The sequence below is a fragment of the Gastrolobium bilobum genome, unplaced genomic scaffold (genome assembly GCF_033153095.1).
Source record: "Gastrolobium bilobum isolate Gb01-03AN ecotype WA unplaced genomic scaffold, APGP_CSIRO_Gbil_v1 utg9509, whole genome shotgun sequence".
Taxonomy (NCBI): domain Eukaryota; kingdom Viridiplantae; phylum Streptophyta; class Magnoliopsida; order Fabales; family Fabaceae; genus Gastrolobium; species Gastrolobium bilobum.
In genome coordinates this window covers 94,697-166,785 of record NW_026898720.1, presented here as the reverse complement: position 1 = coordinate 166,785, position 72,089 = coordinate 94,697, and the positions used below count along the sequence as shown (strand labels likewise).

General features: G+C 33.9%; 2 protein-coding genes, 1 long non-coding RNA gene, 1 other non-coding gene and 1 pseudogene across 8 annotated transcripts in view; 2 read left to right on the top strand and 3 right to left on the bottom strand.

The window, feature by feature from the left end:
* Positions 1-1,100, bottom strand: part of LOC133283545 (probable protein S-acyltransferase 23) — a 13,160-nt gene extending 12,060 nt beyond the window's left edge. For 4 of the 5 annotated variants that reach the window (XM_061480408.1, XM_061480410.1, XM_061480411.1 and 1 more), the window contains exons 1-2: positions 552-1,100; positions 108-287 (exon numbers count right to left, since the gene is read on the bottom strand). In XM_061480408.1, coding sequence (XP_061336392.1) covers positions 108-287; positions 552-785 — 414 coding nt within the window. In that variant the 5' untranslated portion in view covers positions 786-1,100. The remainder of the gene's footprint in view (positions 1-107; positions 288-551) is intronic. The other variant, XM_061480409.1, reaches the window with a different exon arrangement.
* Positions 1,101-13,891: 12,791 nt separating this feature from the next.
* On the top strand, positions 13,892-14,010 carry LOC133283586 (U5 spliceosomal RNA). The gene has a single exon (XR_009747811.1). It is a non-coding gene; the product is annotated as a U5 spliceosomal RNA (small nuclear RNA).
* A 5,186-nt stretch (positions 14,011-19,196) lies between these two features.
* Positions 19,197-28,081, bottom strand: LOC133283554 (probable sphingolipid transporter spinster homolog 2). Its single transcript, XM_061480424.1, has 16 exons — positions 27,746-28,081; positions 27,239-27,370; positions 26,503-26,604; positions 25,141-25,245; positions 24,949-25,024; positions 24,202-24,276; positions 23,648-23,750; positions 23,507-23,569; positions 22,256-22,328; positions 21,877-21,974; positions 21,580-21,656; positions 21,275-21,388; positions 20,767-20,886; positions 20,222-20,350; positions 19,800-19,878; positions 19,197-19,451 (listed from the first exon to the last, which is right to left on the bottom strand). The coding sequence occupies exons 1-16, from the start codon at positions 27,862-27,864 to the stop codon at positions 19,312-19,314; spliced, it is 1,605 nt and encodes a 534-aa protein (XP_061336408.1). The 5' UTR covers positions 27,865-28,081; the 3' UTR covers positions 19,197-19,311.
* A 4,958-nt stretch (positions 28,082-33,039) lies between these two features.
* LOC133283539 (uncharacterized) lies at positions 33,040-35,600 on the bottom strand. The gene is made up of 3 exons (XR_009747807.1): positions 35,272-35,600; positions 35,028-35,150; positions 33,040-33,266 (listed from the first exon to the last, which is right to left on the bottom strand). It is a non-coding gene; the product is annotated as an uncharacterized LOC133283539 (long non-coding RNA).
* Positions 35,601-67,491: 31,891 nt separating this feature from the next.
* Positions 67,492-68,244, top strand: LOC133283563 (EID1-like F-box protein 2; annotated as a pseudogene).
* The last annotated feature ends 3,845 nt before the right edge of the window (positions 68,245-72,089 follow it).

Genomic DNA, 72,089 nt, shown 5'->3' with positions numbered 1-72,089 from the left:
TTCACAAAACAAGCAAATCCTCCTGAAAATCTGCCAGAATATATCCATCTTCTAAACAACAATAAGACAAACATGTAAGATTGTATTACAAAGGGGGGAAACAATACCCGGAATCCATTTATATCTGCAGCTTCAACCCGAGCACCATTCTCCAAGAGCACATCAGCAGCAGCAATTGAACCACGAACTGCCGCCCAATGCAATGCCGTTTGTTGTATGTTGTCTGTAGCATTGACATCAGCCCCATGCTTCAACACAAAGACCCACCCAAGTACAGTTAAATTAAACTACATTCGACCCAAATCAAGTTAATTAGTATAACCCACAAACGCCTTCCGGATAAATTAACTCAGAGGCCCCATTAATAGTTACAGAAACTATTAATTTCTAGCAAAGTCCAAATAATTTAAACTTGCATAATCAACCAAAGAAGAAGAAAAAAATCATTTAATTTTTTTTTTTAAAGTTCAATTTTCTAGTCATTAACATTAATTCTGAGCTAAAGCACATAAACAACACCAAAAAAAAGTGCAAAAAAAAAAAAGGAATACCTCAATGAGATATTGCGCAATCTGATGGAAGTTGTTAAGGCATGCCCATTGAAGAGCATAATAACCATTAACATCGGGAACAGAAACGGAGGCACCATCTTGTTCCACAAAGGTCCTCAATTTGATAAAGTCACCATAAGAAGAGGCAGTGAAGACGTCGAGGATAGGAGGCTGCTCGTAGATTTCGTTGGGCTTGGAACCCGATGATACTACCTCGATCTCCGATGAAGCCATTGGATGAGGTAGCTGCTACAGCATTCGATTCGATTCGATGAGATTCGAAGAGAATAATTAAATGTGTAGTTAGGGTTTGAAGGGGTCACGATTATACCCTAATTGGAAATGGCGATTTGTGATTGGTTGTTAAGAAAACAAAAAAGGTGAGAGAAACTGTGAAGATTAAGTTGGGGTAGTTTCATCGAGAAGCTTCTCTTTTGTTATCTAGTGCTGCTATAACTTGCTCTAGTTCCTCTCTCTATCTTTTCTCAATGGAAGCTTCCTCCTTCAATTTGTTCAAAACTTGCCCCCAAAAATGAAAACAGAGGAGATGAACCTTAACCCCGGTTGAATATATATGTTCTACGAATAATTTTCTTACATAAAACACACAAGGTATATGCGACGCCGTTTTTCGATTTAATTTTTCAACGTTCGTGACCACCACTTTACGAATACACAGAGAATTGACGGTGAATAAGAGGAGATTTGTTGATTTCATCGTGATTTTGTCGTGATATCTTACTGTGTACACGACAACTATTCTGTTCCGCGTTTGGTATAAGAGAAATTTTTTTTATCAAAAAAATAAATTTGCTCTGAATATGATGGGAAAAAAATTTTGTCGGGTAAGTTAAAAAAGCATTTGGTAGGTCAAAATTTTTTCTAAAAAATTAGATAAATTTTAATGATGTTATATGTAAAATTTTACAGGAAACATTTTTTTTTCATCTTATCCATGGCAAAATTTCACTTATGGTGTATGTGTAAAAAAACTAGATGGGAAAAAAATTTCTCATACCCCTTTTAACTTTTTCTCCTATCAAATATGGCCACATATTTTTCCCTATCCTCTTTTCCCGGACAATTTTTTTTCCTACTACCAAACACTCCCTTAAGTGTTTCTAATAATTCTTTTTTTTTTTATTCTTTAGAACAGTTTCTAAAAAATAATATGTTTGGTCATATATTATATTTTTATTTCAAGAAAAAAAAATTACATTTGATAACACAATAAATAATAGAATAAAAAATATCCCTATGAAGAATAAAAAAAATTCAGATCATTATTTTTTTGTCATGTGATATGGTGGTGGTGACAACAGTGGTGGTGACAGCAATAATGGTACGATAATGGCGATGGTCGTGTCGTGATGTTGGTAATGGTGGTGATGATTGTAATGATAGAGAGATTGTAGTAATAGAGAGTGATTGATGTTTCTCATTTTATGTCCCATAACAAATAAGTCGAAAAAATTTTATTCGTTTTTTTTCCAGCATAGAAATTGAACCAGTTCATTATCGGGAACAAAAATAATAAATTAATTTTGTCAAACACTATTTTTATCCATTTTTATTTCTGGGAACAAAAATTGAAAGAAAAAAAAATGATTATGAGGAATTTTTCTTCGTTTCTGAGCTATATAACCTCGTTTAATTCTTGTCATTGAATCAATGAAACTTTGATGAATAACTTTTTTTTCGTTCAGTTATTCTTTTCTGCTTCCTAGTCTATTAATAACGAAAATGGATTCTTCCAATGTATAAAATATAAATTCCAACGGCTTTTGCTACTATAACCTTCCCAACCATTTTTTTTTTATTCTAAGCAATTAACCCCAAAATAAGAAATTGTATGGATACAGGGTATAAAAAAAGAGTAAATGAAATAGAAATAGATAAAGAAATGGTGTGATGCACACACTTGAGGAGTCTCCTGCTATATTTTTTTAGAGTAAATACATTTTTTGGTCCTCAGCAAATTTCACGATGCCCGCTTTAGTCTCTGGTAAATAAAAAGGCCCATCGTGGTCCCTAAGAAATTCAAAATGGACTCATTTTAGTCCTTTTAGGGACTAATATGGGTCTTTCTTTTTTGAATTTGTGAGGGACAACAATTTCAACTAAATGGGTCCATTTTGAATTTCTTAGAGATCACGATGGGCCTTTTTATTTGCTAGGGACTAAAACGGACATCGTAAAATTTGCTGAGGACCAAAAAGGGTATTTACTCCATTTTTTTAAGTTAAAAAGTTACTTTGAGTTTTTTCTCTCTCTCTCTTCCCTTTACATTTGGGACCCACATATTTTTATTTAGGGAAAACTTTAAAAAATCAGTGTAACTTTTCTCATAATCATTTACTCCCTTCCCAAAATTTTGAATCATTTACCCCTTGATTTCAAGTTTTTTTATCATTTACCCCCTAAGTGAGGGGGGTAAGTGATAAAGAAATCTAAATAAGAGTGTAAATGATTCAAAAAAATTGTGACAGAAGTAAGTGATAATTAAGAAAACTCATAGGATTTTTTTTGAAGTTTTCCTTTTTATTTATGTTTAAAATTAAATTATTTCCTACAAGATTAATCACTTATTAATTTTATTGAGATGATCAATTTTTAATTTTCCAATTATTTTTTTAAAAAGTTCCACAATTAATCGTTACCAAACATGCCTTTATCTTTAATTTGTTGATTATGTATATGTACATGATAATGGCGGGTATGGGTCCATTGATCTGACATAGTGTAACTTTGTCATTTTATTAAAAATTAACACAATTTTTTGCAGCGGAAATATTTTTTTTATTCGGAAATAACAATTTTTGTGAACATAATGAGAAAATGAGTTTTTCGAAAATGTTACTAAAAAAAATTTTAGTAGACTAAAATATTTCCCTAAATGTTAGGTTAATTTTGCTGACACTATATTTAGTTATTTTTATTTGAAAATTTAATTCGTAATTTCCTATCGTCTGGATTCCTGAAATATTATTCTCTGGATGATATTTTTTAGTGATGTTTTGATTTAGAAAATACACACAAAATAGAATCCCAAAAAATAACTTTTTGGAAAAAAATTCTACAATGTACTACCAAACAAGAGATTATAGAAAACCACACAATGGGTGCAGCTCAGTTGGTAACTTGGTGCTGAGTTAGTGGGGTTGGATATGTGTTTGATTCCTGCTGAATGCATTCTTAGGGAGGGGGCTGAACCTTTAGTCATCACTGTTCCCCCGCACTCCGGATTAGTCCCATAGCCGGCTCAAAGAGTCGAAGCTCGTGGGGATACCGGAGGGAGCCAACTCGTCTCAAAGAGATAATTAGGGTTGGGTAACTCCAAAAAAAAAAAGAGATTATAGAAAACCCACCCTCACTTTCTTAACCATCTAAGAATAATTCTTCTACCAAACACCGAGAAAAAAGATATGCACAGTTTATGGATGTTGGTTTCTTGCTTGGAGTTTTTTGTGTATAGATTGGTTTGTATTTTGTATATAGAAATTGATTGTTTCATATTATGTGAGAGGATTTTAACTATTTAAATATAAATCAATAGTAATAGGATAATGTATTGAGATAAAAAAAGAAAGAAAGAAAGAAGAATAGAAGTTGATTTCTATCTTAAATGGTTAAGAACATGACTTTAGAATAAACATCAGAGAATTCATACCCTTTGTATATAAATTAGTTTGTGGCTATCCTACATATTTTGGTCATGTGTTAACGGGCCGAGCTTTGATCTTAACGGGTCAAGTCTCTATTTAAATGTGTCAGACTGGCCTTTGTCTGTTACCTGTTACGAATATAATATTAACCTGTGGCCTGGTTCGTTTACAAAAAATAAAATCTTGTCTCAAGCCTGTGGCATGTTTATTTATTAAAAATAAAAACCTTACCTTCCAATTTGTAGCAGTATTTAGCCCATTAATCATGCACTGATATGTATTTTTTTGTAAGAAAATAATAGTTGTTTCTTTTATAATAAAAAAACATTAATATTAAAAAATCAAAATAACAACAACACCTTTACTTTATTTTACGTTGCTTTTTCTTAATTTTCTTCCACATTCTAGATTTTTTACATTAAATTTTCTTCCACATTCCTTAATATTCTAGATTTTTTGCACTAGATTTGAACCCCACCAATAAATTTTCTTCCACATTTTACATTAAATTTTCTTCCACGGTCGCCGCCATATGCATCATTATAAGCCGTGGAATCCGCATGGCTTATAAAAATAGATGATGAACATGACTTCATTTACCTGTTGGTGGGACGATGACTTAGATCGGGGAGAAGAGATAGAGCAGAGACAGAAAACTGAGAAAAGGATGTTGAAATTGTTGGAATTTTTAATTCCTCTAAACTTTATGGTGATAACTATCACCTACAAACCAAGATCCATCATACCAAATCATAAAAAAAAAAAATAAGAACAACATAAAGGTGGAGGAATACCTGTCTCTATTGCAGCGAAATAACTTTGATCTTGTCTCTTGGGGTTTGTAGTCTTCCTCAGTCAAATCACCCTAAAACCGAATTCCTTAGTGTGTCGTCTATCTCTTGATGGGGAAGAGAAACTAGGGTTGTTGTTTGACGTATTGGGGACCATAACCCTTTTATAGTGTTTTTATCTTTATTGTAAGCTCCCATTATACCTAGTTGGTCCAACACCGGTATCCACTCATTCAGCCCATACTCAATTAGGAATCTATTTGGAAATATTTAACTGATCACTTTAATTTACCCAATATATATAAATAGCACAATATAATTATTAATATAATATGTGACCCACAATAATTATTAGAAAATTATAATTTCCTAACAATCTCCCACTTGGGCCACATATTAACTTGAGATAATTATATCGTATATCTTTAGTGCGCAACTGTATGCTATTTTTCTTTAGATTCCTCCTTAGATACAATCTGGTCCACCTCCTATATCAATATGAGATCATGGCGGCTTTTGTCACTTTCAAGCGTAACTAAACCTTCCATGGTCATCGCACCAATATATTCAATGACATAGATCAAGTATGGATGAGTGGCATGGAAATTACATGCAATGTGATCTTACCATGCCTATTTCCAACTGGTCCTACTTTAATCTTTATGAGATCAATCCTAAATTTTCTGCATACACAAAGCAGAAACACAAGCACAAAATATAATACATTCAGAGGGAAAATATCATTGAATTCTTTATTCTGCAGAAAACAAACATAAGAATATTTCATTTATTTATTTACATAGAACACTAACATAAAGAACTCCCACTAAACCGTAGTGTCATCGAACAAAATAACACCCATATGAGCAGTATGCTCGTGAAAGACCTTAGGCACTAAGCCTTTAGTAAGCGGATCCGCAAGCATGGAGTTCGTCCCTATGTGTTCTATGGAAATCTAACCACTCTGAACTCTTTCTTTAACAACTAGAAACTTTATATCGATGTGCTTCGATTTTGAAGAGCTTCTGTTGTTGTTGGAGTACAACACTGCTGACCTGTTGTCACAATAAATCTTCAGTGGCCTTTCAACACTACTTACTATATGCAGCCCTGTGACAAAGTTTCGCAGCCATACCCCATGGTTGGATGCCTCAAAACAAGCTACAAATTCAGCGGCCATAGTAGAGGAAGCTACGAGTGTCTGTTTAACACTCTTCCAAGAAATAGCTCCTCCAGCCAACATGTAGACATAACCTGACGTGGATCTTTTACTATCTTGGCATCCACCAAAATCAGAGTCAGTATATCTGACGATCTCTAATTGATCTGACCTCCGATATGTAAGCATATAATCTTTTATTCTCTTTAAATACCGCATAACCCTCTTGGCTGCTTTCCAATGATCCATTCCTTGATTGCTCAAGTATCTTCCTAACACTCCCACTATAAATGCTACATCAGGGCGAGTACAAACCTGGGCATACATAAGGCTTCCTACTGTCGAAGCATAAGGTACCTTTGTCATTTCTATCATCTCAAGCTTACCTTTAGGGCATTGGGCGAGACTAAACTTGTCTCCCCTAGATATGAGCGTATCTCCTGACGTACAATCCTTCATGCCAAATCTATCCAAAATCTTTTCAATGTAGGCCTTTTGTGATAACCGTAGGATACCTTGAGCGCGATCTCGAAGTATCTGTATTCCTAAGACAAAATATGCATCACCAAGGTCCTTCATCTCAAAATTTTTACTGAGAAGTTTCTTGGTTTCATGCAATAAGCCTATATCGCTACTGGCAAGTAAGATATCATCAACATATAGTATCAGGAATATGAATTTACTCCCACTGAACTTGTGATACACACAATCTTCCACTAAGTTCACCTCAAAGCCATAAGAGATAATAACCTGATGGAATTTGTGGTACCATTGACGAGAAGCTTGCTTAAGGCCATAGATGGACTTTTTCAATTTGCAAACCATAGACTTTGAATCTCCCAATACAAAGTTTTCTGGTTGCACCATATGAATTGTCTCATCAATGTTGCCATTGAGAAACGCTGTCTTTACGTCCATCTGATGTAGCTCCAAATCCAAATGAGCCACAAGCGCCATTATTGTCCTAAAGGAGTCCTTCGTAGAAACCGGAGAGAAAGTCTCTTTATAGTCTATGCCTTCTTTCTGAGTGAAACCTTTAGCAACTAGACGTGCCTTATATCTTTCGATGTTGCCATTTGAATCCCTTTTGGTTTTAAATATCCATTTACAACCAATGGGTTTCGCACCTTTAGGCAACTCAATAAGATCCCAAACGTCGTTGTCTTTCATAGATTGCATCTCATCTTTCATGGCATCAATCCATTTATGAGCATTAAAGCTTTCTAAGACTTGTTGAAAGTTGATTGGATCATCTTCCTTCAAGCTTAAAATATTTTCATGCTCTTGAAGAAACACAATATAATCATCTGGAATTGCATTTCTCATTTCCCTAGTGGATCTCCTTAATGGCACTTCTTGAGTTTGTTGAGTTTGTTCTATAGGTGGCATAGGGGGTGATTCATTATTGTCTCGACTCAAAGCAATGTCAGGGACCAAATCCTGTTCCATAACAACCTGATCATTAATTGCTTGTTCCGTAATTGCATCTTGAATGATGACAATATTAGGAAGAGAAATTTTATTTTCTTCCTCATCAAAGACAACATTCCTTATTTTATCTTCCCCCCAAACTCAACATCCTCAAGGAATCTGGCATTTCCCGTCTCCAAAAAGGATCTTGTAGTGGGATTATAAAACTTAAAGCCCCGAGAGCGTTCAACATATCCAACAAAATAGCAGCTGATTGTTCTTGAGTCCAACTTTCTTTCATTTGGCCTATAAGGCCTTGCTTCTGCTGGACAACCCCAAATGTGTAAATGCCTTATGCTAGGTTTCTTTCCATTCCATAGCTCATAAGGGGTTTTTGTCACTGCTTTGCTGGGAACCCTATTAAGGATATAAACTGCAGTCTTTAGTGCTTCTCCCCAAAGTGATTCTGGCAATGAAGAATGACTAAGCATACTCCTCATCATGTCTTTAAGAGTCCGGTTTCGCCTTTCTGCAACACCATTCATGCTAGGTTTACCTGACATTGTGTATTGCGGGACGATTCCACACTCCTTTAGGAAGATCGCAAAGGGCCCTGGACGTTGTTCACCTGATCCATCAGATCTACCATAGTATTCACCACCACAATCAGATCTAATGGCCTTAATTTTCTTGCCTAACTGAAGTTCAACTTCAGCTTTAAATTCTTTGAACACATCCAATGATTGTGACTTCTCTCTAATCAAATATAGGTATCCAAATCTTGAATAGTCGTCTATGAATGTGATAAAATATTGTTGACCATTCCAAGAGGCTATAGGAAATGGTCCACAAATATCTGTATGAATCAATTCTAAGACGTCTGAAGCTCTGTTGGAACCTATTTTGCTTATGTTTGTCTGTTTCCCCTTTATGCATTCAATGCACACCTCAAAATTATCCAGATCAAGGGGTTCAAGAATTCCACCAGTCACAAGCCTCTGAATTCTCTGTTTAGAGACATGACCTAAACGCTTGTGCCACAGCACCAGTACCAACAAACTAAAGTGAGAGTCATACCCTTCTTTTCACGCCATGACTTGTATTTGGAACACTCTTTCTTCATGTGTCCAAATTTCTTACAAAAGAAGCAGGTGAATTCCTGGTCCTGCTTCTTTTGCTTCTTTGGCAAAGCATTCGCATTATCCTTAGCTCTCTTTCTTTTCTTGTCTTGAGATGTTGATGCCAAGTGAGCACTATCAGTTTTCTCTCACTGTAACCTCTCTTCCTCTTGCACGCAGTGAGAAATGAGTTCATTAAGAGTCCATTTTTCCTTTTGAGTGTTATAACTCACCACAAATTGACCGTATTTTGCAGGAAGAGAGATAATAACTAAGTACATGAGCAACTCAGATGGCAGCTCTAACTTTAATGTCTTTAGTTTTCCAGCAAGATTAGACATTTCCATAATGTACCCCCTTATGTTTCCCTTTCCTTTATACCTCATGTTTATGAGTTTGGACAAGGTTTGACCAATTTCAGCTTTTTCATTTCGAGCAAAGTATTGCTTGAGTTCCTTCGGAAACAACTTGGCATCAATAGTCTCAACAATCGAGCCTCTAAATGCCTCCGGAACGGAACGTTTCATGATCATCAGACACATGCGATTTGAGCGTTCCCACTTCTCAATTTTATCCGTGTTTGGATTTTCCTGAGTGGAAGTGGGTTTTCTCAGTCCTTAACGCATTGTCGAGATCCATGCAGCCGAGAACAATTTTCACATTCTCTTTCCACAGCTTGAAATTTGCCCCATTAAGCATTGGAAGCATATTCATTTGAGCAACATAATTGGCAGCGGTAACAGAAACTATACAGAGAACAAAAAGATAACATACAAATAATCCGAAGTAAAATGAGTTTATTATAAGATACCTAGCACAACATTAATATTTAGTCTGTGGACAAAAATATCAACTTGTAAGTGGTACTCTTAATGTAGTAATCAAACATTGACAATAAGTCCTGTCAAATCATAGCCTTCCTGTGGGCCGACTATGAATTACATGGAGAATTCTTGATAATTGTCACATATTTATTACCACAGGTATGTTTGTTACTTGGCCAAATAATAACCTTCCTGTGGGCCGATCACTATCCGCATAAGTAATAAACACACACATGATCACACAACATATATTATTTGGCCAAACAATAAACTTCCCGTGGGCCGATTATTATTTGCATAAATAAAATATATTTATATGACCAACCTATTTGAAATCAAATTAACCTTTATAAATTTGGCCACTGTGGCAGCTAACAAATCTATCATATTTAATTTCAAATAGAAGCTTTTAGGGATAATAAACTCATTTAAAAACAAAATAACAACAATAAAAAAAATTATTCTTTATCAATCCTCAATGTATATACATACATACTATATCATTATACCATTAACAATAAAAATCTTTAACTGCCAAAAAATTCAAAGCGAAGATATTTTCTACCATAAAATAAGCAACCGTTTTCGATTGTCTCTAATAATACCGTAAGCACAAAGTTTCAATAATAGATAAAATGGACTTTAATATCAGCAGAGACAAAATATGAAAACAACAAGAAAACATCTTGATTCAAAATCATATCAAATAATTATACAATAATCAATCCAAAAGCATCTGATATATATCATGCCTTTATTCAATTGAAAATCAAACATCACGTAAATTGAGACGGTAATCATAAAGTATATTTCAATTCATTCTAAAATTTTAGAGATAACACACAGTAACGGTGCAAATCAATTGTATATAATATATAATATACGATGATCATATTGTGTTTCCAAAAATCAAGGTAAATGTGATGTAGAATTATCCAAAAGAAATTGATACTGATCGAAACGAAACAGAGACGATTAATTCAATAACACAAATTTTTAGAAACAATAAATCGTCTTAACATCAGAATAAATTGTGAGTCTTATAATTATAAAACTTAATTCCCTCATGATTAAATATGATTAAGGCTCTGATACCAATTGTTGGAATTTTTAATTCCTCTAAACTTTATGGTGATAACTATCACCTACAAGCCAAGATCCATCATACCAAATCATAAAGAAAAATAAGAACAACATAAAGGTGGAGGAATACCTGTCTCTATTGCAGCGGAATAACTTTGATCTTGTCTCTTGAGGTTTGTAGTCTTCCTCAGTCAAATCACCCTAAAATCGAATTCCTTAGTGTGCCGTCTCTCTCTTGATGGAGAAGAGAAACTAGGGTTGTTGTTTGACGTATTGGGGACCATAACCCTTTATAGTGTTTTTATCTTTATTGTTGGGCCAATAAGCTCCCATTATACCTAGTTGGCCCAACACCGGTATCCACTCATTCATCCCATACTCACTTAGGAATCTATTTGAAAATATTTAACTGATCCCTTTAATTTACCCAATATATATAAATAGCACAATATAATTATTAATATAATATGTGACCCACAATAATTATTAGAAAATTATAATTTCCTAACAGAAATGATTAATATAAAAATATAAAAAATAAATAAATTTAATGTATACGGGCCAGCCTCTAAGGCTTCAAGGCCGGGCTTGACTATGGAAGCCTGAGGTCTTTTAAATAAAAAGACTTTTGCATGAGTCTGGGTTTAATAATAAAAAAAGACGAGCCGAGCCGAGCCAAAACGGGCCGGGCCTAAGGCCCCTGATAGGCAACTGGCCTTATTATCACCCCTATGCATGAGTGTGTGAAATATTTGCAGTTTTGCATGTTTGCGAGATATTTTTTTAATTTTGTATTAATTACTTCATTTGAATATGGTTTTGTATAGACACGTATGAATAATTTCAGCTTCATTTGGATATTTTATGAATGCTGATAATAGAATATATTTAAGTGGTTAGATGACGATAGTAAACATGTAAAAAAAAAAAATTAAAAACATTTCCGCAGTTGTTACAAATTTTTTTTATCTGTCACATATTATATACTCCAATAAATATAAAGTATAATTTTTGAAATGAACTTTATTTTTGAAATGAACTCCCTAAAATACATGTGTGTGGCAAACAATTTTTCTAGTAACTAGAGAAAAGTTAAACCAAAAAAAAAATATCTAGTATTTTTTATATCCAATATATTTTTTCTTTATCTCTTTATCTTGAGCTTTTTGGTCCTTGAATCCACTAGTTCTTTCTATTTTTAAATTTTCTTCTGGTGCACATAGCAGAACCCTACTCAAGGAAATATTTTCTTCTTTACACTCCTCCAGTTAAGTATTTTTGGAAATTTAGAGCTTACTCAAAATTGAAGACTTACTTATATTTGGAAAACGTTACTCAATATATTTTAAACAAATGTTTTCTCCTAATGTTTCTAGCGCTCAGAGACAAGCTTTGCATATTTGAAATTGTATTTTTGCTATTATTTATGAGATGACAGAAATAAATACTTTCATATTAAAATTTTACATTATTTGGTCATATAAATTTTTTTGTATCTCTCTCTTTTTATTATTAATAATTTTATTTTTTTGGTGTAGGTATTATTAATAATTTAACTTTACCTATTTAATAGGTATGAAGAGAAATAGACATAAAAATTTCATATAATCACATCATATAAAATTTATATGAGAGAAGATCTATCCTTTTTATCCGGCTTCATAGGAACATTTATGAGATGGTTGGAGGCTCATTTTACGTGCAGTAATGATACATGTAATTTATCATCCCTGCCCCGTGTAAGTCATTAAGATAACAAACTTCTTTTGATCGGTGCAAACGAGTATCCTTGGAGTTTGTGAAGATAAAGTTTGTAGAAGGAGTGCTTGCTCTCCTACATATATAGTGCTTTCCTTTCTGTTTCTTTTGCTCTTCTCTTGGCTGTTTCAAGAGGATTTCTTCACCTTCACGTATTTCTTTTGTTCTATTATGAAACTGTATAATACCCAAATATATAAGAAAGATTGAACATTTCACTATTGATTAAGGCAGTGGTAACGGGTGATCAGCGAGGGACCCAAAAAATTATACGAGAGAAAGGCGAAAATTTATATTACTATTATAAAAAGGCGACATCAGTTTTTGGTTAAATAATCACGCTAAGAATACAAAAATACTTATTAAGAAGAACCTAATATAATTATAGATTTTTTTGCCAATTTTTTTTGTTAGATCAATTTTTTGTTTCCGGCGACAATGGTCCAATACATTCTCTATTTCAATGAAGAACTAGTCTTAAGACCTTATATTGTGTTTGTAAGATCAATTTTTTATTGTTTACCTTCATTCGTTCTGGTGTTATAATTGCACTTTTTTTTATTTCTTTAAAATCTTATTTTCTTCCTTAATTGTTATTAGCAGAAGATATAGTAAATTAATTAATGTGTTATTTATTTTTAGCATTTGGTCTCAACTAATAATTGATAACTATTATTGATCGTTCTTTTTTTCAACAAAGTCAAAACTTAAATACTCTTCTCTTGAGTTCTGACATGACAATCTATATAAATTTTTAATGATTATAAAAAGAAAATTAGATAATCAATCAATATAAAATCAAATTCTATACAAATTTGACAGGTAGAGTGAATATGCCTCACTAGCTGAACTCTTCTTTGTATACAACGGAAAAGCCAACTTTCCACATTGATTGGGAGGGAAGCAGACCAAGAACAAAACCTGCCATATATGATGGCAGGTTGAATCTGGTAAATAATAGTTATCTCTAATTAGATGCAATGAACGAGTGGAATATTTTTCTTATGAATAGTATCGCTTGTCTTTAGCTTTTTTAAAGCACTTTCAAAATTTTACTTTTTTAGACTATATTACATATCATATAATATAACATATTTTTATATTTTAGAAAGAGGCGGGGCCCACCCTTGCCCCATGTAAGTCCGCCGCTGTGGGTGATACTGCTATTACGATCCAGTTTGTGCATTAGAAATAGAATACTAGCTTTAACATGTCCACAATATTACTAATATATGGTCTCTCTCTATCTATATTTATATATATATATATATATATATATATATATATATATATAATTAGTAGTATTACTAATTGCATATTAAACAATATCAGTGTTCGTTAGTTTCTTGTTTTAATTTTTGTTTTCTTGTTCTGGGGCTATGCCCCTTATATGTAAAAAAAAAAAACAATATCAGTGTTCTCGATGAGCCAAGGTTGTAGCTGCGAAGTAAGTCCCACATCAGACAATAGAAGGAAGCTCCAGCTATCATTGCATTATATGAAGAAACACTTGCAAACAGTGATAAACACGGAGCCGTGCGGTGAGTACATAGCGAACTATTCTTTCGCCTTTTACTAAAGAATACCGTGTGCTCGTCGCTAAAAGCGGCATACGCTAATTTTTGTGAAGGGACTTTCCTTGTGGGAAGTTCCTATCTAATCCTAGTCTTATTAAAGTTTCTAATGCTTTTTAGGCCACTCTTTATAATGAATGAGGTTCTAGAACTAGATTACAATTATAACTTTTTAGGGATCTGTCAGCATAAATTTGGCATCCTCGGTAGAGGGTGATGAAAAAAATAAAAATCCTTTTTATGATAAATCATTGAATTAAATTGGCATCTAATTAAATAGAGATAGAGAGCAAGGACAAGAGCTGCAGATTTAGCTGGCTAAGTCTACAATACCCATCCATCCTCTTTACAGGGTAAAAAATGTATGAAGTTCAACTTTACAGGGTAAAAAGTCTTTCTGGCAAGCCACAATTCGCAATGAAGGGCTTTCTTCACAATCAGTCAAAAATAAAATAAGCATGAAACCCAAGAATTAGCTAGATTCAATTTGCTTACTTCAACGAAGATTAAAAAACAGTTCAGACTAGTACATGACGAATATATATATATATATATATAACAAAAATATTTCTAAAGCAGCTTTAGATATATTTATTTATGTCATCCCAAAATTACGTTATTTTATTTTTTTATATTAATTGATTTATTTTTGAATTGTTAATATTCTCTCTTCCTTTATCACTATTGATCTATTTTTATACTGTTATAATTTAGTAGCTGGAGATAAAATTATCTCAATCAGCTTGAGAAATGATAAGTCCTATATATATATATATATATATATATATTACTCTCCTCTTGCATAAGATATCTTCTCTCATGTTCTTTCATTTAAATTTTCGTACCCACATTTTTTTTTTTTTCTTGTAATAGTGAGACCTACCTATTTTCTCTCTATAAGATAGTTATCTTACGTTACTAATAAAATCCACACACACAGACAGGATATATATATATATATATATATATATATATATATATATATATATATATGCTTGTGACATTGATGCAGACTACGGCAACAGGTAGGCAATTTGTTATATGCTATTTTTTTTTGTAAATATTAGGATATTAAACTCTTTATAAACAACATAATTACAAGTTCATGAAATTTGCAACCTTTTTTTCCAAGGAAAAAGAAAAGGACAGAGGAAAAATAACAAAATGAAAGCAGGTACTATTCTATTGAAAGAAAAACTTTGAACAACAACACTAGCAGCTGCAAAGTTGAAGGGCTTCTTCGAACCTCTTATCTAGGACAGAAGGATCAACCACGCAGCGTGCCTGAGTCTGAAAGTGATTGTTCTCTGATTCTTCTTTGTGAATAGGATTGTATTTGGCAACCCATTTCAGTGCAGATCCTTTAAGCACAGAATAAGTTGTGGCAGATGGTGATGAGGGTGGCATAGTAAGTGATGGGGCATGTGTTTTACCATTGTGAGAGAGCAAGAGCATTGCTGCTGTAGGTGCCATTTAGAAGCCAAAGTGATGTGAGAACAAGCAACATGGTGAACAATGAAGTTTGTGTTACTTCTTATATGTATAGAGAGATAAGAGAGAGAGGATAATGTTTGATGAAAAGCTTAAAACAGTCTGTGGGCAAAGGAAATCCGAGGGGTTTAAAACCATGGAAAATGAAAACTGTTGACCAGTTTTGTCTCTTATCAATGAATTGTATAAATTTTTTAAATTGGAACTTTTATAGGTTCATTAATCTGATGTCATAATAGTTACACATGTCAAGAAATATTCACAATAAATAAATTTCGTTTTTCACGTATACAGCACAAGAGTGAAATTAAAAAAAGGAAAAAAAATAGTAGAACCAATCTGCTTGTCTTTTTAATCCTTAGGGACAGTAATCACCCTTCCTAAATTCAAAATATTTAATCACATGATCCATTGGAATCATTAATGGGTTGTTATTTGTAAATTTTGTACTTTGAGAACTATATACTTGATTATACATGAAGCGCAAATAACGTACCTTTACAGCCAACAATATGTGATGCCTTGTTATACTTCTCAAGCCATGGAAGGACTAAATTTTGGTTGGAGACAATGATGACATTTCGATGAACATGATTCAACACTTCTTCTCAAGCCCCAAAAGCTCACCAAGTGGAAATAAATATAGTAAATTTAATTTGTGCTAATGCCTCTTATGTATCAAAAACAAATTGAAATTGATTCTTTCAAAATCAAATCTGTCAATATTTTCGAGCACAACTCAATTTCTTTTCAAGCAATCTAAGGCGCACAATTTCTTTGAAAGGGAGTTCAAAAATTTGGCTCACTCTGTCCCGTTTGATGAGCGGGGTAAGTTAGCTCTGAAGATCAATCATATTTTGTATTAAAAAAAAAATAGGTTAGACGAGTTGACGGATTAGACAAGACATGTTAACAAATTTTAAAACTCGACTCACCGAATTGAACCATTTTGCCGACTCTACCAAGAAAATTTCTTTTCTTTAAATAACATGTAATGTTTAAGAAAAACTAAAGAACTGTATTGTAATATTAATCCTTACTGTTTGGTAGATTTGATTAAGAATAATAATAAATAAATAAAAGAACTATGTTTGCTAACCTTAAATAAGTTTAATATTTTTTATGTAGTAAAAAATAAAATTATTTTATATATACATAGAGTATACGAGATTCATATGAGATCATATAAAAAGAAGAGAGAAAAAAAATATACCTCATATATTTATATGGAATCTATCTATCTCATACTTTTTCAAAATAAATAAATAAATAATGGACTCTACTACTTTATCTCTGTTGCATGAGATAATTATCTCAGACAACATGAGATAATTATTTCCCTATATATATATATATATATATATATATAGGGAATGATCAAGTTTACAAATTTTTTTTACAAATTTTTGCAAATTACACAATGTACTCTCGGAAAAACATATTGTAACCTATTGTTCTCCCGTGGAGTACATAATGTAGTTTGTAAGAGTTTATAAACAAAAAATTTATAAATATAACCCTCCCATATATATATATACATATAAATGTTTATTTTATTTTCTCCAACATAATAAATATTAAACTCATGTTAAATTGCCCCTAAATTATAAAGTGATATGAACAGCGCGTGAAACCGTGAGCTTATGATTACATAATTCAACCGGGTCTGGAGCTGCGCCGTTGATTTACCTTATAACCTGTTGGTTTGGATTCTACTAATCGTCAAACATAATATTTCTTGCAAATACCGTACCCAGGTGTTGTTATTTTTCATGTACATCTTCCAAAATCATAAAACAATATTTAAATAAATTTGCACCTGTGCTGGCAACGCACTATGAATTTATTATTAAAAATAAAATAATAGTAATTGGTAATAGTTTATATAAGAATAAAGTTATACTTATAACCTATTTTTTTTACAATCTTTTACAATCATAATCTTAACCGTTGATTTCCACCAATCAACGGTTATTATTTTCGTAAATTAAATTTATTAATTAATTATTAATTAACAATAAATAATAATCGTTGATTGACGGAAATCAACGGTTAAAATTATAATTGTAAAAAGTTGTAAACAAAAATAGGTTATAAATATAACCTTCCTCAATACTTTATTTGAACTAAAACAGTAAGAAATACAGCACAACCTAATTCAATTACTAAACATTAATTAACATCTAACTGTAATCATAGTTATATGACAAATAAATAGTCGTGTGCATAAAAATATTATTTATCATTTCAACTAAAAATAGAAGGATTAAAATCATTTAAAAAACTCATAGGAAATAAGATTAGTCACAAAATCATATAATTTATTTTAAGTCTTGTCAGCCCAAATAAAATTATGCAGACACTAAAGCAAATTTTAAAATGGTAATTAACATGAAAGTATATCAAACTTCAAAACCACTTACTTCTGATCTTTAATATATCATTAAGCCATCAAATATGTTAAAAATATCTTTAAACACAATTGAAGGAATTCCATTTGCAAAAGATGGAAATTGATTAAATTTGATACCTGTAAATGCACCAGTAAATTCACAATCTCAATTATATTGTACAATACATAACGGGGAAGGTTATATTTACAAACTTTTTATTTACAAACTCTTATAAACTACATTAAGTATAACCGGTCATACTTAGTGTAATTTGTAAAAAAAAAATTGTGAACGGATCATTTCTCATACATAATAATTCTATTTATATTTAAAGATGATAATAAATTATGACACAACAAAATCTCATTAGGTTGCATGTAATGTTATTATTTAAGTATACGACAACAAAAGTAATATTTGTACCTTGTTCAACATTATTTGATTATTCTGCATGAAAAAAACAAAGTTATAAAACACTTTCCTCTGATCCTTTATAGATATATACGCATTGAAATCTACGTGAGTTATTATTCATGAGTGGGAAAATATTTTTTGACAAGAACTTCTATCAACTTTTACTTTTATATATTATAAAAGTTAGATAAATTAATTAATAAGTATGACCAATAAATTATTACCGTTAGATTGACGGAAATCAAGGGTTAAGATTTAGTAGTAAGAGATAGTAAGAAAAAATAACTTCGGGAAAGGTTATAGTTATTATCTTTTTTCTTACTACCAAATTTTAACCGTTGAAATCTAATGATTACAATTTATTGAAATTTAATAATTAATTAATAAGTGTGACCCAATAAATTATAACCGTTAGATTGACAGAAATTAACGGTTAAGATTTAGTAGTAAGAGATAGTAAGAAAAAATAATAGTAAATATAACCTCTCTCTTATAATAGATAGATAATTGGGATAGATTATTCTACCTACATTTTTTTTTGCCTATTTTTGCCTAACACTTTTAAATATCGTTAGATCAGAATCTCGATAGGAGAGAAAAATGATGAAGGTAATTAAAATTCTGACCTAATGGTATTGGAAAATAATAGGCAAAGCTAGACAAAAAAAAGATAATAGAATAACCTATCCCCATATAGTTTAATGAAAAATATTTAAAAAGTATACAAATGTAAAAATCTGTAAGTATGATAACATGCATGGCGTCAAGAATTTTGGACGTATGTCGTTAGTGTTATATTGATCACAACGGTATGCCCAAGATGGTGAAACATAAGCAATATAGTTTTAACCTTTATAATCTCTAACAGAAGAGGGTTCATGCAACCGAGATAGACTCATGAAATTTATTTCCATTAACCAAAAGCAAAAAGATACTTGCACAAAAATTATTGTTAAATTACCCCAAAAAAAAGTTGAAAAAAGAAGAATGCTATTTACACTACAATGGCCATCATTGAGCAAAAACAAATTGTACCTGGACAGGCATCAAAAGATATTTAAATAAAAAATAAATAAAAAATCAACATTCTTGGGATTGAGCAGATGTTGATACTGCTTGAGTCTTCTCTTCAAGCAATGGTGCGGTGCTTGTCCTTTCGACACTTGGTACTTGCTGCTCACTATCTTCATTAAATCTATCCACACTACGCAAAAATATTCCTGCAATAATATACAATATCATGACAAGTCCGTTCAGAAAACTTTTCCATATATTATACATTTTATGAGTTGATCATTACCATATATAGAACTTTAAATTCTTTGTCTTGAAGACAAGCTAATTCTGATATGGCCAAGCAACAATCATTGCTCTTATAATAATAATGAATGCTTTGTTGTTTTCTTTAGGTTGGTTTGTACATGATTTCAATAGCAATTACTTTAATAATAATGAATACTATTAAGTATTAATCATCATTGCTCTTATAATAATGAATGATTTGTTAAAGAGATTAGTAATGTGAATTTTTTGTAGCAAATCAACAGGAAGTTGTCATGATGACTTACCAATAAACCATATTGCAGCTGCTGGAAAATATATAGTTGTTAGAATCAACGCAGTCATTCTCCAGTTGTTAATATGATCCTGCATTACCACACAATACGTATAGAAGACCATCAGAATATTGTTTACGACAAAGTACATTCTGTTTTTTTCTGGCTCTCTCTCCCTCTGTTTGGTAAGTAAAAACATTTAAAGTTTTAAACAATAATGGTGTAATCTCTTGAACATGTGGAGCCCAAATCTGGCCATCATTTTGTGGAAAAGTAACTATTTCCATCTACGGTACCCCAGTGTATAGCTCAAAAGTAAAGAAGACATGAAAAGTGTTCAGAACTGCTGCTTGTAAATTCCTTAAAAAGGAAGCAAAAACAATAACCAAGACAAAATTCCATGTGTGTAACAAATACAACTAGAAAAATCTAACCTGGAGAACTCCAACAAGAGGCGAGGAAGGTACATCTCCAAAGATATGAATAGCAACAGTAGACATAGCCATAGATAGCGGCCTCAAACTTGGTTTAACACAATGGAGACATACATAATTCACAGGACCCTAAAAGGAAAATCGTAACAATGTAAAAATAATAAAATGTGGAGCAAAAATTCTGATTTGAGTTTCTGACCAGGTACACAAAATGGTTTCTAAAGAGCAATAATTTCAACCATAATTTCTCGTAATCACAAACCATCTCGGCCTATATATCTAAATAAAGTAGCAGAAAATTATCTAAACAAGACATACTATACAAACTCAATTCCATTAAAAATTGATCATTCATGGCATAAAATTATTTAGTCAAATACTTTAAGTATATAACTTGGGAACTTCAAGATACTCAGCTAACAGAAGAATACTCAAACAGAGTTGCTAAAATACTAATAGAAGATAAGCATGTATATAGTTTAGCATGCATGTCTTGCTATAACCAAGCAAACATGAAATCTTCCTCACATAAAGAAGGGAAGTACCTGAGTGGCAAAAAGAAGTAGTTCACCAATAGCAAAAAGAGCTAGGAAGCCATACATGCTTTTAAATAAGAAGGCACCAAAACAAAATGCACCACCAACAAATGTTGTCAATGAGAGAAGCTGCAAAAGAATTCAAAGTGTTCAGTAGGACAGAGAAATAGAATTTCTAGGTGAAACTTAAGAGTGACATTTACATAAAAATTACAAAATTAGTCGGCAAGCCTGGTTTATCAGTTCCACTATAGCTTCAATGATAGCACAGTTACACAGGTAAACTTTAGGTGGGTGCATTCAAATCTTACGAGTTAGAAGATTGCAGTTTAAGTTAGGGATGGCTCAGGCACATGTTGCTGAGATCAACAGGAAAACTAGTGGTTTAAAAGTGCAAATCCAGTTATCTAACTTAATCTTCGATGTGCTCAACAGATAATAATAATACAAAATAAAATAAAATGAAGACTGCACCGGCAATGCATAAACATGAATAAAAGAAATGCTAAATACCAACCTTAAAAGCATTTGATAGGGAGTTAGTAATGAAATCAAGAGCAAAGCCTCCAGCTAAAGTGCCCAATATTCCACATACAATTGTAATTCCTCCAAATATCATATCTGCATTAGTCTGCCAAACATAATTGTTCTTACTATATGAATATTACAGCAATAATGTTATGTTTCACCTGTAAATTATCTGAAATTACCAGGCATACACTTATTTTATGCAAGTAACAAGGTATAAAAGAAAGAAGAAACAACTACGTTCATAAAATCTTATGCATAAATGTGTGGTCGGTAGATGAAAAAAATTCTCACCATGTGATATATATAATAACCAGCTTTGGGGCCCCAATACGAGTAAGCACCCATGACAAAGTTGTATGCTATGTAACCTGCAAATAGAGATTCAAGCAACAGAATCAAATGAAGAGACATGGTAAAATGTATGATTGTTAAAAATAGTGTACACATAGGTAGAGGAGATTGATATATGAAGTTCATAAGGAAGTAAGCTAGTCATATGGCAGCTTCTGAGATGAATTTAACCACCACACAATTTAAATCTAAAAAAGCAGTTGATGCATACAGTAGATCAGTAGGAGGAAGAAGTACCTAGAACATTGATGACATAAACCTTATCAAGCAAAAGTGCTTTCATATCTTTGAAAAATCCTGAGAACTGATCTAATATTGTGGTTGCAGGTTTTGACCTAAAATAAGATGAGAATCAACAAAATATAATTTCATATAAATCACGCACTAAGTGATGGATATCAGACAGTAAGAGATAAAATAAATCAAGAGTGACAAAAGTAAATTATTTCAGAAGGAAGGTGGGATAATCATTCTCAGCCGGAGGGAGAGAATTTTGTCCTTAAAAAAGCCAACAAACACTGACAGCAACAAATGCCTCTATGGGCACTATAATGGCCCATCGATCATATACTAAAAATAAAGAAACAATTCTATAAATCAAGTGTACTGCTCTCACTTGGAAGGTTCATGTGAGCTTTTATCTCTGAACTCTGCCTTTGACTCATCTTTTCCATTTGAAGCCTCCACATCTTTCCATCAAATAAGTGAATTTTGTTAAGCCCAATAAAGAGACACCGTGGATCAGAAGCAATCCAACAAAACAGAAACCTAAAATCTTTAGTTAATTGAAAGAAAGGTGAAAATTGAGTATCACTATCAATTCTACTTGTCCCAGAGCAAAAGTATATTACTTTCCGCACAACCATGAAAGGGGAAATATTGCAATTAACCCTTCAAACATAAACAACTTCAAGTCTTCTCAGCAAAATATTAGTTTTGGTTAGTATACATTCACTGTTTTATAAAGCAAAATGTTTCATCTCCCTCCCTTGCCTTCAAAAGAAGGGGAAAAACTGAAAAAGGAAACCAAGTTGTTGATAGAACATTAATCTGAGAGTCTGCTCGACAACCAGAGTTTCATGGGGGAAAAATAGAATTTTTTTCCAGATAACGGAAGATTACAATAATACCAGAGAAAGATATAGAACTGAAGGATCAGGAATCCTCCTCAAAAAGAATTACAGTACAAGAGAGAAAACTGGGGCTAAAATAAGCACAAAGGAGCAATGAAGGAATAACACAATTACATCCCACAAGAAATGAGGTGGTAAGGATCTCTAATTAAAATAGTAACATTTCTTGATTTTTCTGACTAGTGTAACAAACTTGGGCATAGAATATGCACCATTGAATTTCATAATATGCACATTTATAATTTTAAAAAATAATATAAACTCGGATGCATAGTGAACCCAATTCATGGTACCAAATCCATCATTGAATTTCACAACGTTTATAATTTTAATTTTGAATTGTGGATATGCTGCAATGCATATGGTTCAATGAAAACCCTAGTCTATATTAACATAACTCTTATTTTTATAGAATTTTCATTAACATATATTTGCATCCATGCAATTGCAATAAATATACAAAACAATTGTCTATACTGGGTAACGCAAATTGTTCTTATTCTTAATCATACGATAGAACAACGGAACTTTAAGAAACCGTGAGATACTTTGTTTAGATAATGCATTAATCTTCTGCCTAAAACACAGGAAAATGCTACCTAGAGAGAATTAATTTGTAAGAATGAGTAAGCATGATTACTACTTTCTCTTATCCAACAACCAAGCTTAAATCCTAGGCAAATTATGGGAAATTTATTTGGCTATGTAGAACTACTATAAAAACATAATGGTACCTTGAACTCCTGACACAACTGTCTCAAGTTTCAGCGCCTTTTTTGAATCACTACGGACAAAACCTGGATCCACCAGTAGCTTAGAGATGGCCAACAATATTAGAGAACCACAAGAAATCAATGCAAGACAAAAATGTGCACCTTTTAATTGCAAAGGCTTCATAAAAAATCCCAAAATAGCAAATGGAAGCATCAATACAGCCTCCACCCAAAATGCATAACGCCAACCCAAATGACTTCCAACCTGTTTATAAACAATGAAAGGCTAAAAATCAGAGAGGGAATTGGGAAACAAAACAAAACGAAAAAAAGCAAGATACACATACTGATTATTTCTAAAGCAAGTATTGACACTGCAAAATAAAGGGAGTTCCCCACTTGTCATCCAAGTTTTTCTCTACTTACAAGCCAACATTTTGGTTTCTATTGTAATTGAAAGGGGAGGAGAAAATTGTCATTCCAAATTTATTATAAACTCACTACTTACACCCACTTTCTCCTTTTAAGGACCTCCCTATTTAAAAAAATTTCATCCGAAACAAATTTTACTTTTCATTCAGTTTTCAAAATTTAGTAAGAAAATTATGCTGTCATATATTTAAGTCAAAATTATATCTTTCCTTCAAACCTGTGCTGCAGGTATTAGTATTACTACTAGAATTTGATACTGGTATTAAAACCAAAGGAAGACTTACCAAACCACCATAGACATAGCCAACTGCATATCCCGCTGGTATACACATGTAAAATGTAGCAAGCCATGCTGTTTTCTGACACATAGACCAGTACAACAAAGGTTTCCACCATTAAAAAAAATAGACAGCAATCACAATGACACATAACATTCCAACTACTGAAAAGGGTAAAGAAAAGATCAGTCAGTTTTATCAGATTATATATATAAACCATTGCAATGTTGAAAAGAACCAAACTTATCTCCACTCATTTCGATCAAGTGGCCATACTCCTTAGAGCTAATATTCCACATTTATGCTTAATAACATTAAATAACACCAAAAGAGTTGAGACTGTTTCATTTCTAGTTATGTAATGTCCAAGCTGGCTTAGGTTCTTGACATGCAAACTTTTTTTTAGATAAAAATAGTTTTGCCCAAAAAGTACAAACCAGCAAAAACCGCTCACAATTTTATGGATTAAAACAAATATTATTCAATGTATAAGTCTAAGAATTGAATCCAAAGTGAAATTGCACAAAGCAAATAACATCACAATTTAAAAGGTATTTATGACCCACTGAAGATAACATATATTCACATCAAACTAGTAAATGGAGCTTCAACTGATCCAGATCCCACAAGATGATTGCTTCACAGTTCAATAACTAAAAGACATAGTCACATATGATGACTGCAAAAGACAATAGAAACATTCTTCAAGTCTGAACTAAAAGCATGAGATGATTCCAAGGGAAAGAAACAAACCTGTGCAACTGGGGCATTGTCATCAATGAAAGGTGCTGCAAGACTTATAAATGAAGCCTCACCAACACCAACGAGCCTATAGAGAATTACAAAAGCATAAGGGAAAAAAATAAGATGATTCTTACATTTTGTACTAATATGTAAGTATTCAATAATCATAGAGCTTGAAAAATAACTGAAGAAGACACTTACATGCGACAGACTGAAATGGACCAGAAGTTGAAAGAGAAACCACAACCTAAGGTTGCAAGAGTCCAAACTGACAATCCAACTCCAATTAGTCTAAATGGATTTACACTGCAAAAGGAATTATGTAAGGATTAACATTCATCAAAGTTAATGATAGCAATTATAAATCACATAAATGATATCTGTGTTTACATGACAGAGAAGGTCAAAAATTCTCATTATTGAATTATTATGTCTAAAAAAGTATGAACTTAAATTTAATGGGAAATAGGTCCACAGGAATTGACAAGTCAACTTTTACCAGTGCAATTTAATTTATACTGCAAAACATTTAGACATATGGGCTCGTTGATTTAAAAAGATGAAAGTCATACAGAAGATTTCGTCAACTACTCTTAACACACTTATTGGTGATGCTATTGCTATGTTTGCAAATCAAGAAGGACAATTTGGACTTCAATATAAAAGATCGGTGGTTGTTTAAAGCTTGTTCAGGTTTCAAAAATTTCTTAATTTCATTCATTGACAAATTATCTTCTGAAGCATTTAGAGGTTAAATATTTAAGCTAAATAAAGCTGAAAGAAACCAATAAGCAAAAGAGTAGTTGCTGATGTATAAGTTTTACTAAACTAAAAATATTAGAAGTCTTTATGCTAAAACTTTAATGCACATATCATTTAAAAGATTATGTTAATCTTTTAACCAGAAAAACTCTGTAATTAACTCTGCAATTAAATGGAGAAGCTAAAAACCAGAGGCTGCCAGCATAATTGAGTGTAAAGCAGAACGAGCACAAAGCTGGATGGCTGCATGGCAAGTAAACTCCATGTCCCAAGAAGATGATTTACTTTGATCGCCATAATGCCAAGGGACCTTCACATGCATCATGCCAAACGGGGTGCAGAGCACAAAAGTTGCCATAATTTTGTGTATTCCCCCTCCCTTCCCCCCACCTTTTTTTTTTCACTTTCCCTACCCTCACTAGGCAGGGTTTAATAGAGAGTGGGGTTTTTTTTTTTTTTTTTTTTTTTTTTTTTTTCACTTTTTGGCATTTATTGGGATAATGTACATCCTTGGTACCCCCTATATACTTATAAAAGGAAAAATAGTAAAACCTCTCCATCATCAGGGACAGTAATATTTTATGTGAATGTGTATGAGGTCATTTATCAGTTTAGACAAAGAAATGTTTATTTCAAATGACAATTTTACACTATTTCACCTCCCTATGGTCCTTATTGCCAAGATAAAATCCATCTAGTATAATGAGATATTAAGACTTCATCATGTAAAATTGTATCTCACTTATTAAAGGTGTCATGGCAGGAATACGTAACAACTATTTCAACACAAACAATCATTACCTCTTTGCTAGAGATGCAAATATTGGAGAAGCCAGAAGAAGTCCAACCATAAAAGCAGATGATAGAACTCCATCCTCAAAATTGCTCAAGTTAAAATTCCCCCTACATTGAAGGAGAAAACTATATTGACAAACACTACACAGCTAAGTTCTGAAAATTTGGTGCTCCATACAACAGCACAATATGTCTGGCATGAAACAAGGAAAAGCTCATATAGGGAAAAGCAATAGTTATCTTGCAGGGTATATATTAGATTCTCCATCTAGGTGGTTGATGCTCCTTTTCAGAAGAATCCATAACAATTGGGGAAGAAAGGAGTAAGTTCATCAACAAGATCTCAATTTCTTTCTCCATTTTATCCTAGTTTGAAAGAGTGCTTTTTCAATTCAGAAAATGATCATTTCTTTTTTAATTTTTAAATATAATACTTTAGATGCACCCAACCCAAAGCAATTTAAAGCCGAGCAGAATCCTCTATTCTTATTTTGAAAAAAGGAAAGGCCAAGAAAAATCAAATGTAGTAGTTTGAAAAGTTGGTTCCCGTTAGTCATGCACTAAAATATTCTTATCCTTTGAGAACCACCTAATAAATGTAGCCGTGTATAACAAAAACGTAAATAAAAAATTAAGACGATTTGAAAAACAAACCCAACAAACATGAAAACTGTGTGATGAAAATTAAATGCCGAAAGCTAAAATAAGTTTTCATTTTTTATGTAGAAAATCTTAGACTTACTGTATTCCGGTTCCAGATTTGCAGACACCATCTTTTGTGCAAGTTCCTCGACTTCCATTAACACCATTGCTTGCTATTGCTCCTCGGTCCAGATAGTTTAACAAATTAATCACACAAAATATTGCAAGTAACCTACAGAACAAGTTCAAACAGATTAAGAATTTTCAAATGCATAAAGGCATTGAATTTTCAAATTTCGACTTAATCTACGCATACATTGATCAAATATGAATAATATAATTCCCAACAACACAAATTCATTAACAACATCAAGAGAGAGAGAGAGAAAAAAAAAAACTGGTCCCCACACCCAATCAACGAAAACTTGGGGACAAAAAAATTCATAAAAATTCAAACTCTCCTTCCTATTCAAAATTTCCGGAATTACTCTCACTACCCAACACTTACCCAAATCATAAAAATTAAAAATTTCCTTCCTTTACGCACATTTATTCCATCACAGATCTAGCAAAGAAAAGAAAAAACAAGGGGAAAAAGAACAATAACCTCTTTGGTGTAAACCATGAAGTTGTCGGAATCATGGTCGAGTTGCTGGACATGGGTGGCTCCACAGAAGGCTTAGGCTGAGGCTCACAAGGCTCAGGTGTTGCTTCATGTTGTGCCATCCCACTATAATATATGCTTAATATAAGAATATATTATATAGTTTGAGAATGAAACTTTTATTAAAAATAGAATATTCAATGGTAGTTGAAGGAATAAGAGCAATAGTCAAGAGAGTAGAAAGAAGCCTTGCTCTTCTTTAACACACCGTAAGCTCTCTTCTTCTCCTCCTCCTTCTTCTACTTATTGGTTTCACCAAAGAATATTATCAGATTATTCCTTAATCTGTTATAACAGAATTGATTTGAATACAAGCCAAGTGGGATGCTCTCTAACAACAATTATCGCTTTTTCTGATTCTTGATCCTTATACTACTTATTGTTCTTTTCTGTTTTGTTTCTGTTACCATCTTAGCTGAAAGTTAGTGATATTTGAGTTTATTATTTGAATATACTTTTTAAATAACTTATCTATTAATTGAAGTTGTGGTCTAATTAATTATTTAGACTTGCTTCCGTTTTAACCTATTATCCTTTTTGCTAAACTAATTTAATAAGAATAAAGATGATGGTAGGATGGTAAAATTGAAATCCTAATTTAACAGGGGAGGGATTTTTTTGAATGCCGTGTAAAATTAAAAAGTCTTATTCTTCATTTTAACTATTAATTTTTGTCTATCTAACAATTTCAAATAAATAATAAACAATTTTATGGATTAAAATTAATGACTGAGATGAGAAATAAAATTTTTAAGTTTTATCCTCGAGTTAAAAGATGTCTTCCCGATTTGATAACAATGTTGTTCATCAAATTTGAAATTAAAAATAATATTTGTATAAGTCATTAGGTTTAATCCGATGACCAGGGGCTTGGTTAGTTTATATTAGATTGTTTTCGACTCTCACAAATGTATAGAAAAGAAAAGATAATATCTATATAATGAAATTATGATTATCATTATAATAAGATAAAATGAAAAATGGTGATAATAATAATAATAATAATAATAAATGAAATAAATTTACATTATTTTTAAATGTCTAATAAACAAAATTCACATAGAGTTAACAGTTACCTTCAATTTTATTTATCAAAAATTAAATTAATTTTATATACTACTATTTAGAATTAATTTAAATTCCATTTTATACTATTTGTAGATTAAATTGTTTGGCCAGCTCCAAGAAAGTAACAAAGCCCATGTGATTGTTTATATTATTAATTGAATAATATAAACATGAATTCAATTATATATTGTATTAAGATGTTAGGTTGTTTTTATTTACCAAAAAAAAAAATGTCAGATTGATTCTAATGCTTATGAACTCCCCAAAAATAAAAAAATTGATCAGGTGAAAAGGTAATCCTAACCCAACCAATATTAACTTACTCCGTGCGGTGGGTTGGATTAAAAGTTTAGGGTTAAGTTAGTCTCATGTAACATAAGATATAGAGTTTCTTCTACCGACCTTTCGATATCCGTGTTTGTCTTTTTTTTTCTTTTAAAAAATTAATGGAACCCACACATGTTAAGTCTATCACATAAGATACCTTATCTCCTACAGCATAAGAATAATAATTCTCAAAAATTTAATGTAGATAAAACAATTTTTAATAATATATCGCGTTTGTATCATGAAGATAAGAGAAGGTTTAATTTCGTATAAAAAAACACTTGTATCTCTTTTATCATTCTTTGTAGTCCTTTGTCTATCTCTTATCTAATATATCGAAAATCTTGACGAAACAACTTTGAATTTCAACCGAAAATTTCGATTACAAATTTCGTCGGAGTATTTCCGTAAAATTTGTTGAAAACGTTAGTCATAATTTTCGATGGATTTTAACTGAAAATAATGGTGAACCGGACAGAAGCTTGTCACGTGCAACCCTGAATATGATATGTATTTATGTAAACTCTACTTTTAAGATTTTTATTTTTCGCTAAGTGGTAGACAACAAAGCCTCTTGCTGCTTTTAGCAGCAACTATCATTGGATAATATAAGCATTGAAAAGATTCACACCCATCCTTTTTAGATACTCGTAAATACTTTCAAACGGCCCATCTTCTCATGGTGACTTTTGGTTCCCATTCGAGTTGCTAATGATAACTATTGCAAATAATTCAAACGGTCCATCTTCTCATAAATATTAGATTTAATGTTTTTTCTATTTATTTTTATTTTTAAATTTTTTAAACTAGTATAAGATTTCGGATTTAATGTCTCTCATTAAAGGAGATAGAATTGTATTTTATGGAAATATCCTCAGTAATGCGGGAGTACTGAAAACTCAGTGCATCATTTATTTAATTTGAAAAAAATAATATATATTTTTTTATCTTTTTACCCTTTTTTTGTATGGTTATTTTCCCTAAACCATCACTTTTTTCTACTTTTAATAAAGGAGTACATACTACATTAGTACCAAAGATGTGCTCGTCTTTCACACATGTAAAAGTGTGTGAAACCATATTTTTTTTCTCTTTCTATTCTTTTCACATGGCCCCACACACTTTTATACGTGTGTTGAAAATAATTTTATTTTCTATAGTATAAAAAACATCAAACCCTAAGATTTCAATAAAAAATTTGTTTTCTTTGTTGTAAATATCAATCACACTATCCATAAGAAAAAAGAAATAAGAGGAAAAAAACAAGAGACACTAGGTCCATTTATATTCTACTAAGTACTAACAGCAATAACCTTGAGTCTCCTATTCATTGACCAAAACTATTAAAAGGAACCAAAAATCCATTAAAATATGTGTTTGTCATTTTAAATAATATAGAGTTACGTCATTGATAGACATAAAATAATTTTTTTATTTAAAATTTAAATTAAAAAAATCACTCACTTTCTCTCTCCCATGATTTCTACTTTTTTTGTCTATCTCTCTTCTAAAATAACATAACTTATGTCATTTAAAATGACAAACACCAAACCCTAAAACATAATAGAAAAGAAAAGAAAAAACTCAAAATAATAAAAGACCTCCAAAAGCGCAATCCGCGTGCATCGGGAGAGAACGAGAACATGTGTAAATAATCACAGCCCTTACAAGTATCTCTTTGCTTTGATCCAAATAAAAGATTTTCCATGTCTTTAATTTAAACCTTAGTTCATGTATTATAATGATCTCTACATAATAAGTAAAACTTTAGAACCAACCAAGTAGAAAATTTAATAAGCAAGTGTAGCTCACTTGGTCACTTGGTAAGTGAACTGCAGCTCGAGGGGTCGTATTCTTGTGGCCGATGAGGTCATGTGTTCGACGCTTAGGAGAAGTATTTTGGGGCCAATGACAAATCCTAAATACTACTAGTCACGGAAGGAATTAGTCTCATCCTTCGAGGTAGGGATACCTTTCAGTTCACTGAAAAAAAAAAAGAGTAAAAAATTTAAAGTAAATCCAAACGTCAAAGATTCATCCATACCCAAACATTAGATTTTAATACAAGTGCAGGCGGGATATGTCTTTTACAATATAAAACAAATTAAAAACAATCATATAAAAATTAAAAGTAAATGTGAACAAATTTTATATCCTCAACTCAACTGGGCATTGTGGGAAATTAAATTATTACTTAAGGGAAAACATTTTGTAAAATAACTAGGAAAATCACACGTCGTCCAAAAGTCTTTTTATAAAAAGAATTTTTGCTTATTTACACATCGAACCAAAGAATTTATGACTTATGAGAGCACTTGCAAAGATAAAAAGAATTTATGAGAGCAGTATAGCATCCATATGATGCATTTTTTATAGTTTTATTTCTCACTCAGCTTCTACAAACCTAGCACTCTTACAGGAAATGATATGCGGAAGCCTAAAGCTAAGTCACTATGCTTTTGCACATGGAGCTGAATATTTTAACTAATGGAACGTTTGATTACGGAGAAATTTTTTGAATACTAAGGAAATGTAATTAACAGGGAAATGGTTGGAAAGTGAGTTTGGTAGGAAAATGTAAAAAAAGTTGTTTGATTTGAAAAAATTTTACCGGGCAAATTACGTAAGATTTATAAAGTCTATGTTTGGTTTGAGGTAAAATATAGATGAGGAAATAAGTGACAATTACAAAAATATTCCTGTTTTTACATTTTGGAAGGGAGAGATTAATTTGTATGATCTTCAGATGGTTAATCATTCGTCTAAGCCCTCGTCATTACGTTGAATTCTTGCACAGTAGATTATGGATGCACCATAATATCCAGCATTCTGTTTTTAGTTCAACAATTGTACTTACGACATTTAACACATATGGTTGTCGTGGTTTCTCAGTTTTTGGTTTGAATTGAAGTTAGATAATGCTATTAAAAAAATCTTACAAATGTTGTTATGTTGATAACCATAAACACATATTACTGGTCTGTGAATTTGTATCTATACTGCTTGCGTTTGATGCAATTGGTAATGAAAATTTGTAACCAAACTTGTATTTTACAAAATTAAGTGTATTTTACAAAAAAACTACACAAAACTTTAACTATCAGCTCTGAATTCTTGAAGTGGCTATTGAAATGGATGAACCCAACATTCATTCTCCTCAACTGCTTTTTGCCATCGTTTTCTAAAAGCTTGTAAGAGCTTTTTTTTCTTCAAAAGTGTTTTTTTTTTTGAAAAAAAGCACTTCTCAGTTTTAGTTCATTTGGATGTCTGTTTTTTAAAAAAGTAGAAGTCACAAAAAGTCAAAACCTACTTTTTCCAGAAGCTAAAAATTTTAACTTCTAAAAAAGCAGAAGTCAAAAGCCAAATATTTTTTTCAAAAACTAAATATTTTTATAAAAATATAAATAGCTCTAACTTTTGTAAAAAGAACTTCTAAAATAAGAAAGAGATAAAAGTTACTTTTTTCAGAAGTGTAAACAAACGGGCTCTAACTCGTGGTAAGAACGTCTTCTCACCTGCACCACATGCAGAATATTGTATTAGTGACAACAACATCATCATTTAGAATGGTGTCGAAGTTATTAGTTAATATGACATTTAATATGACATGATTGACAAGGAAAGTAGTTAATCTACCTCCAAACCAAGACACTCCATAATTCCACAATACGGAAGCATCCACAATAGTCAACAACTTGGAACAGCACATAGCTTAAACATCACAGTGAAGAATCGTGCTCTTTTTCTATTAAGCAACCAATTTCTTGCAAATTTCCAAATTTAGAAAAAAGAAAGTTTCAAATAATTACAAGGAATGTATGAAAGAAACAAAGATAAGGAGGGCTGCCATCTAATCTCCTAGTACATATAAACTGATGAAAACAGCAAATACATAGAATTCAATTCAAATAAAAAAGCTGAAACACTAGTATCATATTATTAAGGTCAATACCAAGTTTGGTAGATAAAACAATCAAGCCCAAATCGAACAAGACAAGATAAAGCATCATCCCTTTTGCAGTATTTACAACCTTTTGCAATTCGACAAGGTAAATCAATCGGCTAGTACCTGAAATTATTGAATATAATGGAAGTCATTCGAAAAACAACTTAAATACAATCACATGCACTAAACCAGCAAACAAAAACACAGTCAACATGCATAATCACAGCTTAGACCCCACAGAGAAGTAGGGCCTTACTTTAGTATGATCAAGCACATTCTCCTCACCCGTGATGATGCTAAAATATTAAATTCACATTTTCAAGATTTGTCTGACTCCTTTAACACTATATTTTCCAATATCAAATTTTTATGCAGGGCAACAATGAGAAAATCACTTCTTTAACACTATACTTTGCATGCTGACATAGCAGTCATAGATTATGCCATAAGCTACCACCCTTTGATGTTGTTCCTGTTTTTCCAAATCAACAAACCATGTATGTCACAAATCCATTAAAATAAAAAATCTCAACATTTGCTACACTTAACCCACCCTGCTTACTGGATAATAAATAAGTGTCAGCTTTAAACACCCCACACTCACTTAAGAGGAAGCAAACCTTTTTTCTTCAATACTCATAGCATCACACCCATTTCTGCAAAGAATAGTTATAGGGTTGCTTTTATAAACCCAATAAATAACACAAGCTATCTAAAAGATTTGAACACGAGACCCTCCAACATAAATTAAGTATATGGTGAAATATTTGAACCGTATATAAAAATCATACTAATATAGTTAATTAAGTTTTCTAGTTAACAAATTTGAGAATAATAATTTGACAGTGTGCGATTAAAAGAATTTGAAATTAATAGGCAAGTTTGTTCCAGTTTTTACAAAGTCTAAATAGCTAGATTTATTTACAAGGAGACTCGGTTTGATTAAAATAAAGAAGGAAAAGGAAGAAGAAACAAAAATGGAAAAGGAGACTCGGTTTACAATAATTTTATCACACAACTGCTCCAACTCAACTTCTAAAATTTTATACAAGTTTGCTTTGTTCCGCCTATAAATCCAAGTTTCAGTATCCTGACCCCAATCAAATCTTGAAGGACCACTGCATAAGAGATGGAGTCTTTTAGACAGGTCTAAGAGATCTTAGAAAATGTATGAGAGGTAGTTAATATTAATATACATGCAATCTTGATTATTATACCTATTTTGGCCTATGTTCGATATCAAAGGCCATCTTGTTTAAGTACAGGCTGTACAGCTGATTAAGAAGACAAACAGAAAAGATAGCAGAACATCATTCCAGCAAAAGATGCATGTCCAGAGGATCAAATTTTATTCCACTTCAATAAACAGAACTACACTTTAAGCCTCGGAATCACACAAAGGCTTCCAAAATGATAAGACATTTGAAATAGTTACGATCAATCATAATGTCACTTACGGCTGAATATATAAATAGTTGCTTCTTTATTGAGGTGATGATCAAAATAGCAGTGAGGGGAGATACAATGACTGTGTGATACCATCTCTTATGGTAATGACTGACTAGATTGGTCTGAATATATTTTGGATACATAATATTATAGCATCTCTACATGCAAAAGGGCTAAACCTATATCTTAATAGAATAGTAAAATATAAACAAAGATACCCATCATTGATCTCAGACTCACTTTATGTAAGAGGTTAAATAAAACGTGTGAATGAAACCTGGCATAAAATGTTGCATATATCCCCACACTATCCCAGAGAACAATTTAGACAAAGAAATTAAACCAATGACAGATTTCATGTGAAGTCCACCAAACCTTGCCTTTTTCTTCAAGATTTACAAGGAGTCAACAGCTACAAAAAAGGATCATGCTTACCCAATGAGGGTGTGTACCACGAACGATGGACAACAACACTACCCGCGCTTGCCTCTGTTCAGCCTTGCCTCTGTTCACGGCAGTGTTCTGGTTCCACTACCCGCGCTTGTCAGATTGATGTTGCTACAAAATCCAACAACTTAATGTCAGAGTCAAGTCTGAAGATGGGTTTCTTTTTCTCCATGATTTTTCTGAAATAAAAATATCAAAAGCTAGTAAATCTTTGAGATAAGCATGCAAAAACCAAACAGAAGTTGCTGTGAAACCCAATCTAGTCAGCCTTTGTGTAGATCTTCAAACGAGCTTCTCCGTTATGTCCTTTGGCGGGAGGATTTGGTGGGAGGTTACTCACTTTGGCGCTAGTAGGTTAAGCAAGGGTAGTTTTGGGAGCATCCATTTTCATAGTTTTCATTTACCCAGTTATCGGTCGAATACCACCGTGGAAATAGGATTGCAGCGCTAGTTTTGGTCCAACTTTGCGTGCAAAACTCAATTGCAAGGCAAATCAGTTAGGTAGGCAAATTTTTGGATCACTTCTACCAAACGTGGAGAATCAACTTACCCATTTTCAGATGTCCATCAAAATTTTGAGAAACCCTGTACCAAACACACCCTAAAGACCTTACAATTCAAAATGTATCTTGTATAATTTACTTTATATGGTGAAAGTTAAATGTTTAAGCTTCTATATGCATGAAATGAACCACCTTTGAGAATGATATCTCGCGAAATGCAGAACTGCATTCTGTCGCGAAATATCCGGATATGAATATCCGAATATGATATTCGGATATGGGGATCTGAATATCCGGATATTGGCAAAGAGATATCCGGATATTGATATCCGGATATGCTCCCGACAAATATCCGGATATTCTGAGTTTCCGAAGAACAGTAGTTGCACTGTTCATACAGAATGATGTTTGGGGTTTGTGGACCCTAAATTGGTTAAGTTGAACCTTTGTAATAATTGAACTAAGTCAGAATCAAGTGATTAAGGGCTTGTGGCTTTGTGAGAAGCCTTAAGACATGAAATGTAAAGGAAAGACGTTGTCCTTGTGTCTTATACTTGTTGAGTATGCTTTTGATATGATTGCTGGTCCAAAACATATTGTGATTCTGCTGTGTTTGGGCTTTGAGATTGGTTGGACTCTTGGCTTGGATTGTTAGCTTGCAAGGTAAGCTTTCGTGTCCTCGGTTTAGCCATTGTTGGTTCCACCATGTCCCATGGGGGTATGGTTATATGCGTGATGTTGTTTTCATGATATATTGATTTGTTGAAATGCTGTTGAGCTGTTATATGCGAGTGCCTTTATGATATGCATGTGGTATTCCACCTATACGGTAAGCCTGAGTATGCGGTACATACAAGAGGGTGAGGTTGTGGGTGAGGTGCAAGCGGTGTTCCTTGTACTTATTGTGGGGTTGTAGACGTACGTCCTGCATTTCTCTGGCCAGTAGAATAGTTAAAACACACATGGCATGAATATCTGTTGCACTGCATAGTTTTGGAACTTATACTGTTAAATGCTTTTGAACTTATATTGCTCGTGTAAGTGAGCTTGGGGTGGAAGATCCTTGAGGACCTCTTGTCTTACTGAGATTTCTTTTTAGAGATCTCATCCCACGTTTGGGGCACATATTTCAGGTTCAGGTGATGCGGGGGTTGAGACCTCTAGTGGCAGGAGGCCGGAGCTTAGCTGATTATATATTGTTATGCTGCTTATGTTGGATGCTGGATATTGACTGTTGCTTTTTATGCTTTTAGCTTCATGATGTTATTGTTGAGACTGTTGTGGGGCTTTGTTGCCTTATTTGGTGAGCATGGGGATTGTCTATACCACTTTGACTTGATTTTATGCTTAGTTGTTTTTAGCTGTAATTAATAATGTATCAGGATATTGTTCGGACTACGTGGTGTAGATCTGTGACTTAGATACTCACATCTATGTTATGAGGTATTTCAGTAACTGTCTTTTGCAATTATATACAGGCTATGTTTTATGAAATGAATGAATTAATTCAACTTGGTTAATGATAATGACGTCATAATTGAAAAGAAAAAGATATTCCGCATTTTTATATTAAGCGTGAATTAATACGATGATATGATAACAAACCGGATATATACGGAGTATTACAAACAGAATCAATAATATATAAGAGTTTCAGTTACAAACATCAATAAGATGACTTTGAGCACTGGTATCACCTTCTTTTCATGCGTGGCTAGTTTATTTACGGTCATCTCAGTGATAAATTAAGAAGAAATGAGATTAGGAACTATTATCTATAGAATTGTTCATTAATTAGTTCCTGTAGGTTACGACAGTCTTTAAGCAGCGGATATTCAAATATCTTGAGAAAATCACTAAGTATTTAACCCAGCAGTAAAGTCAAATCAAGTTATATCAGTTTAACAAAACAGAATACATACAGAAATGCTGGAACACAAAGTCTTAAGAACCTGAAGCGACACCCCAAGAATGATCAATACACACCAAAGCAAGATAGAAAGAACGAAAGCGAGAGAGTGGGTTGAGAGAGAGAGAGAGACGTGCAAGAGAGAATAAAGAGGCATATGACTCATACTTCGCATGCTGATAAGGGCTCTTGTTATAGAGGTAATAAGAAAGACAACTTATTGTAAATTTTCCTTTTCTTAGTAGTTTAGGCTTGAATCAATGACTAGAATTTTTCTAATCCTATGTAAACTGAGTGACTTATAACGAGTGGCAGTGAGGTGACAAGCTGGACGTAGTCAAAATTGAGTGAACCAGAGTAGATCATTGTGTCTATTCTCACTCTTTCTCTTTTCGTTTGCGATTTTTGTGATTGTTAATTTCCAACAAAAAAGGTGTGTCATCACTCTCTCCAATAGTGCTCCATTTTGCATCACGAATTTTGCCAGACAAAATACACAAAATGTCCTGGTGATCCAATTCCAACCAACTCAGAATCAAATTACAAAAGTAAAGAATTCAGATTACAAGCTATTGTCTATCAGATTGCAAAAGCAAAAAATAAGATTAAAGAATTACCTGAATTGCAGCCGGTTATTCTTCTACATTTTAAATCGAAAGCAAAATAGTATGAAAGTGTTTATGTAAAATTGATGTTCCATGGCGATGATACCATAAAGGTATTTGACACAGGATCTCAAGCACAGGGAAGATTCAAGAGAGAGAGAAAATATCTGTGAGATCTCTCAATGTGACAGAAATTGATAGAATGAATATTAAATTATAAAGACTATACAAAAGTCTATTTATAGTATATCAGAAAGGAAACTAAACTAGGCTAACTAATTCAGTTACAGACTCAAAACAAACTGAACAGAATTGAAAACTAACTTAACAGGTATAACCAGGACTGTACTGTCAAGTATGTGGCAAGCCAGGTCACATTGCCTGGAATTGCTATCACAGGTATAACCAGGACTATCCAAATCCCACTGAGCAAGTCAAGAATGACAAGTTTACTCCTCAGAACTCACAGATTCAAGCTAATGTTGCTATGACTGGATCTGCTGAGCAAGATGCTCCAACTGAAAATACAACTGACTACTTCTCTGTATTTGACCAAGCTTGGTACCCTAACTCAGGCGCAACCAATCATCTCACTCCTAGTGCTGGTAATCTCTTATCCAAAACAAATTATAAAGGTCAAGAATCTGTTCAAATAGGCAATGGATCTTGTATGAAAATAAAGCACAGTGGTCACACTATTTTACACTCACCATCCAACTCATTATCCTTTACTTTACCTAATCTTCTACATGTTCCTGGTCTTTCAAAAAATCTTCTAAGTGTCTCGCAGTTTGCTAAAGATCACAATGTATTTTTTGAATTTCATCCTAATCATTGTGTTGTTAAATCTCAGGCAAGCAAGGAGATCCTTCTTCAAGGAACACTTAAGAATGGTCTCTATGCATTTGAGGGTGTCAAAATCCCAACTCATACTGCTTTTACTGCTGTTTCTGTTCAAAATAAAAATGTATCCCACTCCACAGTGGTTGATTCTGTCACTTGCAAAATAGATAGCAAGTTGTCCTTATGGCATGCACGTTTAGGTCATGCTTCACTCAGCACTGTAAAAAGTGTATTGAATCATTGTAATATTTCATTCCAAAATAATAAAACTCCTTTTACCTGTTGTGCTTGTTGTATGGGTAAAATGCATCAATTGCCCTTTCCAGCTTCAACTCATGTTTATACAAAACCTTTGGAATTAATATTTTCTGATATATGGGGTCCTGCTCCCATTACTAGCACCACTGGCTCTAGATATTACATTGTCTTTGTTGATGCTTTCAGCAAATTTACTTGGTTATATCCTATATCTACAAAGAGTCAAGCTTTTCCTGTTTTTGTTGCATTCAAAACTATGGCTGAATTGCAATTCAACACTAAAGTCAAATCTATCCAAACCGATAATGCAAAAGAATATCTAGCCTTTGATAACTACCTCCAACAAAATGGCATAGTTCATAGACTCACTTGCCCATACACTCATCAACAAAATGGTACCCCTGAGAGAAAACATAGGCACATAGTTGAAACTGGCCTATCTCTCCTTGCTGCTTCCTCTCTCCCTCAACAATATTGGGAAGATGCATTTCTCACAGCAACCTATATCATCAATAGGCTTCCTACACCTACATTGCACAATACCTCTCCTTATGCCATACTGCTTCAAAAGGAACCTGATTACACACTTCTGAGAACCTTTGGTTGTGCTTGTTACCCTCACCTAAGGCCCTACAATAAACACAAACTTGATTTTCGCTCAATCCAATGCACATTCCTTGGCTACAGTCCCAACCATAAGGGTTACAAATGCCTCTCACCTGAAGGTAAAATATTTGTTGCAAGAAATGTTGTTTTTGATGAATTTCTGTTTCCCTTTACCCAAACATTCACCAAAAATACTGTGTCTTCTTCTTCTGAACCATCACATGTACCTATAATTCCTAAAATAACTATCTCACCTTCCTCTCAACTCACATCCATACCCACTATATGTGCTGAGGTCACTACAGATTCTGTTTTGCCTATTTCTAACAGTTCTTGCAGGTTATCTACTGGTGAGACATCAGAGTCTCTTTTACCTGCTACAGCACCTACCTCTCAACCCAACAATAATCATCATATGCTCACTAGAGCCAAGACTGGTGTCTTTAAACCCAAGGCCTTCACTGCTTCTATTGAACCTACCTCAGTTGCAAAGGCTATGACTCAACCTCAATGGCTGCAGGCCATGAAAGATGAATATGAAGCACTTCAAAGAAATAATACCTGGAAGCTTGTACCTCTGCCATCAGACTGCACCCCTATTGGATGTAAATGGGTGTTCAGGACCAAATACAATCCAGATGGTTCTATCTCCAAGCATAAAGCTCGCCTAGTAGCTAAAGGTTTTCATCAAAGAGAAGGTCTAGACTATGCAGAAACCTTCAGCCCTGTGGTTAAACCTGCTACTGTCAGAATTATCCTCACAATAGCTCTCTCTCGGCAGTGGCCAATTCACCAATTGGATGTGAATAATGCTTTCTTAAATGGAGATCTTCATGAGACTGTTTATATGCAGCAGCCTCCAGGATTTACTACAGGTGATAAAACAAATGTTTGCCGCCTCACCAAGGCACTTTATGGTCTTAAACAAGCCCCTCGTGCTTGGTTTGAGAAACTCAGTTTCACTTTGGGTCACCTAGGATTTGCCTCTACAAAGTGTGACTCATCACTCTTCATCTCAATCACATCCACAGCAACCATCTATGTTTTGGTCTATGTAGATGACATCTTCATCACTGGCTCCTCACCTACTGCCATTACATCACTCATTACTAATCTCAACTCAGCCTTTGCTCTCAAGGATTTAGGCCAGCTTCACTATTTTCTTGGTATTGAAGCACAAAAAGACTCCTCAGGTACACTGCATCTCAGTCAAGCAAAGTATATTGCTGACTTACTCAAAAAGGCAAACATGAGTGATTGCAAACCAATGCCAACTCCTATGTCTTCAAGTATAAAACTATCTTCTAGATATGGCACTGCCTTTCATGATCCCTCTCTCTATCGGTCCATAGTTGGAGCCTTACAATATGCTACAGTAACTAGACCTGACATATCCTTCTCTGTCAACAAGGTATGTCAGTTCATGCATGCTCCTCTTGACACTCATTGGAAGGCAGTTAAACGAATTTTACGGTATCTACATGGCACAAGTTCTCTAGGACTTACCATTTCTCCTTCTCCTCACTTTCATATCTCAGCCTATTGTGACAGTGACTGGGGATCTGATATTGATGACCGTAGGTCCACATCTGGTTACTGTATCTTTCTTGGTAACAATTTAATTAATTGGTCCTGCAAAAAGCAAGCTGTGGTAAGTCGCTCAAGTACTGAGGCTGAGTATAGATGTCTTGCAGCCACCATTGCTGAACTTGCTTGGCTCAAATCTTTATTGTCTGAGTTACTTATCTCCACTCCAGGCACACCTACAGTTTATTGTGATAACCTTAGTGCAGTGCAACTGGCAGCAAATCCCCTTTTTCATTCCAGAACAAAGCATTTTGAACTGGATCTCTATTTTGTTCGCGAAAAGGTTATGGCAAAACACCTCACTGTTCATCATATACCTTCAGTGGATCAGATAGCAGATGGCTTCACCAAGGCTGTCTCCAGGCCTAATTTTCTCAATTTTTGTTCCAAGCTCAAGCTTTCCACCTCTTCCAGCCTTGAGCTTGCGGGGAGATGATAACATATAGTAATTGTTAAGTTAGTTTTCAATTCTGTTCAGTTTGTTTTGAGTCTGTAACTGAATTAGTTAGCCTAGTTTAGTTTCCTTTCTGATATACTATAAATAGACTTTTGTATAGTCTTTATAATTTAATATTCATTCTATCAATTTCTCTCACATTGAGAGATCTCAGAGATATTTTCTCTCTCTCTTGAATCTTCCCTGTGCTTGAGATCCTGTGTCAAATACCTTTACGTGGTAATATTTTTTTTATAAAAAGTTGCTTAGACCTGCAACCATACCATTCTCTCTTCACGATCTTATACCAGTGGAGGAGTAACTTTCTCTTTCATTTCGTTATAGTCTCCATAATAATCAACTACGAACGAATCTTTTGCAAAATTTGAAGCTGACTACACATTGTGCAATTAAAAAATTAGTGTGAATAATATTTACATGAGCTAGCGACGTACTAGTTGTACATGAGTTAATAAGATGCAGACAAGGCAGCTGAACACATTCATTGCTGACACAAACAAAAATAACAATAAGGAACCAATTAAAATCAAACATGCAAGACCGCTGTATTCAGAGGTACCCTGGACTCTATGTCTCTATCTATATATGGCTCCAATGATTGAATGCAAGCTTGTATGGCTGAACTTGGTGTTCAACATAGAATACACTACCACAAGTCTTAATTGCAAAATAAACCGAATACATGCAAAAAAAGGACGCTGGCTTCAAGGCAGAGGCGGAATTTCCTAAATTTTTTTGGGAAAAAAAAAATTATCACTGAAGAGATAAGAAGGAAGAAACAGCTTTGGTACAGTAGGATGTTCAAATAGCCATTTGGTTAAGAAAGAGGTCAGCAGCATTTGTTACTATGCTATGTACATGTTATTGCCATCATTTTACCCTATATCTTGCGTTGTTAGTACACGAGTCACCTTTTTGTCCTTCCACGTCCATGAGTCAGCAAAAGAAGCTAAAAATAAATTATTTTTTTCAAATTTCCAAATTCAAAACATAGAGTCGAATCTTCTTTATTCAATAAATGAAGCATTTGATTTAATTACAAATTCAATAAATCATTAATATAGGCAAAATGACCGTACTACTAAGAAACTAAGAAACGAGGAATGTTTCTCCAACTCTAAGTTGTTCTGAAATGTTTTTCCAGTGTAGAGCAGTCAAATGCATTAGTCAACATGACGTGAATGGTCTCGTTACTCTGCATGGCGTGATTGGGTGACATAATAGTTTTTGATTTTAAAAATTTCGGTAAAATAAAATTATGATTATCATGATTTTAGAAACAAAATCTACATTAATGGTTATATTAATTTCGAAAATTAATTAATTATTATGATTTTGGTAAAATTTAGAATAATCAAATTGATTATTTTTGGAGTTTAAAATCAAGACAAATTAGTAAGAAAAATTTCTAAGAGAATTCTTTTATTTTGCGAGTAATTTGTGGGAATACTAAAATGGTCTTGTGTTAAACACACACTGCATACCACAAATCATGCATCATGATTGTGTGAAGCACACGCTGCCTATCATGACCGTATTTTAGGACCTTAATGATTTCAAAATTCAGATAAGCTAAGTGATGCACGTTCACCGGCGCTCTTGCTTACATAGTTTTTGAAATCAAATAAAAGGATACTCTCAATTAAATAATTCTTGGAAATTGGAAAATATTGCTTATGTTGAATGAAACGAGATTTAAATTGAGAAATTAATTTAACCTTCAAGTGCATTATAGGACCATTAATAAAATAATCATGTGAAGTCCTATCGAATAAGCATGATTGGATTTTATTAGATTGAACCTAAATAATTATGGGAGGAAATTTAAATTGAGAAATTAATTTAACCTCCAGGCGCATTGTGGGCTTATCAATAAAATAATCATGTGAGGCCCCAACGGATAAGCATGATTGGATTTTATTGGGCCTTAATAATTTCAAAATTTTAATAAAGTATTGTACGTCCCATCGTCGACAATACTAAGTTATTAAAGATAATTTTGAAATTAAACAATGAATTCGACAGGGCTTATGAAAATTCTCAAACAAAAATGTTGAATGGGTGAAGGTTTTAAAAACTAAATAATTAATTTTAAAACCTGCGGGCTCCATTTGTGGGTTTATTAGTGAAATGGTTATCGCTGAAGCCCCATTGGATAAGGATAATCAGATTTTACTAGATTAAATCTTAATAATTTCAAATTTTTAGTAAAGTATTGTACGGCCCATCGTCGGTAATGCTTAGACACTAAGGATAATTTTGAAAATAAACAATGGTTAATTACATTCAACTTTGGTAAAATTGTTAACCCTCACATCGAGGCTCTAGCAATGGCACCGAAGGCCCAAATAACAATTTTGGTTTTTACAAGTGACTTGCCCATCGTAAGCTTTGTAAAGATAAACTGAAGGATTGTTAACAATAAACAAGAGTAGTTATGAGAATCTACTTGTACTTCGTTTGTTTATTGCATTATTTGTTTGTAATTGTGTGCTTTATATGTTTTTTCAGAAAATGACTTCCTGCAATCTTATAGCCACAATTTTGAGTCAAAAACCTCTAGATGGTACAAACTATGAAGAATGGAAAAGAAACCTTGATGTTGTTCTTAAACATGAAAAGCTGAAATTTGTCCGTACCGTACCAAAGCCATGGAAACCTGTAGAGAGTGCATCTAAGGAAACTAAGATGCATTTCTCAGATTGGGAGAGGGCAGATATGGTAGTTCGCTGCTATATTATTGTCAATGTTTCGAAATACTTGCAGAAGCAAGTGTACATGATTAAGAGTGGAGTAGAAATGTTTCAGACTCTTAATGGCATGTTTGCTGTGTCTAGCAGCTCTGCTAGACAGAATGCAGTTAGTGCAGGTTTTGCTAAGAGTCTTGTTAAATCCAAAGGGAAACCCAAGGGTGGTAACAAGAACAAAATGACTTGGTTATCAGTTGTCAAACCAGTTGCAATGAAGAAGCCGAAAGGCAAGTGCTTCAAGTGCAAGCTGAAGGGACACTTGATGAAAGATTGTCCAGAGGTGATGAAAAGTAAATAGTAAATGTAATTTAAAAGGCTTAATTAGTGGATGAATCTATGATTCAAGAACCACTAACTATGTTTATTGCTCTTTGCAGTGGTTCAAGCATAAAGAGCCTGTTATCATTGGACAAAGATATTTTAAGCTTGAAGATGGGGAGCTTGTGTCTGCATTAGCAGTAGAACAAGTTATTTTATCTTTTGATAATTTATGACTTTAGTTTTGGATGACTGTTTAATTATTCCGGATTTGAAGAGAAATTTTATTTCTGTTAGTTGTTTTGTGGAAACATGGTTTAACAGTACAATTTCATTCCTCAGTTTCAATAAGAAGTTCATCTTCTTTTATTCTGGTATATTAAATTATCTTTATTACTTGAGTTATATATCTCATTTAATTTATTATGTTGAATGGAAAGGATGATGAACAAGGATTTTCACCAAAGAAATAAAGTTTCAAATGAAACATAACTTTGGCCTTTGTGATTGAGTCACATTACCTCAAGTAGGAAACATATTTTAGTTAAAAGAGAGATTGAAAGTTCAAGAATCTTTTAACTAAAAGCTACATGTTAGTCCTATTTGGAAGGTAAAATGGCCAAGCAATCCTACAAGGGGCCAAAAAGATTTCCGCAACTATTCAACTGGAACTGGTACATACTAATGTATGTGGACCAATTAGCGTTCAGGCCAGAAGAGGTGATGAGTACTTCATTATATGAATGTTTACTCTGAATTTGAACAGATGAACCAAGTGCGTCATAAGTCTAAAGCTTTTGGAAATTTCCAAGAGGTTTAAGTCTGAGGCTGAAAAACATGTAGGTGTTCAAATCAAAACACTTTGGTCTGACTAAAGTGTTGGCTACCTGTCTGGTAAGTTCAGGTCTTACCTGATTTAAGAGGGGATAGTTTTTGTAACTGTCAACTCTAAGAACGCGTTAGTTGAATGAAGTTGCAGTATGCAAAAATCAAATATTTTAGACTTTGGCGAAGATCATGTTCAGTTATTCATCTTTGTCAATGTTGTTCAAGGGAGATGTCTAAGAGAAGGAAATGTATCTTCTTAACTTGGTTTCGTCAAAGTCTTTTGTAAAGACATATAATGAATTATGGAAAGGGTGCAAGCCCAAATCAAACCATATTCGGATTTAGGGTGCTACGACACACGTCCTACAACAGCAGTCAAATAAAATGAAATCTTGTATGGAAGAGTGCATATCTTTTGGCTACCCTAAGAGAACTAGGGATGATTTCTTATTTAATCTTAAGGACAAGATAATCTAAGTGAGCACTTACATGATTTTCTTAAAGGAGGACTAGATGAGAAATTATAAGCTCTTAAGTAAGGTTATTCTTGATGAGATTTATCTCAGATCAAGAATTTTCAGAATCTCTAGAAGCTTCATCCACTGCTCCCTTGATTGTTCAAGAAGGGATAAATATATCTCTAGGTGAACAAACTAGAGAACCGTAATTGAAAATTCAACATATAAGTGAAACTAGTAGAAATATTAGTATCACATGTGGAGAAATAATATCAAGAATAAGTGGATCCCCAAGAAATTGAAGATCCACCATTTGACCCACTCTTTGTTTTACATATAAATATACAAGGTCTAGTGCAGTACATTCATAGTGGGAGAGAACCTTGTTAACTCTCAAGTTGTCTCTTGTTGAGCGACATTGATCCCACTAGTTACGATAATGCACTAGAAGATGTTGTTGATCAAGTGTTGCTCAAGCTATGAACAATGAGATGATATACTTGTATTTCAACTCCGTTCGGTCCTAGTAAAGACAACAAGAGGGGTAAAACCCATAAGGTGCATGTGAAAATAAAAAGGCAAAGAGAGGATGGACAGGAAGGTGAAAACCTTCAAAGCTAGCTTGGAGGCAATTTTTGCCAGACGTCATGCTTGAGTCTATCCAGATTCTCTTAGTTGCTATAAGTCTCAATTATGAGATTTCATTTTGGGAGTTGGATGTCAGGATATCTACATACAACAACCAAAAAGGTTTATAGCAAGTGAGTAGGAACACACGATATGCAAGTTGTGAAAGTCTATTTCATAGATTTAAGCAAGCATCCAGGTCTTGGAACATCAGTTTTGATCAAGACACAGTATGCAAGTTGTGAAAGTCTATTTCATAGATTTAAGCAAGCATCCTGGTCTTGGAACATCAGTTTTGAGCAGGACACGGTATGCAAGTTGTGAAAGTATATTTCATAGATTTAAGCAAGCATCCAGGTCTTGGAACAACAGTTTTGATCAGTTATCAAAATTATGATTCTGAGAGAACCTTGATCAATGATGTGTATTTGTATATAAAGGATCCAACAGAAGACAGTAGTTTTTCTGGTACTTTATGTAGATGATATGCTCCTTATTGGGAACAATGTGGAGGTAATATCAAGCATAAAGAGTTGGCTAAGAAAGTGTTTGGTATGGAAGTACTGGGAAAGCCAATTATATTCTTGGTATAAAACTCTTATAAGACCAGAAGAATAAGTTGTTGGCATCACCTCAGGCTACTTACATTGACAAAAGCGATATTTTTTCAATTTAAATCTCCTTCCATTCAACATAAGCAATATTTGGAGAACGAGAGATCATATGAGAATTATTGACTCAAGTATCTAAGAGAATTCTAAGAGAAGAATTATTGTTCAACATCTGAAGAATTACTGTTCCAAAGTTCAACATGAGAATTCTAAGAGAAGAATTATAAACTCTCAGATGTGGAATTCATCTTCCTAAGGAGTAACCAAAGACTCTTAAGAAGGAAGAATGCATGAGCAGGATATCTTATGTTTTGGCAAAGGTAGACTCATGCATATCATGTTGGGCGTTAAACCAGACATCTGTCACGTAGTGAAAGTAGTGAGACGGTACCATTTTGAACCTAGAGGAATACTAGATTATTGTTAAGCATGTACTCAAGTACCTTTGGAGAACGAGAGATTATATGTTGGTATATTCTTTTGGGAGTCTTGAAAAGCTGAATTTTCACAAATTCAGTTATTTCAAGTGGATATTGACTCAATAAAATCAACCTCGAGCTATGAGTTTTACTCAATTAGGATATGAATAGAGGTGGATCTTGTAGACCCGGTTACTAAGAATTTACCTGAACTTGTGTTCAAGAGGCATGTTACTTCTTTGGGTCTTAGGAGGATCCCAGACTTGCATTAAGCAAGTGAGAGTTATTGGTTTCATTGTGCTCTTGGTGTAAGACGATGAAACAATGAAATCATTTTTTGAATTTCATAAATAAGGTTTTATTTATTTATTTTGCGCACTATTTACAAACATCAAGGTCCGGATCAAATTGTGGAGTAAATGATCATAAGGATACATTCATGGAGGACATGATCATAGGTTCTCACAATTGATAAACGGATTCACAGCCGTTAAATAAAGTTGGGCACTTTATTTAGACTGCAATATTTTATGAAATGGTTTTGTCCGAATCATTGTAAAATATTGGTGTGAATTAATATTCACATTGAAAGGATCAAGGAGAGATTTGATTAAGGTTGTTTTTCTGTCATAAGGTATCAAAATCTCCAGTTAACTATAGTTATGTAATTACTATAAATCCCGAGTTTATTATAAATAGGTAATCAAATAGTTTTCATTCTTTGATTTATCAACGGGTGAGGTTCGATCTATTGACAGCCAATAACTCGGTATTTTGGGAGTGAAATTATTTGATTATCGGTATTTATGAGATAAACAATATAGAATTTGTAGGATATGTCCCCTTAATATGTTTCGGTACTTGGATATTAAAGAAACTGGCCAGTGCATGTAATCCATTAGAGAAACTATCATAGTCAAGGGAATAAATAATTGATTGAGTTACAAAAAACTTGTCAATCAATTATAGACATTCTACAAAGGAGCGATGCATATTCATGTTATAAGTGTTGTTAATCTTGGAGTTCAAGTTCGTGCTTTTAGTGGAATAGCACCGAATTAGATAATCATTCGTTGATTATCATGAGCCTTGATTAATAACAGATGGTAGATCCCTAAACTAGCTTGAGACAAGGGATGAGGTATTTTTTCAGATAGATGATAACTTATGGGTTACATGGTATTGGGTTTCTCGACTTAAGTTTGTATCCAAAAGAGCAAATGAGAGATTGTTGTGTTTGCTCTTTTACTAAAGTCCAAATGGGCTATTAGTATGATAAGAGCCCAAGAAACCTAGAGCCCAGTGAGCTAGGATTTCTTGGAACCCATATAAATAGTATCACTTAAGTCCTCAGCCACAGTGAAGTCTTTTGTGAGAAAGAGGCAAGCTCAAATCTGATTTGTGTCCACACACTTCCCCTTCCTCTTCGAGAGATAGCTTGGAAGGTTTACCACAATAGTTCATGCTGGGACGCAAAGGACTCAAGCGTGACGAACAACATAATCTCACATCTGCGCCATTAAAGAGTTAAAAGATAAAATCATAATAATTCTTATACATCCAAATCACAATTGCTCCTACAGTCGCATCAACCACCTTGACGCGTCCATCTGAGAACTGTCAGCCATTTTGACGCGAAATGTTGCACTCCTGTGACCTTGTTTGACGTGTCCAGATGTCTTCTGATCCCGTCACCCACCTTGACGGTTATGGTGCAATTCTGATGCCTTTTGAGCTCCTCTGATCCCGTCAAGAGCATTGCCGCGTTTGGTGTCAGTCTGGCTCATGCAATCCCGTCACATGGATTGACGAGTATCATGTGTTCATCACACTTCGTTTATGCCTTCATCACCCTCGTTTCTCTCTCCCTCTTCATTTCTGTCTCCCAATTTCCCATTTCATCGCATCCCCTCTCCCTTTGTTTCCAGAAGCTCTATCTTAGCACCCACTGTCTCTTTCTGATTTAAAATTTTCATATGCTACTTTGTCTCTCCGTTTGTCTTCTCCTCCCCTCTCTTATTTGGTGTCTGCTTTTTCCAACACCGGCGAAAAATTTGACATTCTTATCTCCATTTCCGATCAATAACAGGTATGTAGTATGGATTGTAGTATTTTTTTTTATATTTTACTATTGTTTTTGTAATAGTAAAATAATGTCTGGTAATTAATGTTTTTATTAATTAATGTTTTTGTAATAGTAAAATAATGTCTGTGGTAATTAATGTTTTTATTAATTTAAGATTGTAATTATAATTAGTAATTATTTAAAATTTAAGAATTGTTTGAATTATGTATTAATTACTGTTTTAATTATTTGATAAATTTAATTAGGTTGTAGAACTATTGAAAACCTTAGATGCAGTTAAGGTTGACAAAAACTGTTGGGAAAATTTCAATTCCCTGTATACTAATTATGAAAAATTTAATGGTATATTCTGATACCACTTATTAGAGATGAAATAAGAAGAACAGAACAAGTAAGTAGTATTAAAATTTTTATTGAACAAATTACAAGTGTTACAACACTATGACTAATTTTCTATCAAGTGTTTCAACTCACAAGTATTTCAACATTTTTCTTTCTCACACTCTTCCACACTTTTCTATCTTCTTTCTAGGACCCTAGTGCTACGGCACTTTTTCTTTTCTTTCCTTCACTCTCTTTCTATTTCTATTTTTCATCTTATGCTACTGCTACCCATAACACACATATATATAAGCTTCCACCAACCGACTTGTCCTAATATTTTATAATATTTTAAACTATTACTTCTTGGACTTTCCTTTGTCTACAACTTTCTACATCCGTGTTTTTTCTTCTACGAGTTGTCTTGTCTTTCATTATTTATTATTTTTTATAACAACTACAACTTTGACCATTCAACACTCATTCTTTCAAGAACTCTCTTAATTTGGCGGTGCAACTTTCTGGTTGCTTCTTTCATTTTCCATTTGCTTTGTGATCCATTTATCTCATAGCTTTCATAGTTTTCTTCAAGCTTCAACAAGTTTCTATAAACATCCATAGTTCTCTTCAAGCTTCCACATGATTCTAGCTCTCGGTAGATAAAGTTGCAAAATCGAATTTGTTTTCTAACAAAAACGAGACTTGCAACCCGTCATAAATGAGTTGGATTGGGTTGGCTTAAATGAGCTACCAATCTTATTCAACCCGACTCGATACAACCTGGACCAAAACGAGTCAGCCCGCTGATCAAACAGGCCAGCTCGCGGGTTGGGCATTTTTTAATTAAAAAAATAATATCAAAACTACAAAATTTCCATACGCATCTCTGTCGTTCATTTCATCTCAGCCCTAAGATTCTGCCCCCTTTATCATTTCATCTCACTACGCATCTCAGTCCGATTCAACCCAACTCGATACAACCTGAACCAAAACGAGCCAGCCCGCTGGTCAAACAGGCCAGCTCGCAGGTTGGGCATTTTTTAATTAAAAAAATAATATCAAAACTACAAAATTTCCATACGCATCTCTGTCGCTCATTTCATCTCAGCCCTAAGATTCTGCCCCCTTTATCATTTCATCTCACTACGCATATCAGTCGCTCATTTCATCTCAGCTGAATTTTTTTGTCAAATTTTTTCATTTCATCTCGGTCGCTCATTCACTTTTCTTCCAAGGTTGCTTCTGGTGTTGCTCAAAAGGGTTTCAAGAAGTTACAAAAGTGGCGCATAATGTTGAATAAGACTAGCTATGTTGAAAGCGAAGGAATGAAGTCCACAAAATCCGCTTGAGCGTTCAGGGAGAGCCGATGGCGGCTTTGGCCGTCGATGCAGAACCACCGCCGGCAGATGAGGGAGCAGCGTTTCCGATCGACAGAGCTTAGGAAATGAAAGATCCCGACCAAGCAATCGTCAGTGAGATCAACGGTGTAGTCGCGATCGACATCGTTGGTTAAATGTAATGGAGAGATATGGTGGCGATTAATTTCCGACCAAGGAGGAACGACGGTGGACGGTGACTGTCCCATTATTTATCTTTTTAAAAGTACTTGAGGAATTGTCTATATATTTATCTTTTGATTTTATGTTGAAATGGTTAATTATTTTAATGTGATTAATTACTATACAATACTGTCTTGAAATTTCCTACTACATAGCCATGACGTTTTCTCGAAACTCATATTTTAATTAAATATTAAGCAATCATATCATTCATTCATTTATTGGCAGTGTTGATATTATTGCAGTGTTGAAGAACAAATAAGACTAGCTCCACAACAACCAATTTTTTTGAGCCAACCTATTGGCAATATTTCGAGCTAATCAACCCGCGAGCCAATCCGTTGGCATTATTTCGAGCTAACCCGCGAGCTTTTTTTGAGCCAACCCGCTAGCTTTTTCCCGAGCCAACCCGCGAGCTGATTATCGAGCCAACCCGCGAGCCAACCCTAACCCGGCTCGGGTCGGACGGGTTGAGTTTTTTTGGCTCGTTTCTCTTTTCGGGCCAACCCTAACCCCACCCGTTTTTTCGGGTTGAATGCGGGTTGGGCCGGGTCGAGCCAGGTTGGCCCGTTTTGCCAACTCTAGATGCAGTAGCCTTGAATCTTTTTTGTGTGAGCAAATTCAGTAATTTTAATTAATATATAATTATTGTTTTAATTAATTTAGTTAATAGATGCAATGAAATTCTACTAAAGAAACCAATTCAATACATTAATTAATATACTGTCATTATGAAATAGTAATAAAAAGTATTTTAATTACCTTAGTGTTTATGTTATTTAAACTGTAGTAATGAGATTTATTAGTAAAATAATGAATTTGTAATTACTGTTTTAATTATTGAAACTGTAATATTCTTTTAGGGTTTTTTTATAATTAGTGTTTACATTATTTTATAAATACAATTATTAGCCTTAGAATTATTGATACCCTTTTAGATCCACTAATAGTTTATTTAGGGACTGATGGTTCTCACATGGACACGTCAAGGTGGTTGACGGTAGGGGTGTTCGCGATCTGGATTGGATCGGTTTTAGAAGCAAAAATCATCCGATCCAATTCCTTTGGTTTGATCATGTAATCATCCATTCAGTTTGAATTTTTTTTCAAATCCGATCCGTTCCAATCCAATTTTTTCGGTTTGAATTGGATTGGTTTTCGATTTTTTGAAAATCCTAAAATTTATTTCATGATTATTGTGCAAATAACATCTTTTGTATATATTGGCTTTGTAAAAAAAAATAAAAATGCAAAAGTATCATCAAAAGATAATATAGTTTTTTTTCTTGAAAAATGAGATATGAAGCTCTACATAGATAAAATTTTGTTGATGAGATGTGACTAGGTTTTTTCTTGGGTTTAGTTGATGGGTCAATGGGTCTTGTGTTTAGAAATTTTTGGGCTATGATTGGGGAAAGACCCAAGTAAGTATAGGAAAATTAATATATTGGATCAGTTTCATCTACCAATCTGAAAACCGATCCAATCCAATTAAAATTTGCGGTGTTTTTTTTGGTTTTTGGTTTTTCGGTTATCGGTTTTTCGGTTCGGTCATCACGGTTTGAATCAGTTTGGATCAGTTGATGAACACCCTTAGTTGACGGGACTCAATGGGCTGCCTACATGTCACCCAGTCGCGCCATGCAAAGTGACGAGACCATTTACTTTATGTTGACTAACGGGTTTGACTGTTCTACGCCGAAAAAACATTTCAGAATAGCTTTGAGTTGGAGAAACATTTCTCATTTTTTAGTAGTACGGTTGTTTTGCCCATTAATATATATTCATCAGGTATTTTACGAAGGATATTTTTAAAATATTAAGTAGGATTGACACGCTTAATCGAATTTTCTATTCATACTAATTGTAATTTGGGTTTTATTCTAAGGTTTCATTTTTTTTTTTATGAAAATAAGGTTTCATTCTTTGACAGGCTATATAATTTTTTTTTCACTAAAAGCCTACGTACTTTCATTATTCGTCCTTCTATTAATCTAAAATTGTATCTACCTAAAAAACGATATTTTGAAATAATAAAATTTCGTTAAAAAATATCAATAAACAAATAAGAGTGAAAAATAAATGCTCCTAAAAACAAATTCATAAGTAGATTATCCAGATATTAAGGGCGTGCATGACAACCATTCTATTTTCTAGCACTGTTTCTGAAAAGAAACAATTCTTTTTATTTCTGTGCCTTGGAACAATTTCTGAGAAAAAAAAAATGTGTTTGATAACATTTTTTATTTTTATTCCGAGAATGAGAATTGTGTTTGATAACACAACAAATAATATAATAAAAAATAATTCCTATTAAATATAAAAAAAATTTGGATCATCACTTTCCTTTCCATATGGTGTGGTTGTGGTGGTGGTGGCGGCGACCGCAGCGGAGGTACGGTAGTGGTGGTGGCAGCGACGTGGTGAAGATAGTGCTGGTGGTTGTGACGGCAATGGCTGCGACGATGGCAGTGGTAATGGTGGTAGCAGCGGTGGTAGTGGTGGAGGTGACGACACTGGTGCGACAATGGTGGTGTGTATGGTGGTTGGTGGCGGCAACAATGGTAGCAGTGGCATGGTGGTGTGGTGGTTGTGAAGGCATCATGGTGGTGGTGGTAGCAGTGGCTGCGACGGTGGTGGTAGGTGGCAGTGGTGGTGGTGGTAGTGGTAGTGGTAGTGGTGGCGATGGCATGGTGATGGTGGTGGCGGGGGTGGTGTAATGGTGGCGAGGGTGGTGGTGGTGACAGTAATGGCTGTGAGGATGGTGATGGTGGTTAGTGGTGGCGGCAACGACGATGACGATGGTGGTGATGGTAGTGGCTGCGGCAATGATAGTGGTGGTTGGTGACAATGGTGGTGATGGTAGTGGTGGCATCGTGGTGGTGGTAGTGATGGCGATAAGGGTGGTGGCAGTGGCGTTTTATGATAATGGTGGCAGTGATGGCAGTGGTTGCGATGATGGCAGTGGTGATTGATGGTGGTAGTGGTGGTGGTGGTGGTGACGGTGGCAGTGATAGTGGTGGCGACAATGGTAGTTGTGGTGGTGGCAACGGTGACATGATGGTAGTGATGGGTGGAGGTAGTGATAATGGTGGCGGTGGCATCGTGGTGGTGAGGGGTGGTGACGACGGCACTAGTGGTACGATGGCAGCGGTGACGATGGTGGCGGCAGCCATGTCGAGATGATGGTGGTGGTGGTGATGATGATGGTAGAGGTGGAGAATGATTCATAGAGATAAGTGTTTCTCATTTTGTGGTTGGGAACAAAAAACCAGAAATTTTTTTATTCTTTTTTCTGTTCCCATCACAAAAATTAAACCGGTTCATCCCGGGAACAAAAAAATAATCTGGTTTTACCAAACGAGTTTCCTATCCATTTCTGTTCCCGGGAACAGAAATTAAAAAAAAAAAAAAATTGATTCCAGAAAGATTGTCATGCACACTCTAACAGTATTGAATATCTTGAACTCATACTCATTGTTTTTTCTTAAATCTTGCTAAAAATAATATTTTTGAAAAGTAACAAACTACATTTTGTAAAAAAATAATTAATCAAAGTCCGTATAGAAAATCTATGAGTTAAGATATAATTTTCATAATAAACAAAAACTTTTAAAAATAAATATTTGAAATATTATGCCTTTGTTTGTTTTGTTTTTTCCCCGAGACTCTCAACATTTAGAAATCAGCCTTAATTAATTTGTCAATAATCCCAAAATCCGTTTGTGAAATTAATTTTTTATCAGAATTGAGGTGTGCATGACAACCATTCTGTTCTCTGGCACTGTTTTTGAAAAGAAACAATTCTTTTCTATTTCTGTACCTTGAACATTTTATGAGAGAAAAAATGTGTTTGATAACAGTTTTATTTTTATTCCAAGAATGAGAATTGCGTTTGATAACACAACAAATAATACAATAAAAAATTATTCCTATTAAGCATACAAATTTTTTGGATAATCACTTTCCTTTTCATATGGTGTGGTGGTGGTAATAGTGGTGATGGTGGTGGTTGTAGTAGTGTCATCGTGGTGGTGGTGATGGCATGGTGATGGCGATGGTGGCAGTAGTGGTGGTGGTGGTGATGACATGGTAACATCGGTGGTAGTGGTGACAACGACGACGATGATGGTGATGGTAGAGGTGGTGGTGGTGACAGCAGTGGCCGCAGCGATAGTGGTGATAATGGTGGTGACAGTGGTGGTGGTGGTGGTGTTGACATGGCGGTGGCGGTGACAATGGCGTGATAATACTAGTGGTGGCAGCGGCAGTGGTAGTACTGGTGGGATAGCAGCGACAGTGGTGGTGGTGACGGCAGTGGCTGCGACAATGGTGAAGATGTTGACATGGTGATGGCAGTGACAGTGGTGTGGTGGTGGTGGCGGTGGCATGATAATGGTAGTGGTGATAATGGTGGTGGCAGCGATGGTAATGGTGGTGGTGGTGACAGTAGTGGCTGCGACGATGGTGATGGTGATGGTGATGACATGGTGGCAGCGATGGCGGTGGTGTAGTGGTGGTGGAAGCGACAACAGCGGTAGTAGTGGTGGCGAGATGACATGTGGTGGTGACGGTAACAGTGGTGGTGGTGGTAATGATGGTGGTGCTGACGTGGAGGTGGTGGTAGTGGTACAACGATTGTGGCGATGGTCGTGTCAGGATGGTAGTGGCGGTAGTGATGATGGTAGTGCTGGAGAGTAATTGAGAGAGATAAGTGTTTCTCATTTTGTGTCCGGGAACAAAAAAGCAGAATTTTTTTTATTCTTTGTTATGTTCCCTAGCACAAAAATTAAACTGATTCATTTCGAAAATAAAAAAATAATCTGATTTTTTCAAACGAGTTTTCTATCCATTTCAGTTCTCGAGAGCATAAATTAAAAAAAATTGATTCCATAAAAGTTGTCATACATACCGTTAAAATTATCGACCAATAATTAATATCCCAACAAAATCATTGATGAATGTTCCCTTTCTATCTAGCATTACAGGAAATACTCATTAGTTTTTCGGTTTTCAATGAATTATTCGTTGATAACACGTTGGAAGACAGAAGTCCACATAGAAAAAATTGTCAGAATTATGCTACAATATTGTATTGTAGTGATTCCAATGGATCCGAAATCGTGTTTCAAATCTGTGTAATGTAGCTGTAGCTGTAGCTATCCTAACTACACCCGTATATACTTATGATGTATTGATACTTCAAAAATCTTAACGTGTTATGTTTTACACTTTTTGATATTCTGACATTTTTTGATATTTCAACACACATTGCAGAAACTCAAAAAAGATTCAAAAATTGTCTTGCGTTGGATTTTTAATTCTAACTATTAGATTCGTTAGATTATGATTACCATTTAATTGAGTTTATATAAATATTTGGAATATCTTATATTTCTTTACAAAATTGATAGGTTTTATGAATTTAGCTTCGTTTTTTGTTGAATTATTGAATATTAAATGTAATATACATTGCATACAAAAAAAAAATATAATATACATTATATAAATTAAAAATATTATTTAATATGAAAACGTGCCCTAACGTATTAAAATTTAATATTTTTTAAAATTAATGTGTCAAATTATCATGTTATATCTCATGTCCCGTATTAATGTTATATCTTATGTCCCGTATTAATGTTAGTGCAACATAGATAATTACAAAACTCTCCCCGACGTTGCTCCTCATGTTTATGGTGATTTGATGGTAATGATTACTTCTCAATATAGACCAGGCGTGTTTAAGTGTTTTGTACCTTTTTATTCCTTCACAATAATATTCCTCTTTTTTTTCACGCTAATTTTGTGTGAGATTGAACAAAAAAAAAAAAAAAACCAACAAACATTATCATCATGGATTGCGGAGAGAAATATAAGCTTCATGTTCATTTTGCTTCAGGTTTTGCATCATGTTCATGTTGTGCTATTCCGCTATAATATATGCTTAATATAAGAATATATTATATTGTTTGAGAATACCCTTTTATTAAAATAGAATATTTAATGGTAATTGAAGGAATAAAAGCCCGTTTGTTTCGCCTTCCAGAAAAAATCACTTTTATCTCTTTCTTATTTTAAAAGTACTTTTTATAAAAGTTAAAGTTATTTATATTTTTATAAAAATATGTAGTTTTAAAAAAAAAAATTGGCTTTTGACTTCTTCATTTTTTAGAAGTTAAAGTTTTTAGTTTCTAATTTTTTTTTTTTTACTTCTACCTTTTCAAAAAATAAACATTTAAACGAATTTAAAGTGAAAAGTGATTTTTTTTTCTTAAAAAAAAAACAGTTTTTAGAGAATGAAAAAGTCATGCAAACAAGCCCTAAGAGCAAATAGTCAAAAAGAAGCCTTGCTCTTCCTTCACACACTCTAAGCTCTCTTCTTCTACTTATTGGTTTCACCAAATAATATTATGAAATTATTTCTTAATTTCTGTTATAACAGAATTGATTTGAAATTCGTCGATCCTTATCCTACTTACTCTTACTATTCTTTTCTGTGTTGTTTCTGTTACAATTTTAGCTAAAAGTTTGTGATATTGAAGTTTATTATTTGAATATACTTTTTAAATAATTTATCTATTAAATGAGGTTGTGTTCTAACTAATTATTTAGACTTGCTTCCGTTTTAGCCTATTTTTTTTTTTCAGTAAACTAATTTAATAACAATAAAGATGATGGTAGGATGGCAAAATTGGAATCCTAATTTAATAGGGGTGTATCTTTTGATTTTGGATTTTCGGTGTGAAATTTAGAATTTTTATTTTCTATCTTAACAGTTAATTTTTGTATAACTAACAATTATGGGTGTTCATCAACCAATTCAAATCGATTCAAACTGCGGTGACCAAACCGAAAAACCAAAAACTGAATTAACCGAAAAACCAAAAATCGAAAACCGAAAAAAAATCACAAAATTTAATTGGATTGGATCGATTTTTTGATTGGTTGGTAAAAATTGATTCAATACAAACCGATTCAATAATTCCCTAATATTACCATCTACTTATTTGGGCCTTTCCTCAATCATAGCTCAAAAATCATATAACAAAATTCAAAATCCAAGACTCATTAACCCATCATGTTGCAGAAAGTGGGTTGTGCTTGATTTATGTTATGTTTTTTTTTGTAAGATAAATGATATATTTTTATTACATGAGTTATTATTGTACAACAACTCCTCTATAGGATGAAAATTTGGGTTACTTCGTATCTCAGGCAACCATATTATAAATTTTATGTTGGAGGTAAAAGATGATAATTCAATTTTTTGTTACAATGCTTCTAGATTGAACAATAATCATTATACAAACTTTACAAAGCCGATACATACAAAAGATATGTTATTTGCACAATAATCATCGTACAAATCTTAGGCTTTTCCAAAAACCAAAGATCAGTCCAATCCAAACCGAATAAAATTGGATTGGATCGGATCAGATTTGAAAAAAAATTCAAATCGAATAGATGATTACATGATTAAACCGAAGGGATTGGATCGGATAATTTTTGCTTCTAAAACCGATCCAATCCAGACCGTGAACACTCCTTCTAACAATTATAGTTTATTAAGTTATACTAATTAATTAATTATTAATTGACTGAGATAATAAATAAAACTTCTAAATTTTATACTGGAGATTTACCGGAAATTTGAAATTAAAGATAATATATGTATAAGTCACTAAATTTGATCAGTAGTGAGGGGTTTGGATAATTTATATTAAGTTGTGTGTTCCATTTGATTGATGTATTAAGAGAAAATATCTGTATAATGAAATTGTGATTATTATTATAATTAGATAAAATGAAAAATTGTGATAACAATGAAAGATAAGGATAGCAGATGACTAAAACATAATAATAATAATAAAATAGATTATTTATTTATTTTTAAATGTCTAATAAACAAAATTCACATAGTGGTCTCAGTTACCTTCAATTTTATTTATAAAAAAACTAAATTAATTTTATCGGAAAACCCGCGCTCAAAAGAGAAAGAAATTCTATTTTGTTTATATTATGTATAATTCTATAGACACTACTACTTAGAATTAATTTAAATTCAATTTTATACTATTTGTAGATTAAATTGTTTGGCTAGCTCAAAGAAAGTAACAAAACCCATGTGATTGTTTATATTATTAATTTAATCATATAAATATGAATTCAATTATACATTGTATTAAGATGTTAACTTGTATCTAATGCTTATGAACACCCAAAAAAAAATATTTTGATCAGGCCCAATGATAGGCCTAACCCAACCAATATTAACTTACTACGCGCGGTGGGTTGGATTAAAAGTTTAATGTAGATAAAAAAAAAAAAAATTATGATACATCGCGTTTGTATCATGAAATTGAAGATAAGAGAAGGTTTAATTTCGTATAAAAAACACTTGTATCTCTTTTATCATTCTTTGTAGTCCTTTCTCTATCTCTTATCTAATTTATCGAAAATCTTGACGAAACAACTTTGAATTTCTACGAAAATTTCGATTACCAATTTCGTCGGAGTATTTCCGTAAAATTTGTTGAAAACGTTAGTCATAATTTTCGATGGATTTTCACTGAAAATAATGGTGAACCGGACTGAATCTTGTCATGTGCAACCCTGAATATGATATGTATTTATGTAAAACTCTACTTTTAACATTTTTATTTTTCGCTGAGTGGTAGACAATAAACACTTGCTGCTTTTAGTAGCAACTATCATTGGATAAATAAGCATTGAAAAGATTGACACCCATCCTTTTTAGATACTCGTAAATACTTCCAAACGGCCCATCTTCTGTCAAGAAATGATAATATTATGTATTCAAGTATCCTCAGTTTTGAGGTGTATTTATACACAGAGAAACAAGTTCTAGAACTATTTTGAATACAAAGGATATTAACAAACTAACAACTTCCTAATATTCCTATTTCTATCAAATAGTTTCAGATTATAACAAACTTTTAAATTTGAAATTTAAATCTTATCTTCAACACTCCCCTTCAAATTAGTGCATAATATCTATCATGCCCAACTTGTTAATTGCTTCTTCAAAGGCTTTACAGGATACGACTTTTGTCAATACATCTGCAACTTGATCTTCAGATTTAACAAATGAAAGTTGTATTATCTGCTGATCCAATTTCTCTTTGATAAAATGTCTATCTACCTCTACGTGTTTGGTTCTATCATATTGTACAGGATTGTGAGCTATTTCAATGGCTGCCTTGTTATCACAGTAAAGCTTCATTGGTTTATCATAGTTGATTCCAATATCTTGAAGGACTTTTCTTATCCATAGTAGTTCACAAATTCCATGAGCCATTCTCCTGAACTCTGCTACAGCACTTGACCTTGCCACTACCTTCTGTTTTTACTCCTCCAAGTGACTAGGTTGCCCCCTACAAAGGTAAAGTATCCAGAGGTTGACTGTCTTTTAGTTTTGTCTCCTGCCCAATCATAATCAGTATATCCCATAATGGATACATCTCAGTTTTTTGAAAATAGTAGTCTTTTTTTAGGAGTTCCTTTCAAGTATCTGAGAATCCTATATACTGCATTCATATGGTCATCACTTGGAGAGTTCATGAACCTACTCACAACACTTACAACATAAGAAATAACATGTCTAGTGTGTGCTAGGTATATTAATTTTCCAATCAATCTTTGGTACTTGTCAATGCCAATCTTTGTTTGGTTAGGATAAATTGCAATGGTATGATTCATTTCTCTTGGAGTGGATACTGGTTTACAAGCTAACATTCCAGTTTCAGTCAACAAGTCAAGTACATATTTTTTCTGAGATAAGCATATACCTTAATCAGATTTGGCCACTTCAATGCCTAAAAAATACTTCAGCTGACCCAAAATTTTCATCTCAAATTGCTAGTTGGACTTCCAATGCTTGCATCTCTTCTATATCATCACCAGTCAGTACAATATCATCAACATATACTGTTAGAACTGTTACCTTGCTTTTTTGCTATTTGACAAACAAAGTATGGTAAGAATTGCTTTGTTTGTATCCAAATTTTTTCATAGCAAGAGAGAATCGACCAAACCAGGCCCTTGGAGACTGTTTTAGTCCATACAAAGCTTTCTTCAATTTACATACTATACTTCCCTTCAAGGAACCGTAATTCATACCTGGTGGGATGTCCATATAAACTTCCTCCTCCAAAATGTCCATTTAAGAAGGCATTCTTCACGTCAAATTGCTTTAAGGGCCAATTCTTTTGGGCTGCTATAGATATTAGGATTCGAATGGTGTTAAGTTTGGCTACAGGTGCAAATGTTTCTTGATAGTCAATTCCAAACCTTTGTGTGTAGTCTTTTGCCACCAACCTTGCTTTATATCGATCCAAGCTGCCATCAGACTTGAGTTTTAGGGTGAATACCCATTTGCAACCTATGCTATGTTTTCCAATAGGTAGGTGAAATATATCCCATGCAGATTGTAGGGCTTCCATTTCTACTTCCATAACTTCTTTCCATTTTGGATCATCTACTGCATCCTGCACATTTGTAGGAATACATATACTAGATAATTGATTAGTAGCTAAAGCATATGATTCAGATAATTTTTTTATTGACTCATAATTCCCAATTGGGTATTTAATGGAGGTATATGGGTTAAGTTCATATAATTTTCTGGGAATGTCCTTTGTAACTCTCTCTGATCTTCTTAAAATAGGAGTAGGTTGTGCGGGAATAGAAGAATCAAATGCAGAGGAGTTTGGATCAGAAATTACCTCATTCTCCATGTGATGTGTAGTGTTTGGAACATCCAAAAAAGGTGGCTCAATTATGGGTGTTAAGATTGGGAAGTCTTGTGTGTTATTTGGAGCGTCATTTTTAGCTTCATGGAGTCTTGGACCGAAGGCAGAGGTATGAGTATTTTATAAACTTGCTGGAATTTCAATAGAAACTTCTCCTCCATAGTCAATCTCCCCCTGAGGAAAAGAAAGTAAGGCTCCCCCTGAATAAAAAGGCTCAGACTCCCGAAAAGAGACATCTATAGTAATATATATTTTACAAAGGCAGGGATCATAGCATCTATAAACTTTGTGTACCTCAGAATAACCTACAAAAATGCATTTCTTTGCATATGGGTCCAATTTATTTCGAAGAACCTTAGGAACATGAACATAGGCTACACATCCAAACACAAGGGGCTCAAGATTTGGGCAGTAGGGAATAGAGAAGAAGGATTCAAGTTTTTATTGTGGAGTAAGAAAATTGAGAGCACGAGAAGGAGTGCGGTTAATCAAGTAGGCTGCATAAATTACTGCCTCACCCCAATAATGTCTAGGAACATCCACGCCAAACAAGGATACACGGACAACCTCAAGAATGTGTTTATTTTTACACTCAGCAAGGCCATTTTGTTGGGGTGTGTATGGGCAAGAGGTTTGGTGTTTAATGCTGTGAGTGGTAAGATATTCTGTGAAGTGGGAATTGAGGTATTCAGAGCCATTGTCAGATTGGAGAGTACGAACAGAAGACTGAAATTGAGTATGAACCATGTTGCAAAATACTTTGAAGGCAGAGAAAGCACCACTTTTATGTGATAAAAGAGTGATCCATGTCATATGGGTACATTCATCAATAAAGGTAATGTAATAAAGTTTTTTTGAAAGAGAGGGAATTTTCGCAGGTCCCCAAACATCTGAGTGTACGACTTCAAAAGGAATTGAGCTTTTATTCATACTTGGAAAATAGGGAATTTTGTGGCTTTTTGCCAATTCACATGTGCTACATTGAAATTGAGACACTTTGACTGAAGAAAACAGATAGGGAAACATTTTATAAAGGTAACTAAAAGATAAATGTCCTAATCTACGATGTCATAACCAAATTTGAGAGGAAGCCTTGGAGTCAGGAAGAGAGGTGCAGGTCCGAGAGGTAGGGGAAAAGATGTTGCAGCTGAGATCCAAGTAGTAAAGGTCACCAATCTTAATGCCATAACCAAGCGTCTTTTGTTGGAGAATGTCCTGAAAAAGACAGTAAAAGGGGAAAAAAGTAACACAATTGATAAGATCAGATGTTAGGCGACTCACAGATAAAAGATTGAATTCCAGGGATGGAACACATAAAACAGAAGAGAGAGTTAACTCAAGAGATAGAGAAATAGAACCTTGTCCATAAATGGAAGAGGTACCTCTATTAGCAGTAGATATAAAAGGTTTAGAACAAGATTGGAAATTAGATAGTAAAAAAGAGTCCTAAACCATATGGTTAGAAGCACCAGTATCAATTATCCATGTAGTATTCATAGAATGGGCAGAAAAAGCAAGAGACTTACCCAAGATGTTGCTCTGGACGACATTGTCCTGAGGAGTTGGAGACTCATCATCAGCAATAGTGAGATTTGCTTTGGGAGAGATCTTCTTTCGGGGACGTTTAGTGAAGTCCCACTATTTGGGATACCCAATTAGCTCATAAAATGTTGCTTGGAATGACTAGACTCTCCACAATGAGAGCAAACGAAGGAAGAGGACATGTGGGAAGATGCATTATCCCGGCGAGGCCTGGGGGGTTGAGAGGAGCTGATGCGAGGTTGATGAGTCAGGAAAGCAGAAGCATCAGAGGGGATTTTTTGGTTATTCATGGTATGATGTTGCTGGGAATCACACCTCACATAAGCGTAAGAACTCTCCAGGTCAAGCTTAGGATCTTTACGAAGTATCTCACTGTGCACCTGATCAAATTCAGAGTCAAGACCAGCAAGGAAGATGTGGACCCGTAAGCGAGAGAGAGCTAAGCGTTGATGAACAAGATTAGCAAACGAATCAGAGGATGAGGTACGATGATCAATTTCTTGGAAGATGGCTAAGAGTTCATTGTAATAGGTTGCGAGAGGGCGTCCGAGTTGCTTTGTGGTGAATGACCTTTGGTTAAAGATAAAAAAGACATCACTGATCGGAACCATCGTAGAATGTTTTTGAAGCAGCTTCCCAAATTTCGCAAGCAGTTTCCAAGCGAATTAACCGTTGCATTAAGCTAGGGCTCATTGAGTCTATTAACCAACTTTTGACTCATTGTTGTCGGTGATCCATGAATCAAGTGAGGGGTCACCGGGGTTCGATTTAAGTTTGTCACCGGTAAGAAAATCAGATTTGTTACAGGCCCCAATTCTCATATCCACGAGTTGTGACCAAAGGGGATAGTTTGATTCATCAAGAATAACAGTTAGAGGGAGAAAAGAATGATCTTGGTGGATAACAATGTTTTGTGGTGGTGGTGGTGGTGGAGGGTTCGGGGATGATGGAGGGACGGTTTCAGAATTTTGTGGGGAGGTGTGGTCCATGGTGGCGATGAGGAAGGTAGGGTTCTGGAAAGGAAATTAGGAAAAGAATTGATGAAAGAAAAAAATTCTAAAGAAACACAGGTTCAGGTATGGTTCGAGTTGAAGAGGTTAAAAAAGGGGTGGGTAAGGAAGGGTAAAAGAGGAACTCACTACAAAAAAAGAAAGAAAATTTTTGTCCCGGATTAAAACAACGCTCTTGATACCATGTCAAGAGATGATACTCTTATGTATTCAAGTATCCTCAGCTTTGAGGTGTATTTATACACAAAGAAACAGGTTCTAGAACTATTTTGAATACAAAGGATATTAACAAACTAACAACTTCCTAATATTCCTATTTCTATCAAATAGTTTCAGATTACAATAAACTTTTAAATTTAGAATTTAAATTTTCTCTTCAACATCTTCTCATGGTGACTTTTGGTTCCCATAGCGAGTTGGTAATGATATAACTATTGCAAATAATTTGAACGGTCCATCTTCTCATAAATATTAGATTTAATATTTTTTCTATTAATTTTTATTTTTAAAATTTTTAAACTTGTATAAGATTTCGGGTTTAATGTCTTTCATTGAAGGAGATAGAATTGTCTCTTACACACAAAAAAGTGTGTAATTATATATATAAAAAGTGATTTTTCTTATTTTAACATCCAAACAACTTTTTTTATGTAAAAGTGATTTTCAGATGATACATCCAAACGTAAAATACCTTTATCTTTTAAAAAAAATAATGCATAAAAAATCATTTTTTAAAAGTGCATCCAAACTGGTCCTAAGTCTCTTATTCATTGACCAAAACTGTTAAAAGAACCGAAAACCCATTAAAACATAAAAGAAAAGAAAAGAAAAAACTCAAAATAATAAAAGACCTCCAAAAGCGCAATCTGTGTGCATCGGGAGAGAACGATAACATGTGTAAATAATCACAGCCCTTACAGTTATCTCTTTGTTTTGATCCAAATAAAAGATTTTCCATATCTTTAATTCAAGAGTAAATACCATTTTTCGTCCCTGACAATTTTCACGAAGCCCCTTTTGGTCTCCAACAATAAAAAAGGCTCATTTTGGTCCTTAATTTTACAAACACGTTTGTCCTTTCGTTAGTTGGCATCCAACGACCCAACTAACGGAGCACACATGAAACGTTAGTTTGCTGAGTCACCATTATGTATGCCAGCGTGGAAGTAATACAATGCTGTTTTGAACATGCCTTGTGTCTACTTGGAGTTTTGGACAGCTGACCCTAGCAGCGAAGGCCCTATTTGGTCCCTGACAAATTTATCGAGGCCATATTTGGTCCTTAACACTAAAAAAGAAAGTCTGCAAAAATGCTTACCAAGGAGAACCTTTCACATATCTAACAGTCCAAACTCTCTCTAGTCAATAATTCAGTGTTTTCAAGCCTGCAAAGTGGAGTCAATTATTTGATCATTCCACTCTGAATTTCATTCCTTTGGTTTTGGTTGATTTCCTCATATGAGTTAAGGTTTATTTTTTTATTTTATTTTTTAAAATTTTTTATTTTGTGTGTGAATTCTAGTATTCAGGGGTGGGTTTGGAATTGTGTTAACTTGTTTTGCATGTTATTTATAGGTGTGTCTCAACAAAGTAGAAATTTTGGAGCTGGTTGAGATGGATGGAGTCATTGAGAAAATGTAGTAGAACTTGATGTTATGTGGTTGTTGATTATGTTGTTTCTGAAGATGTGTTTAGTTATCTTTTGTATGTTGTGGCATTTACTGTTAATCAGAGTTGGGCAACTTCGTGGATGATTTGGGAAAGTTTGAACTCGTAGATGCATGAATATTGAAGATTTGGCTTAAGGTTGTATGTCACTGCAATAACTAGGTTCGAAATCAATTGAGGGTCACTTGAATTTCTAACTTAATCTCTAGTTTTTAGGAACTCATGTATGTAAGAGCTTGTTTGGAAGCAACATTTTTAACACGTTAGCAAAATAAATACAAGGTGTTATTTTTTTAATTATAATGAAAACATAATAACCGAAAATGAAAACAAGTAACTGAACCAAACATACTCTGAATATGAACCTTTCAGTTTCAGTTTGGAGGTAGGAACAATGTTTTATGGATTTGACACTTCTAAGAAATTGAAGTATCAGTACTCTGGCAGTCCACCGCATACCAGTGCATTGGAAGGATAAGAGAATTCTTGTTTTCTTTTCTTGAACTATCTTTCGAGTACTGTAGAAAGCAACCTGTTTAGGTGGGTTTTTTTTTATAAAATTAATTGCTTCTGATGTATTATCATAAAATTGCTATTTGCATAGTTCAGTACTGGTTTCATCAGTTTTTTTTTTATTTTTCCTGATTACCGTGAAGTATTTAACTGTGAAATTACATGTTTAGATTTTGTCAACTTTATGAACACCCTAAAGTTTGCAGATAAAGATTTGTTATAAAGTGATAAAAAAAATTAGTTTTGGTAGGTGAAGAAAATGATTCTCACGAAGTAGTACCGATGCATACACTCAGCTAGCTGTCAATGTACTAAAGGGCATTTGAGTGAAGATGTGATATTCTTAGTATTTCATAATTTGAATTGGAATCCCAAACTAATTGCTACTGTCATGTGTGTGCAAATGGTTTGATGATCTTGCCAAGCGAGTTCTATAGAATGAGTTTTGTCAAACAAGAGCTCCTAAGATGTTGCATGATCTGCAATCTAGTGGGAGCCACATTGTTGATGGGAATTGGAGGGCCCTAGGAAAGTTGCTTATATACTGTTCAGGATGCAAGAAAGGTGGCTTGTTCAATAGCATTCATATCCCTGGTCACTTTGTTTATTAAACTCGATTTTCTAGAACATCAGGAAAGAGCTTTCTTTTGCCACAATGCAGAACTAATGTTTTATATGTGTCTGATCCTTGTGAGCATCTTGACCAAGGTGGAGAGGGAGATGTAGCTTCTGTGGAGTTTTTAAGTCATTTGAAACCTCAAAGGTCAGGAAGATGCTTATTAGTAAAGGTGCCAAGCTCCATCCAACCGAAGTCTGCCCTTATTGTAAGGCAAAGTTGTGGAGCATGTTGCAGGCCAAAATGATCCCTCAAAGTGCTAATTGCAGGTTGGGTTCTTATGAAGTTTGTATTGAGTATTTTGTGTGCCTCAATGGTCACGTGCTTGGGATATGTACCTTATTACCATTGTCTGTATTGAGCATCTTGAGTATTTTAGTATTAAGGACCAAATAGGGCCTCGATAAATTTGTCAGGGACCAAATAGGGCCTTTAATGCTAGGGTCAGCTGTCCAAAACTCCAAGAAGACATGAGGCATGTTCAAAACGGTGTCGTATTACTTCCATGCTAGCATACTTAACGGTGACTCAGCAAACTAACGTTCCACGTGTGCTCCGTTAGTTGGATCGTTGGATACCAACTAACGGAAGGACAAACGTGACCCTATTTTTGTAATTTTAAGGACCAAAATGAGCCTTTTTTATTGTTGGGGACCAAAAAGGACTTCGTGAAAATTGTCAAGAACGAAAAATGGTATTTACTCTTAATTCAAACCTTAGTTCATGTGTTATAATAATTTCTACATAATAAGCAAAACTTTAGAACCAACCAACTAGAAAATTTAAAGGGAATCCAAACGTCTAAGGCATACCCAAACATTAGATTTTACTACAAGTGCAGGTGGGATATGTCTTTTACAATTTAAAACAAATTAAAAACACTGATATAAAAATTAAAAGTAAATGTGAACAAATTTTAATTGCACAGACCCTCAATTTACATTGTTAGGTATGGCTCATACTTCGTATGCTGATGAGGGTCTTTGTTGTCGGACTCAGCAGAAAGACAACTGGAGTCCCGCTCCCTGGTGAGCGGGCGGGGATCCAGGGGAGCCCCCCGGCGGGGCCTAGGGGACAGCGCCCCAGGCCCGTAGACACTAGATACTGTTGTGGCCCTATGATTTATTATAATTTTCTTAGCAGTTTGGGCCTAAGCCCATGAATAGCTCCTGTTAGGATTTTCTAATCTTATTTATATTTTCATTGTAAACTGAGTGACCTGTAACAAGTGGCGGTGAGGTGCATATAATACAGACAAGCTGGACACCTATATTGGGTGAACCAGAATAAATCATCGTATCAATCTCTCTTCTCTTTTCTCTTTTTTGTTTTCTCGATTTTGTGTGTTGTCGATTTCCAACATACATGACTGCAAAATGTTCTGCAAAGCCAAAAATAAAAAACAAGCAAATTAATTATATTGTGGATGTATATGTTTGAAATAAGCATGGACTGCACATTTCACAGTTACTGCTCAGGCTTAGATGCTGAATCTGTGTAGTATTATCCACAACTAACATGGGAAAGGCAATATCTGAAGCAATATTAGCTGAAAAATAAGAACTTATCTTATTTCTTCGGCTCCTTAGCTTTCTCATGTCCATATATGAGTAGTGCAGCCAAAAAGTTGTAGATATAGACATAGTCATGCTCTCCAATATTGCTGCATTTCCCATCACGAATTTTGCTAGACAAAATACACAGAATGTCCTGGTGGTCCAAATCCAACCAACTCAGAATCAAATTACAAAAGTAAAGAATTCAGATTACAAGCTATTGTCTATCAGATTGCAAAAGTAAAAAACAAGATTAAAGAATTACCTGAATTGCAGCCGGTTATCCTTCTAAATGAGCCCATGGGACGAGAAAGAGCAATTCTTAAACTTTATCTACATTTTAAATCGAAAGCAAAATAGTATGAAAGTGTTTATGTAAAATTGTTGTTCCGTGGTAATATTTTTTTTATAAAAAAAAATGCTTAGACCTGCAACCATACCATTCTCTCTTCACGATCTTATACCAGTGGAGGAGTAACTTTCTCTTTCATTTTGTTATAGACTCCATAATAATCAACTACGAATGAATCTTTTGCAAAATTTGAAGTTAACTACACATTGTGCAATTAAAAAATTAGTGTGAATAATATTTACATGAGCTAGCGACGTACTAGTTGTACATGAGCTATATTTACAGGCTCCAAATCATTAGGTTTTACATAGGAGCGAGTAATAACATTTAACCCTCATAATTGTACAACATTAATTTATACAAAAATCTGCCACAAAGATAATTTTTCTTATTTTGAATGTCATGTACTTTTGCAATGATTTTTGTTGGTTCAATACATTGTGTTGCAAGCCCTACCTCAAAAAGATTTCTCCTTTTCCCGGACCTGCATATCATAGATATTAAGAATTTACACAGAGTGGCATCATCTCACTAAATAAATGCTAATTGAACAGAGTACAAATGCAAAAAACAAGAAAATTAATTGAAGCATGTTCCGGATGGCCCAACGCCACAATGGCCCAAGCCCAAAACCTTTCACCTTTACCCGCGTCAGCCCTGCTAGTTGTCCAACACTTCTGCTCCTGAGGAGCTTGCACTCCCTAGGTGAGACACGAAAATGTTTCACCTTGGAACTCCAACCACCTGGGAGACCGCCCCAGATATTATAAGTGGAAACTACCTTGATGTCATAAGCTGACATCGCCAGGCATATCGCCAGGCGCAGAGACTGTATCACTGCTATCGTAACAGGGATGCAGCCATCCCTCAACTGATCCCAAGAAGAGTTGACCCCCTCCTCACCAACCCACAAGGGAAGGGCATCTCCTTTCTCCTATAAATATGCCCCTCCCTCACATAAGAAATGCATCTTATGTATCGTTATTCTGCCCATTTACATTGAGTCACACATACACACACCCAACCCCTATTGTTTACTGCTTGCATAATACTTGGGACGGTACCTCCTAGCTTGGTCACTACCTTTGCTAGAGGTATTATCCATACAGTGACTCATCCCCAAAGGAAACTAGTGGGCTTATAGATCCCAACGGTACAAAGCCTAATAATCCCACCATAAGGGCATGTTTGATGTATAGTATAGGATAAGGTCTGATTGTATAAGATCTAATTGAATTTTAATACTATCCAGCGTTTTGGTACGGTATTGTATAAAATAATATATTGTATAAGATAATATCATATAGTATTTGGTAATGCACTGTATAATACTATATAGAATAAAAATAATTTTTTAATAAAAATATCCTTTAATAAAGAATTTATATAATTCTTCAAAAAATGTCATATGATACTAGTTTTTATAAAAATTTATTGATCAGCGTGTCTAAAATATAAATTAATTTTAATCAAAATAAAAATATTCAATATTTTAAAAATTATTATATTGAAAAATTAATTTTTATTTTAATATATTAATATTAAATAATATATTAATTTTTGAGAATTACACTAGTCAACAATGTTAATACACCAACCTCTTATCAGGCCTTATCCCTCTCCCTTAGGCCGGATTAAGTTATACATCATTTTGATGTATTAGGGGATCCTGCTGTATAAGCTTATACTATATGATGGTCACACCAAACAACTAAAAATGTCATAACGTATAGTATAAGCTTATACTATCATGTCTTATACGTCACATCAAACAAGCCCTAAGTCTTATAATTCTATTTTGTGAAGTTATTGAATATGAAATGCACCTTTGGGGAATATTATCGGTTATCCTCTCTTTCCCTATATTCAAAACAAATAAGATGCAGTTAAGATCGCTGAACACATTCATTGCTGACACAAACAAAAATAACAATAAGGAACCAATTAAAATCAAACATGCAAGACCTTTGATGATACTCTCAAAAAATTTTCCGACGTATTGAATATGTATATCGGAAATGTATTGTATCGTATTGACATATCGTATCAAGAACGTATGGAAAATATTGTGTGAGAATGGATGCCCTGGACTCTATCTATGGCTCTGATGATTGAATGCAAGCTTGTACGACTGAACTTGGTGTTCCACGTAGAATACACTACCACAAGTCTTAATTGCAAAATAAACCGAATACAAACAACCACTTTTTTTTTTTTTTTTTGAGTAAACACTTTTTTTAGTTCCTGACAATATCTACGAAGTCCTTTCCAGTCTCTTGACAATAAAAAAGGACCAAATTGGTCCCTGAAAGTACAAGAGAAAAGCCACTCTA

Coding starts and splice junctions, on each gene's coding strand:
- LOC133283554 (XM_061480424.1), bottom strand. CDS start 27,864: ATGGCACAACATGAAGCAACACCTGAGCCTTGTGAGCCTCAGCCTAAG. Junction 23,570..23,647: donor GAAGCCTTTGCAATTAAAAG/GTGCACATTTTT, acceptor TGGTGGATCCAG/GTTTTGTCCGTAGTGATTCA. Junction 19,452..19,799: donor AGCTGCAATATGGTTTATTG/GTAAGTCATCAT, acceptor ATATTATTGCAG/GAATATTTTTGCGTAGTGTG.